This window comes from Channa argus, chromosome 12, assembly GCF_033026475.1.
Source record: "Channa argus isolate prfri chromosome 12, Channa argus male v1.0, whole genome shotgun sequence".
Lineage (NCBI taxonomy): Eukaryota > Metazoa > Chordata > Actinopteri > Anabantiformes > Channidae > Channa > Channa argus.
The window spans coordinates 15,775,765-15,843,569 of NC_090208.1; the positions used below are offsets into that span (position 1 = coordinate 15,775,765).

Consider the following 67,805-nt stretch of genomic DNA (forward strand, 5'->3'; position numbering starts at 1 on the left):
GGGACTCCGTTGAACCGCAGGGGCCAGGACAGGCTCCACCTGGAGGGGGCTCCGGGCAGACAGAAAGCCGACAAGCTATCCAAGCACCCCAGGCCAAACAGAGTGACACTACATCAGGCTTTATATGTTGTGGTGTGTCTGCAAACCGCCACCAAACGTCAGCAATCAGCGCTGACTAATGCCGGCCAACCCTGAAACAGCGTCAGGATATTTACTCTGTATCGTCCTTGGAGAACTCAGACACGCCGAAAAAATCCACAAACCCTGTCCCTCCGCCGTGTCCCTCCGCACATTCCACAGGCTGGTGGTACAATAAACTAGTACTGCTGCCTAAACGACGCACTATTACATGATTTATTGTGTGAAAAAACAACGATTAAGCCTAAACGTGCTGAAATACCGGTAAAATAAGTCTGATTAAATATATGAGTGAAAGTATTTTTATTATATAGGCTACATTACTTTTTTATTGAATAACCAATACGCAGGGAATATTTAATAAGACTATAATTATAATTATTATATTTATTATTTCTTTATGATTTGTGAGGGGCAGGTCCCGGCAGACGACCTCTGAGGGAGTTTTAAATATGAATGACGAACAGCCATGGCTGGTAGAAAGGTGTTCCGGCCTGGTGGGAAACGAGCCGCCGCTCACTGATAAAGGAACCGTGATACGTCAAGTCGGACACAGTCACAGAGCACGGACGAAGATGGCCGGGTTCTACTTTCAAAATAAAAGCGGATGCCCTGCGGCTTTCCACTGTGAAGCGAATAATTAGGAGACATTTAGGAGATGGTTACTAAAAACAGTGTGTTAAATCGTAGCGGAATGAACTATAAGATGTGAAATTAAAATAAAATTGCATGTACAGTTCAAATAACTCCAATTTTACCTCCTTAATTAGCCTACCTACACATGGTTGTTTCGTGATTTCCCTAGAAAACAACATTTACTATAGAGCTAAATAATTAGTTAAATACATTACAAAGCAATTGATAAAAGATTAATTGTTTTCAGAGGTTCAAAACCAAAAATGAAGTGGACTGATAACAGTTTTTCAAATGTGAATACTTCCTTAAAGATTTCTTTGACTTTATCAGATTCTTAATAATAATACAAAATCTAATCAACAAATAAAAGTACAAAATCCCTACAAAATTGAAAGTAGGGACTATATAAAGTAAATAAAACTGGATCAACTTCCACCACTTGCAACATCACCATAATGTACACATTAATACATCAGTAATTATCCGATCATATAATATACTCTGCATTACTGTATGAATTAACTACTGGGGCTTTAAGTATTATTTTTATTGTACTTCGGTAAAATTTTCAAATCCAGAACTTTTACTTCTCGCCGACAGACCTCAAAATAAAAGGACAAATGATCCAAATGTTTCTTCCACCATCTTAAAATACATTTTAAATTACTGCCAGTAAAAGCTAGTTAGGCTTATTTTGAAAATCTGTTAGCGGAACTAGCTCTCCCTGCCGAAGATAACTCGACTGTGTTAGAAAAGAGGGGGAGGTAAGTCATTATTTAGGGGGAAGAAAGAAAGAAACTAAATTGTCGACCGTGCAGTGCACACGGGAAGGAAATTTATTATCCTAAGAGGCTCGTTTAGTCCAGCGCCGGGTTTCTGAGAAGTAATTGTAACGGCGCACCGGTTTCCCCCATTTTCCTCTCTGTCTCCAAACTTCTCTGCTACTGTTTCACCAAGTCCCGGGCAGGATTTCTCCTTTGAAAACGGGGATGATAAAAGCAGCCGCGCTAAGGCGGATGGACGGACGCACTGAGGACTCCAGCGAGTACCGTATGTTCGTTTTCTCGCTCCCCGAGAAAAAGTGAATGATGTTATTTTAACTTTTCCGAGCACGGTTCATCCTGAGATGAATGGCAGACATCGGGTGAGTCGACTATCTGTGCACAGACGGATTTATTTTGTTATCTACACTGGACCCACACGAAGCGGCGATAGGCTGCATCCTGCTGAACCTCTGCGCTTTGTGTCTTTTAAAAAGAAAGTTCAAACGGAGGGACGCCCCCACACCGCACCGGATAACCAAGGTATCAAACAGGCTCTACTGAAGTGTATGTGCCAGACGGTGTAATTCACAGAGGAGATGCAGATGTGGAACCACATGAGGGTCCACAAAGGAGGCCCTCCACGGCCATAGGTCACGCAAGTGTCCTGGGTGTGTGTTTCCTCTATTTCCTGTCTGGATTGACGTGAAGTGTTAGTAATTGTCTAATAATCCAATGGATTTTTGCTCACCGCAGTCTACCTGTGCCTGTGGACTTTCCACATGAGGCCAAACTAGATGACTCAGAGGACTTAAGTCATGTAACCACCCTGAAATGTCTTAAAGTTCTTATTTATCTGTTCTCTATTTATTGTGTGTGTGTATTTGTGTGTATGTGTGTGTTTGTATATACAGGGTCCTTTTTTAGCTTTGAGCTAGTTTCAAAATTTATGTTATGTTAAAACGTTGTATTTAAAGCTGACATTTCAATTGTAGTGTAAACTGTAGATTTACTTGAACATCTGTGTTCTGCTGTACATCTACCTACACTGTATGTGAGCACATTAATATTTAACTTGAAGAGAGTGCTGTAAGACTTTGCCTGCACAGGTACAAAACACAAAAAGGCTTGGTCATGGACAGGCCAATAAGCAAGTTATTGGGGAAGTTAAAGTTAACGGACTCTGGCAGTGTAAAATTTAACAGTTCAAAGAAAAAACACGACTCTGCCAACTCCAATAACAGTAATGCCAACAGTGGCATCATCGGAGGCAGCAGTGGGGGCAGCGGTCTGCCGCCAGCTCCCAGCTCTGCAGCTGCCTCGCCCTCCAGACCAAGCCAGTTCTCGCTTGCCTCTGCAACCACAAGCGATACATGTGTTCCAGTGAGTGGGAGAGGAGGAGGAGGAGGAGGAGGCAGCGGAACAGGAGGTGGTGGAGGTATGGGAATGCCCCCCTCTCAGCTCCTCACCCCACCATCAACTTCATCCACTGTGGGTACCTTACCTTCAGAAAGTGACCAACCAATTCATCCTTCCACCTTGGCACCACTGAGGCGTCGCTCCCCTCAGCAACGAGCTTCCTGGTACCTGGGTGAAGGTGTGGATTGCCACCTGAGACGTGAGTCTGGCCTTGGCCCTGAGTGTGACCCACTAGGGGCATTTGGCTCCAAGGCGTCCCTCAATCAACGGCGCTACTCACTGGAGCTGCAACAATTGGTGAGACGACAGCAGCTCCTCTCCCAGCCACCGCCTCTCTCTGTCCCCCCACCATACCCTGCAGCCACGGCCTATGGGTCAGCTCCAAGAGGGAGTGGAGGTGGTCTTGTAGAGCCGGGCTACCTGTCTGAGCCTGAGAGACACAAGCGCCTTTCTCTCCAGGAGGCTCTGTTTTACAAACGCCTGAGCGCTGGCAGTGAACTGTGGGAGAGCACCAGGCCTGCATCACTCTCTCATCCACCACATCGCCCATCTGATGTGACTGGAGGAGGTGTAGGTGGAGGCTTCTTTTATCCCCCAGGACCAACTCTGAGCCCACGTTCATCATTCAGTCTCCAGGAGTCAGTGCTGGTCAGCCCCAGGTCCAGCTTTGCCTCCAGCACAGCCAGTGGTGGAGGAGGAGGCAGCCCCATGGGCAGCCGCTGCAGCAGCAATCGGACCAGCGGCATCAGCCTGGGTTACGATTCTCGCTACTCCACCTCTGGAGGCTTCCCTCCACAGCAGCAGTTGCAATCAGTCCAGACAGGAGGGTCAGTGGCTGGTTATAGTGGTCCAGGCAGGGCTGGTATAACATCAGCGGAGGCCTGGACTCAGTACATGGAGGGAGGGATGCGTCCAGGCGCCCAGGATAGTCGACACTCGTACCCACCTGCAGTTGGAAGTCCAGGAGCAGCGTGCTATCAGGGCAGCTCAGAGTGGTGGGATGAGCATGCGGGGGTGAGAGGCAAAGAGGGGAATATGATTGGTGAGAGGACCCGCTACTCAGACCTGCCTGGCACCTTGTATCAGGAAGAGCTCACCCGACTTCTCCTGAGAGATGCAGCACTGGAAGGTGAAGGGCTTCTGGGGGGCCTGATGCTGAAGGAGCAGTCACTAGCAGTCTCCAAACCAAGCACAATAACACTGGGCCCGTCATCAGCTAGTAGGCCGGTCAAACCTCAGGAGGATCCAGGAGCCCGAGCTGGAAGAGAGCCTGTGGAGAACCGCCAGGAGTTCTTTGGTGAGACCCCCCCTCTTTTTTTTTTTTTTTTTTTAAACAATAAGCTTGGGGCTTAACAGTGGAAACAAAAAAAGCAATTGGAAAGATAGTACGGATACAAGTTCTGAAGAGCTGCATTTAACGTGAATTGTAAAATCACACTCCTAATTGGAGCCAGTGCCACCACTGTTCATGCACCGCTCCCTGCGCATTCATAGCGGAGCGGTGGGTTGCCCAGCATCCGCCCTCACTGTGTTATTATTGTCCTCTTCACTGCCTTGTGTCAGATCACAGGTTTGTCTTTAAATGAAAGGGTTGTGGGGATGGATGGACAGATTAATAGTTGAAAGAGTTTATGGATGGAAAGATGGTGTCTTGGAACCTGCAGAGACATGCAGAATTGTAACACGCAAACCATAAAGGGGAAGAAAAAAATTACTCTGGCTTCAGAAACTGATCCAGACAAGTAGATGTGTTTAGTTGAGGAGAGGGGGATAGGACACACTAAAAGACACACACTGTTGACAAAAAAAAATGAAAGTTGTAAAGCCCCAACAGTGCAGATATGCTTATCATCTTTCAGGCTCATACCTGTGTCCAAAACATCAGGTGATGTCAGCTGGTGTTAAAGGCAGGCGTTGCCAGTTTGACACAGCATTGCGCAGCGTATCTGCTTGACCATTAAAGTGCAAAACTTTGCTGTAAATTACACAGTTCCAGATAAACACAACTCCGACCATTATTTTGAGTCACAGAAGATTAGGACTCAGGACGTGTGTGTGACTATTGTTTCTCTGTGGCAGGGTGTGTTTCCCCCAAGTGACTTCAGGCCACAGTAACGCAGTGTGTGAGTCATGTGTGTGCGAGCTGGTGTGTGTAATGCTGCCTTGGCGTGTGCAGGGGTGGTGTGCTGTAGCCTGTTTTTCTCTTCAGGTATGTGTGCCCGGAGGGGACATACAATACTGTACTCCTCTCAGCCATTAGGAAGAAACCAGAGGCTCTGAGCCGTGAATACTGACGCTCTGAGCTCAGTCGACACACACTCACCTTTACATGCTGAGGACTATTAGGAAAAACCCCTCTCTAATAAAACAGAAAGTAAAAATGAAAAACACTCCTTGTGAATTAAGAAAGTGAAGGAACTGAAAACAATTATTTATTTATTTTTTTGTTCTACAAGATAAAAAGAATAAATGGAGCAATTAATTTAATAAACTTTATTATACTATTTTAAATATTGTTCAGTGTGAAAATTAAAACAAAGTACAAATGTTGCGGTAGAAAATTTGCCAAACCCCTTTGTTTGTGGCTTTAGTACAGCTATGTTTTTCTGCAAAGCCATTGTTTGTAAAAGCTTTTCTATTTTTTTTTAGGTGCCTCAGTTCTGCCTGAGCCACTTAAACCAGTTCTTTTGCAGCTTATGTTATATGTAGCAGCTTCAGACATGATATTTAAAGTTGAATTCCTGTGCCCTCTGGTTTCTGGCTTTGGCAGAGAGCAGTTCATGTTCCTAAATACTGAAGGGACTGTCCAGGATTGTAGCAAGCGAGCATAGGAATACTTGATTCGCGTGGCACTCCCTCAGCCACATTAGAAAGGGGGAAAAATGCAAGCAGACCCTTAAATATCACAGAAAGACTGAGGCCCGGACCACCACGCTATTTTTCCATTTGACATTTAGTGCCCTCACAAGTGCTAAACATGTACAACAGTATTTTGTTAAAGGAAAAACACATGGGATAGTTACGGTAAAGTTGACTGGCTATAGGTTGGTGACCTATAGAGGTTTTTATGCTGTGAACCTATGCTACTGTTCTTGTTCCTGATTGTTATGTCAATAGAGACTTTTCTCATCCTAAATTTAAAAAACTGGTAGGAAAGAAGCAGAGTCTCTGTGGTTTGGCTTCGTAAGGAAGTCATGCATCTCTTCCATTAACTTACCATGTGGAAAATGATTATCTGCCGGTAGATAATAATGAAGGACGCAGCAAAAGTGGTACATTGTATAATTTACTGTCTTGTATTTCCTGATGTTTGTAACATAAAGAAAAAGTGCAATCTTTTATAATCTTCAAATTGCTTCAATTGTTGGGTTTAAAGTAAAATTTAATGGAAGGTCTCAGCTGAAAACCTCCAGAAGAAAGAGTTGGTCTATTTTCTGGAACAACTGCCAAAAAATTGGATCCGGTGGAGTTTCCCTTTAATAACAGAGCCTGAACAGAGGCTCTGGAGTGGATGAGCAAACAGGCTGGCATGGGTAGCTGGGTTTTAACTGTGTGAAAATCCCCTAGGTGGTGTGAACGAGAGGATTTACAAGTGTTGACACTTTGTGTGGAGTTGGATTTCAGACACATCCTCTTGGAATGTGTCGTAAACGAAGTGCTAAGACCCGCCGAGCGATTACTCCACTAAATGCACATTTGTGTTTTTCCCCCTATTGTGCTGCTAGGAACCTGTGTGAAGTGTGGGAAAGGCGTGTACGGGGCAGATAATGCCTGCCAGGCTCTGGACAGTCTCTATCACACCCGCTGCTTTACCTGCGTGTCTTGTGGTGAGTACCATCTCATCTCAAAACACAACAGTGACTGTTTGAAGTGTTTAGCTTAAAGGAGAATTTTTATTAATCAGTGCTACGCCTTAATTAAATGTTTAACCATTGTGTATTTAAATGCCGCGTCTTCATTGTGCTGAGTCAGTTGTCTGCCGTCTCTCCGTCTCTTTGCAGGGCGCACCCTGAGAAACAAGGACTTTTACAATGTCAGTGGTTCTGTGTACTGTAAAGAGGATTATATGGTGAGAGTTGAGGTCATGTTTTGTCATCTCACACAGACTTGTTCAGAGATTGATTTTCTGCTAATGGTAATCTCTTTGTTTTAATAACAGTTCTCAGGATTCCAGGCTGCTGCTGAGAAGTGCAGTGTGTGTGGCCACCTTATTCTCGAAGAGGTGAGATGTTTGATGGTTCTAGACTACAGGACTTATCTTAGATTTAAAGGAACACACTCAAAGCCTCAACCTTTCCTGGTGTAATTGTAGCTATTTGTGTCCTATGTTTCGGAGAATTCCTTTCAAGAACCCCCCAGAGAATACAAAAATTCAGTGACGCCTTTTTGTTGGTTCCTCTTCTGATTCCCACGGCAGATTTCAGTGGAATGTTTGTCTTGGGGTTTTGATAAATAAAGAAATGAGACTCTGTAGTGATTAGCTTAAAAGGTTTTACCATATTTGAACCACATAATAACAATAATAAAAATAAAAAGCTTGCAGTGAGCCTGTGAATCTACTGGCATGATTTTCTGCCTGTCTTCAATGACTTAACCACATCCAAGTGTATAAGAATTTAAAATAATGAAGTTATTCTTAAATCTCTCATTGACCATGTCATGGTCTTTGCTGGATTTAAATTGGTCAAATTCAAGTGTGTTTTTACAACTTCAATGTATATTTTTCTTGTTTGGTCTGATCTTTAGGAGTCAACATTTACCAAATTTATTCCTAACTACTTTTGTTTAATTTACATTTCTTGTATTGTTGCATATTATTGGAGGTGTTTATAGCATACATTAGGAGAAACACTACATAAGTTCTGAAACTAAAAAGTGACTTCTGATTTATATTGTAATTTTTATACAGTTTATTTTAATAATATGTAATGATCATGTAATGCCTTTGTTTGCAGACAAATGAAAAACAGTGGAGAGGCAGTGCACCACTCAAAAAGAAAATGGGACAGACAATAAAGCAATTTTGATGTCTTTATTCTCAGATCTTGCAGGCTGTTGGAAACTCGTACCACCCTGGCTGTTTCCGCTGTGTGGTGTGCTCCAAGGCTCTGGATGGGGTGCCTTTCACAGTGGACCAGCATAGCAACATCTACTGTGTTGCAGACTACAACAAGTAAGAGACATAGGCATAATATTTGCTTGCATCTAACACCAGACCTTTGTCGGATCCATAATTTTTGGTAGGTCTCTAATTGTTTCAGTAAAACAAAATACACTGCTAAAACTCCAGGTCCATCCAGATTCACTAACATTTAGATTGTACTCATGTTGCTGTCAGATCTTATATGGACTTAAGTAACCAGGTGTCATGTGTACGAGAAAACTGGTTACCGAAATCGGGGTAGCACATTACGGAAACCTGGTTTGCCCAGGTAGATTTCTCTTGCAGAACGCTGATTACGCTGCCATATATATATATACGTAGGCAGGTTTCTAATCGGCTTTCTCCAATTGCGCATCTGCGTAACCAAAGGCTGCAGACAGTAAGGTGCACTCAGGTGAGTGAAAGAATGAATCGAAGTAGTTTCCCGTGACCAGGTTACTTACGTGCATGTAAACACCGTTCCCCAGCTTACCCAATAAAGCTGATTTCTCCACGCACCCCAGTTACTTAAGTCCATATAAACACGGTCAATGTCTACATGAAACTTTCACCTGTCGTTCTGCAGGACCTTTGCTCCAAAGTGCGCTGCCTGTTTGCAACCGATCTTACCCACTGAGGTACGCAGTAGTGTGCTTATCTTCTCCATGCACATGTTGGCTGTTTTTCTTTTGTTATTCTTGCATATAAAACTGGGATCTCATGCGTAGTAGTAAAATCTTGAGAAAAGACTAACTAGAACTAGAGAAGAACACAAGGAACGGGTACTAAACTTGTGTGTGTAAGATGAAACAATTCAAATGCATAAAAGTTATGCATTTATCATGCACTCGAGACCGTTTCTTAAACGTTTGTATGAGAAAGCATTTTTAGCTATTTCAAAATCTGTTTGTATGGCTTATTTCCTGTGATTTATTTTTCCCTAAACTGTTCCAATTAAGAGTAAAGCAAAGTTAGGATGATTAGGAAATACTGTAAATGTTTAACGCCCCCCACTCTGTGTCTCAGGGCAGTGAAGAGATCCTCAGGGTTGTGTCTATGAACAAAGACTATCACTTTGAGTGCTACCACTGTGAGGTGAGTCATCGTCAGCTAATGAGCCACACACTTGCAGAACAAGAGCGGCAAATTGTTACGATGTGACTTTTTACTATTAAGTATAACGGTAGCTGACTTTACTTTCCGTCTCCCCCATCCCAGGAGTGTGGTAAGCAGCTTTCTGATAAGCCTGGGTCACAGTGCTTCCCCCTGGACTCTCATCTCCTCTGCCACTCCTGTCATATGAGCAGAGTGTGTGCCACTCATAACATTCCCCCTCACAACACACACTGATCAGCATCATGCATGCAGCTCTGGGCATCAGAGAAAGGTGGTAATAACATTCCTCTCTTTCTCATGTGCTTTAGTTCTCTCACACTTTCTCCAGGATGAAACTGTTCATATTAAGACCGCAACTTGGATCAGTTACTTCTGTCACATGTACATGCCTGCTGTATTTCTTGTACTATTACTGTATCATACTTTTAAAGGGAATGGGAAAGGAACTACTGTTGTATTTTTTAACCCCAATGTGGCTACTGTTTGCTGTAGAAGAACAAGGGATTTTTGCTTAACTCCTAAGTACATATCGCTAGCAAACATTTTGCACTTAAAGTTGTCTGTAAGAAATTTGTGAATCTGTACAATTTGGGTTGAAATATCACATTCTGTTATAAATAAATTCTTTTGTGCTCCAACAATTGCTTACTTGATATATACAGCTTAGAAATGTCAGGAATAATGTTAATTAAAACTAAAACAGACGAGCTGATAACCAATTTAAATTTATTGAATTTTTCTAAAATTATTGGTACATTCAGCACTTGTTGAAAGAGGGGAAAAAACAAAACCAAACTAAACTAAAAACACAATTAAAAAATATTACAATTGTAACCATTACTCTATTAGAATTTTTTTTTTTTTACCTCTTTTATATATATATTTATATATATGATTGAAAGGTCTAAAGAGGTGTTTGCAAATGGATGTGTCAGGGAATATTAACTCCCTGTAATAAGGATTAGAAAGGTTTTCGTGTCCTCCACTTCCCTAAATACATAAAGTAAAGACAAACCTGGGCACGTGCATTTCTCTTGCAACACCCATACACCATTTATCTTCCTATCACACTTTTGTTACAGTGTTGACTTCAGCACTAGTTGTAACTATGTGAGAGATGGTTATAACACACACACAGTTCCCCTGCAGTAACACGCAGCCAACCCTTTCAGAAGCTGAAAAAAAAAAATAATAATAATCCATATAACTTCAAAATAACCCTTCTTACACTGACAAAGGAGGACAGTAAATTCAGTTATATCTTAGCGCTGAAGAGTGGAACACTAAAACTGATCCTAGAAAATATCTGAAGGTCAGGGATCTATTTTGGTCTGGTTTTATTACAGGGCTCGGAGCAGGAAGGAACTGCACCCGCAGAACTAAAATAAAGAGGCGGGCTCCCAAACCTCAGTGGGACAAAATGCTGAGGCCAGCCCAAAAAAATTAAAATTCCATCCTCCTAGTTTCCTTTTAATGGAGGAGAATTAACAGACTACAAGGAGATGAGGAACTCTATTCTCTATAGTGGGGGTAGAACTGACCTGTGCTTCTGCAAGACAGAAAAGACAAGTGGGAGTTTAGCTAGAATGTTTACTTTACTCTAAAACATGTAATGATTATTTTTGATGTAAACTAACATTAATGAGAAATGGGGAAATGGCAGAAGTGTGTGGAAGACAATGGTGGCGTCAAAGAGGGCAAAGTAAAGCACGGCGGGGCAGATAGTGAGGAGCTGACAGGTCCTGAATTTTACTCGGTACAAACACTCCCTCCCAACATTTCCTGTCTGTTGAATCCTCTGCTACGCTGCTATCAGCTTTCCCTGCAGCTGCCCACCCCTCAGCGACGTCTGTCCCTGGTGTTGCTACAGCTACGAGTACGCCGTCCACTGCCATCGCCAGCTGAGGGTCGTCTGGGTCGATGGCCGCTGTCCCTCTTTTTGTCCCCCTCTCTGTCTCGGCCACGGGCTCTCTCTCTGTCTCCGTCAGCTCCTCGCCCTCCTACTCCACTGCTTATTGTCACACTGGCATCCTTCTCCCGACCCTTCAGCTTATCTTTCTTCTCCTCTTCCTTCCGCTTCTTGTCTTCCTCCTCTTGCTCCTTTCGTCTTCGCTCACGTTCTTTTTGCCGCTCTGTGCGGTCCAAAAGCCTCTGAGCCGCCTGGTGGACACAAAGCATAGATTAATTACATGGTACAAGTAAAATCTCAGACTGACTCAAAATGTAAAAAGAATAGGAACAAACCTGCTCCTCAGTGAGGGGAAGCCAGTATATACATGGAGCTGCTTTAGTTTTGAGGAACAAGTCATCTAGAAGTTTGGCTGGAGGTTCGTCTACCTTCTCTGTTGGTGAGGACAATGAAATACATGAAGGTGTATGTGAAGATTAAAAGAAGGTGCAGTTTAAGCCTCTGCTGCTAGACCTAAAATGATTACTGGAAAATAAATCTTATCAATTATTTTGCTGATCCAAAAAATATTTTACTTTTGGCCAACTCACACAGGAAAATTTTTACCTACTAACATTTTATAGACTAAATGATATTTTGAGAAAGTAATGTTTAGATAAATTAGTAATTCAATCAATGCTTACCAAGTAGTGCCCTCAGTTAAGTTTTTAACAAATTAAGCAAAGTCTTCATAGAATCATGACTAACCAACTCTGTGATGGCAAAGCAATTAAAAACCAGTGCCTTGACAAGATTTGGTCCGTATTTATTGAGACTACTACCAATTGGTAATGTGCTCACCAGTATATATTTATCTAGCTTTTCTATATGCTCCATTTGCAATCTACAATCCCAGCTACAGCAGGGGAATCATTTTTGTGCCACTTCCAGCACCTGCTTAGGTTTCTTGCTCTAAGTGTAATACTAGTGTTTTTGTGCTCTGAGGGAGGATGATTCATATTTTAATTTTTTTTAAATAATTCAATTTAACGACAATTTTTGCAGTTCTGGACAGATTTTACAATAATTAAGATTAATAGGGTGCAGCCTGTAATGCAGGACACTTGTCAACTGCCTGAAAACATGTAATGGACAAAATACCCTATTGGGATTAATAAGGTTTTGAATTATTGCCATATATTTTCTCTCTATTCATTAGCATATTTAATTCCAATGTCTTTTATTTTCAATTCTTTTTCCTACCCTTCTTATCAGTCTTCCTTTCCTTGCTCCTTGCCCTCTCCCTCCTCTTGCGATCCCTGTCTCTAGATCGAGATCGTCGTTCATCCTCTCCTGGTCTTGCGAATTCTCTGACCTTATCTCGGTCCCACTCCCGCTCACCACGGGCTCGCTCCCGGCGCTCCATTTCTCTTTCCCGCTCTGCCCACAGATCCCGCACTCCTCCCACTCCACGGTCCCATTCTCGGTCTCGGTCTCGTTCTCGCTCCCTGTCCCTTTCTCTGTCACGGTCTCTCTCTCTGTCCTTCTCTCGCTCAGGCATTAGAGGGGGCAGACGGTTCTGAGGACCCCCAGGCTGAGACACATGGTCCTCTTCCTTGTCTGGTTTCAACACACCTTTGTGAAAATCCAGCTGAAGGAAACAAGAGTATGAAGCAGAAATATTTAAACCTGACAGCTTAGATTAAAAAATTGCTGAAATTTTTAAAAAGTACGATACAGAGATAATGGCCTTTTCTGCCATGTGAGAGGCTTTTCCTATTTTAATTAGAAACTCCTGGTCTTGATATTGACTACAGCTTTAAAATAAAAACAAAAGCCCAGCTGAAATAGCTCCTAATAATAAATCTTTTTATTGCTCGTCTTTACATTGAATAGTCCTGGTTGCATATTTCACATGCCTCATGATTGAGATTAGAGATGTGATGAATCACCTGAAAAATTTGTTTTTATGAATGTTGACTCAGTTTTACCAAGTAGTAATCCCCTTATTATGTCCAGAATTGTATTTGTATACTTCAAAACATTTGCAAATCATTGTATTCTGTTTTCATTTACAATTTACACATCATACGACCTATTTTTTTTTTTTTTTTTTTAAATTGGGGTTGTAGAATCAAAACATTGTTGAAATGGACATGAATCAAGTCGGACACCAAGAAATATAAATAAAATATAAATAGTCGCTTATATAGCGCTTTTATCCAAAGCGCTTTACAATGTTGCTTCCCATTCACACACACTCACACACCGATGGCGGTGGCTGCCATGCAAGGTGCTCACCTGACCCACCGGGAGCAACTTGGGGTTCAGTGTCTTGCCCAAGGACACTTCGACTTGTAGCCAGGAGCGGGGATTGAACCACTGACCCTGTAGTTCATGGTTAACTGCCTTACCAACTGAGCTACAGCCGCCCCGAAATAAAACCAAATTTAATCAAATAGTGAGTTTGCCCAATGTATTCTTGAACTGAATATCCTTCCCCTCATTTACTGTAATTAGAACTTAAGGCCAAACGACATCAGCAATTTGGCTAACACTGAGAATTTAGGTGCTCATTACCTCTGCCTGCTCACAAAAGTTGACACCAAGGACCTTGGGATTGCTCGGAGGCCATTTGACGCCGTGGAGGGCATTTCGGGTGGCAACTGCCTCCTCTGTTGTTGCATACTATGAGGAAAGGAAAGGTGCTGTCAGATGCACAGTCATCTCATCTCAATCAACAAAAACAGAATTATAGGAAAAGCTACAGGACAAAACAAACATGATCAGTGTATATCAATCATAACCAGCATGAACACTAGTGGTCTTAATAATGTTATAGAAAACAAGGGTCAGCAGGGGCACTCTGCAGTCTGCAACTATGCAGCCCCATACACAACAAAATGTATTACCTTTGCACACAGTGTATTACAAATACACAAACTCTTTACTCCGGTAAAATAGCAAGTATTGGCCTAAAACAATTTTCAGTACCACTTGAAATCATTTAGTCAAGCCAAAGTCCCAAACAGAAGAAAAGAAATAAAGAAAACAATGATGATAGTGATTGTGGCAAGTTGACAGTTGGTTAACCCATAGTGATACTTTAGCATTTATTAGTTGACAATATATAAAACAAAAAAAAAAAAAAAAAAAAAAAAAAAAAAAAAAAAAAAAAAAAGAATATTTTTATATTAATACCACCAGGTGGTGTTAATGTCGTGGCTGATCAGTGTTTGTCTCCAACTGAATTTTCCTGGAGAAGAGCAGGAAACAATTCCTAGTGGTCAACCTCTCAACAGTCCTGCACAATGGTAAAAACCATGGTCCACCAAGCCCATGGTAAAACAATAAAACCACACCAAATGCTAATCACTAATAATAGTTCTGCTTTTGATAAAGACTAGAAGCTTCAAATTGGTCGTATGTGGCAGCTTAATCATGCTTGCACAGATTCCCAAAACAATTTTAAACATTTTTTAGTACGTACTGTAACAAAGCAGTGGGATTTGATCTTGTCGATCCAGAAGCCATCTTCCACCACGCTGCCTGTCCGGTTCAGGAGTTCTTTCAATTGGCCCAGAGTAAAGGGTCGTACCTGTAGGATGAGAATGGACAGCCACAGTTGTGGAAGGCAGTCAGCACAAATTGTGGTCACTTTCAAGTCTGATACAACCATGTATATTTTTCAAATATTTCCTAAATCCATTATGAACAAGCCTTAATGGGGCTGAGATGACCACGACTTTCAATTAAAATAGAGAATTTCTATATGTAAATGACAGCAAGATCAAAAAGAAAAACAGAAAAATGCTAAACACACAGATCAATGTTGGCCAGTCCAGCACATTAAGTTCCAAGTGAAACATTTTGAATACCGATTACTGCGTTATGTTATGTAGGTTGTATTCAAATTTGTAAACCTGTTTTTAATTTCAGATTAGTTCAAACTTGATTTCTGAGAAAAAGCAACTAGGGAAAAAAGGATTTCCATGAAATCTGTTATAGACATTTCTCCTCCTTAATGGGTGGGCCTTAATCCCCTGACATTTTATTAAGTACCACTACCAATTATTTCCACTTCAACAATTTGATATAACACATTTAAAACTACTGTCGCGTTTTCTGGGATCTCTGCTTCAACGACTGCCCAAACATAAGATGCAGAAATAACCGTCTTCTGCTTTCTGCTTTCCTCAGTAACAAAACGGGCTCAAAACTGGTTCAGAACAGTATCGAAGCAATATTAAAACCTTCAAAACATCTGAAAACTTACAAAAGAAAATGGAAAAAGAAAAAAGAAAAACAGCATGATGCACACTCCCTACAATTAATTAGCATACCATGCTGATTACACGATAAAAAAGTCCTTTACACTACATGTGATACAAATACCAATAAAACAAACTCAAACTCGTAATAACGTTGTGTTGGTTAGTTAACCAAATATATATCAGTAGTTTACACAAGTTTTTTTTTTTTAAGTAACAGTAACATCCCTATGGTTAACGATGAAGCAGAGTCTTTTCAACACTTTCAGATTAAATTTAACCTGCAACTTCGGTCTACATCTGCACTCTGCTGCAGCCAGATCACCCACACTGGACTTATGTTTGATTTTCCATCTCCCCAGAAACTGCTTTTTCTGGGAGCCTTTAGTAAGGCTGGTTGGCATTAGAAAACTGATAAGTCTTTGATCCTTGCATAAATATTGCTTCTATGACACAAATAGAAAAATCTTTAAATGCCAGTTATTTCATGTGTAATGTCTCGTTGTCATTGTCTGTTTAGTAAATGACTTTGTCCCCCAACTTAAGGTGATGCTTAGCTACAGCCTTAATACCTGGGTAAATGTTCCTGAATCTAATTATGGGTATATAGTGGTTTCCACTGGCATCCACATAATATGCCTCATTCATACAAACCATCTATGGTAAATTTGGAAATGCAGGATTTTTGTTTGTGAATATTTTCACCCAAGATTTTAGTCCATGGAAAGTCCAAGGCTTTAAATTCACAGACTTTCAAATAGACAGTATTACACTGCACTCTAGACAAAGAAACACACCAGGTTGGTCACATGGATGATATCTGAAATTTTGCCACGAGGAGGTGAGGGCTCCCTGGATGTGCGGACAGGGTCATCAATAGTGACAGATACACCAGACTTCTGCTGACTGATTGAGCGACGCACCAGACTGTCATTTGGAGTAACTGTGGGTAAAAAGAAGAAGAGGTGAGATGAGTGAGTGGGCTAGCTAAAATACAATAATGCCTGTAATCAAGAATAGAGGAAAATATGAAGTACTGCCTTAGGGATAATGGAAAACACAAGGGGCAAAGAGATGTGTACCCAACAATCTACAGCATTTAAAAAGCCACAAACCTTCCACTGAGGAAGTTTACCTTTCTTTGCCTCTGCGTCAAGCTTTATAGATGTCTGTGTTTCCAAGGCTTCTTCAGAAAGACTGTTCTTCCTTTTATCTCTAGAGGTCCTGCGTTGTTTTTCTCTCTCTGTTGGCTCTGCATCTTCCTCTTCATTTGTCTGTCCATTTTCCTGGCTGTCACCTGAGACAACCTAGGTTTGATTTACAGATAAAAAAGACAAATATGTCATTTTGTTTCAGTATTTTTGTGTGAAAAACAATGTTTTTAACATCTTCATCCTCAATTTTCAGCCAACATCACTCATATGTCTTTCTTTACCTGTGTGACAGTGCGTTGGATCTTGAGTCCTTTGTCCTGGTCACCACGACTGGTGTCCAGGTTCTCCTCATCCCCAGATAGTTGAAGCTCCTCTGGGTGAAGCTCTACCACTGCTTCCTGGTTTACTTTGATATCTGGAATCAAAGACTAAAGAACCAAAAGACAGACAAAAGACATTGAACTACAAAACAATTCTATAGTTCTAAAGCAAAAAAAGTCAGATAAAAAGTGGCCAAATCAGTTTTTCACATTTTCTCAAAATTGCTGGACACCTGTTCCTAGTCTTAGTGATGTGTCATTACCTTCAGTGATTCAGTGGTGATGCTGATTGATGGTTTCTTAGCTGTGACTGCGGTGCTGGAGCCCCACCGCCTCTTTCTCCCTGCTGCAGCTCCCATCTCATGCTCTCCTGCTCCTCCATCTGTGGTGGCAGGAGACATCTTACTACCTGAAGTGTAGAAGCAAAAAATAATAATTTAGTTTTTCATTGAAAGGAGAGAAAATGCACTCCAGGATTAACGATTTGCTCTTTGACAGGTCACTGAGAGTTCATAGCCTAAAAATTATATAAATTCCTAACCCAAATAGTATGTCAGATGTTGAAAGTGAGACATTTTAACATTTCATGAAAAATATTAGCTCATTTGAATTTGATCGCAGCAACACATCTCAAAAAAGTTGGAACAGGGTAAGGTTTACCATTGTGCAGCATCCGATCTTTTAACAACATTCTGTAAATGTGTGAGAAGGGAGGAGACCAGTTGCTGGACTTTTAGTAGAGGAAATTTGTCCCCATTCTTGTCTGATGCAGAATTCTAGCTGCTCAACAGTCCTGGGCCTTTGTTGCCAGATTTTTCCTTTTAAGATGCGCCAAATGTTTTCTATGGTGAAAGGTCTGGACTGCAGGCAGGCCAGTTCAGCACCAGGACTCTTTTCCTGCGAAGTCTTGCTGTTTGTGATGGATGCAGTATATGGTTTATCATTGTTTTGCTGAAATATGCAACGCCTTCCCTGAGACAGACATTGTCTGGTTGGGAGTTGCTCTTAAACTTCTACATACTTTTCAGCATTGATTGTGTGCAAGCTCGCTATGCCATAGGCACTACTGCACCCCCATACCATCAGAGATTCAGGCTCTTGAACTTTCTGCGAATAACACACTGGATGGTCCTCTCCTGTTTAGTCCACAGGACACGGCATCCATGGTTGCTGAGAATTTTAAAAATTGATTCATTTGACCACAGAACAGTTTTCCATTTTGCCTTAGACCATTTTAAATGAGCTTTGGCCCAGAGAACACAGTGACATTTCTGGATCGTGTTCACATATAGCTTCTTCTTTGCATGATACAGATTTAACTTACATGTGTAGATTGCACAGGGAACCATGTTCACAGAGTGACTTCTGAGTGTTTCTGAACCCATGCAGTATTGTCCAGTAGAGAATCATGCCTGTTTTTAATGCAGTGTTGCCTGAGGGCCCGAAGATCCACCACATCCAGTTTTGACCTCCGGGCTTGTCCCTTGCACACAGAGATTCCTTTTGATTCTCTGAATCATTTATAAGATATTATAAATAGTACATGGTGGGATCTTTAAAGTCTTTACAATTTTACATTCAGGAACATTTTTCTGAAATTGTTTTACAGTTGTTAGATGCAGATTAGTGAACCTGTGCCCATCTTTACATTCGAGAGGTTCCAGTTATTTTTATACCCACGTTACTGACCTGTTCCCAATTAACCTAAATAGTTGTCAAATGCTCCTCCAACTGTTTTTGTATTTGCAGCAATTACTTTTCCAGCCTTTAGTTGCCCTCTTCCAACTTTTTTGAGATGTGTTACTGCCATCAAATTCAAAATAAGTTAATATTTTCTAAGTAATGGTACAATTTTTTAGTTTCAATATCTGACATGTTTATGTCATAATGTGAATAAAATATGGGTTGATGAGATTTGCAAATCATTACATTCTGTTTTTATTTACATTTTCACATCTTTCCAACTTTTTGGTAAATGGGGTTGTAATGCCTCGGGTAGGACATGTAATTGGGATACTCACTGGTCAGAGAAATCTTGCGAGCAGCAAAAGCCTTAGGAGTAGTGCTCTGGAAGGAGAGAGAGACAGAGAGAGAACATACAGAAACCCCAGGGGTGTGGGGCGAGATGAGAACCAAGAATCCAGACTCAATCAGACATCAACACAGAGGTGGTGAAACAGGAAAAGTGGAGGGGGGTGGGGCAGGGGGTTAAAATAACAAAGGCCTGGAGGTTCCAATTGTACCACAATAAGAGGCTTTTTGGTCATTACAGAGAAACTCCAGACACACTTCCACCTTCCAACTCTGCTCAAAGACACTTTGATAAATCATTACGCTCCTATGTGTATATATATATTATATATGGGTTTGAGTGAGACTAAGTACAAAAATGTGCATGATTTGCAGTAGGACATGAATAGACCTGTGTCAAACTCAAACTGGGTCTTATGATAATATGATATGTTATTACGAGGACTTGGAGAATAGAAAAAAAACAGAAGAGCGGCTATGCATCAGTATTTAGAACAAGTGATACTTAACACTGCCATTCTCTTACAAAACTTTATTATTGTTTGTTATTTCTTTGGCGTCAACACTGCTGCTGTGCTCATTTAGCATTAAGATAATAGTGTTTTGTTAAATAAAAGTTTGTAATTGAGTAACTATGTTAAATTCTGCATTAGTGCAGATGAGCAGAGCTGGAGAACCAAGTGCTGAAGACGCCAAAATATCTATCAATAGTGCAATTTAAAATCACCTTAAAGATTTAACATACTTGACAGACATCATATAGTAACAGTCAGCTTTTAAATGTACGATGAATACGATCAGCTTGGTATTAAAATACCAAATTAAAACTGCAGTTTATGTGACAGCTCTACTTTTTTTTTTTACAACTACAAAGAGGGATTTAATTTACTCCTCTTATTTACAAAAAGATCAAGAGATAAGAGAAATGTTTCTTTACAGTACCCAATCAAATGTTTTATACATTTTAAATAAAGGAATAAGGATAAGTCATTTCCTGGTACCATTTAACACCTGATTCCTTACTGGCTCGACTATGGCCCAACCGCACAACAGTGTGTACTGTATTGGGCAACAAGGATCCAATCAAAGTAGGCAGAGGAGTGAGGGCATGGCTCGATTTGAGTATGCAGATTAGCCACCAGGCAGGAACTGATCACTGGATTGGACTTTTTTTCTTGAATGGGGCTGGGGAGAACTTTTCTTGATTCACTGATGATCATAGAGTCACATGTTAGTCTTTTCATGAAGTGGATTCAAACTGTTTTGCCACTGAGTCTGACAGGGGATGGGGGTGGGTATACTTAGTCCACGACTTTTAAAGTACATCTGAAAGGCTAAAACAAATCCATTTTGTGAAGGTTGAGTCTTGTCTTTATTTGTCCATAATCTCCAATGATCATTCATGTTTAGCCTTTCTGACACTTGTGGGAGATTTGTTTGTTGTCCGAAGAGCTTGGTTTCACGTAGTTTGGATACTGAGAACATTTGCTGACCAATTCTTGAGGTTGTTGAGCAAGTTTTATCAAAAAAGGATGGTCTGTCTCAAGTCTCTCAATTTGAATCGTGTAACAAAATAATCCGAGAGCATATATGATAGTTAAATTACAATCCACAGAACTAGTCAAAATTAGAGGGCTTATGGCATTGCTGGCACAAATGCGTCTGCATACAAATGGAATCATGAGATGCAAGGGCTAAGCTGTGGGTGTAGTAAAAAAAAAACTGATTTATAAATACACAGTAGCAACTGCAGTTGTCCATCCGCCAGCTCAACAGCACATCACAAATCACAGTTCAGTTCATCAACAATGCGGTAGAAGGGAAATGGGAGATGAAGATTTTTTTAGTACATCCAGCTCTTTTGGCACAGGTGTGGATTATCAATCTTATTGTTTATCCACAAAAAGCTACAGTGCTTGCTATGGGGGCATCATGTCTTTTGGCAGTCTCTGTTACAGTGCAACTGGTGCAGAGTTCAGGGAAACAGTTCTTATTAGGCATGGTGACAGAATTCACAGGCAGAGTCAAAAAGTGGAATCTTTTACATGCACACCTGGATAATAAATCCTTTTGAATAGTCTGAAGTGCTAGTCAATGCAGGAGATCAGCCTTGACAAGTTTAGCCTTCCAAGCCCAACCGGGAAGTGTTCCAGATGCTTCAAAGTTTCAGTAAAGGTCCATATCATTATGTCACACCAATACACAAATATCTTGTCCATAAAGCCCCGCAAATATCTCTTCGAAGTAGATATTAGTTGCTCCGGTGTATTTGTTTTTAAAGCTTAAACCCCAAATAACGATAATGCTGTGATTTCTCTTTGTGTTATTGCAGCAGTTCTCAGTCCAAAGTCATTACTCGTACCCCACAAGCAGAGGGCAGTGTAGGATGAAATGTCAAAGTGGAAGCAAAACTGGAGAGCTGAAGAGTTTTGTCATTTCTCTGAGATGCATCTGGCTTTTAGAAGTCGGAAGATGACACGTACAGACTGTGTATCCTCAAAATTGCATTTGGTAAAGGTGGGAAAAGAGGGAGGAGATACAGATCATTGCAAATGCCCTCCCCTTCCTTTGCCTTGTCATTCATCACTGCACCATGCAGTACAGTCCAGTTCAATTCATATTAGCGAGCAGGATACCAACCCCTGAGGCTGGGTTGCTATGACAATTGTATGCTGCTGCTGTTACCATGGCTGCCACTGCTGTAGGTGGTGTTCTGATGCAAGCTCCAGTTCCTGCTGGTTCAGCGAGTCACTGTAGGGTTAGAGGGGAGGCCTTGCAGGCTCAGGCCTATTTCAGGTGCCAGCGACACACTTGGGCATAGCGGGACGGGAGTTGTAGGAAGAGTAGGAGAAGTGGAGGAGGTGTTGGTGGTGGTGGTAGTAGTAGTAGTAGTAGTATTAGTAGTACTCAGCAGGTACCATTAGGGGCAATGGAAGAGGCATGGGCACCTTCATAACAAAGCAATCAATGTGGTTTTAAACAGCAATAACACCATAAAAAATATATAGAGAAGCGTTCATGATGGGATACAAAGTAATAAGATGGATAGTAAGGGGACACAGGGGAAGAGAGGCAGTGACAGAGAGAGATGTGTGGAAGGAGCAAGCTAAAGAGCAGAGGGAATGAAAACAGGGTGAAAGAAAGAGCAGAAACAAGCCCTGATGCATCTCTACATAAAGTGTCAGGGCCCATTACTCATGCAACCCCACGGGAAAAACAAATCCCCCAAACACAAACACTCTTGCACACACAGTAAAAAGACACACACTGATAACATCAATAGCATAGATGCTCACCAGTAAATCTAATTTTGCTCTAGTCTAGTACGTCAGCAGCTTAATGCTTTAAATGTAATGTATGATTGCGAACATCCTCTTACACAGCTCCTCAACTGGTTTCAACAGGAGTGCAAAGACTTGACAAGCTATATCTACATAATAAACTCTAAAATGCAATACTCTGGTCTGAATGATTGACTCCTTAGACCCCGACACACCACATTAGGACTAATCTATAGGTAACTATCAAAACACACATTTAATACCATTTGTAAATCATTAAACACATTTTATGATGTGTTGTACCTTAAGGATATACCCAATATCTTTTGGTGAGTAACACTCAATGTTAACATCTACAATAGCTTACATGGTGTACAATGGTCTGCTGTGGTGACCCCTGAAGGACAAGCTGAAAGCAGGTGATATTTTTCTTTAAGCCTGTGCTGATGTGCTTGACTTGAGGTGGGAAAGTACAAAGGGGCATTCTCCATACCTAATTATGTAGATGAGGGCTGACCCAAGTGCAGAATAGATAAATTTATGGAACTTGTGCCGATAAAGCCAGAATATATAAACACATCTGTAAAAGTTCACCTGATCACACAGCGAAAACAACAGATAACAGGTTGAGACTGATAAACAAAAATAAAAACAAAACAGTCTGTTCATCGTCCAAACTAAGAAAAAATAAAATAAAATTTGATTATGTATATAAATCTTAAATGGCCATAATATCAACTGAGAAAATGTTTGATAAAGTGATTGATCACTTTGATTAACAACCAATCAAGAATTCTTTACTGACTACGTCTGCTATTCATTGTTATTTTTGTTTTTTACTGCCGTCAAAATGTGCTGAAAAGTAGCAATTTTACTTAAAATTTTCTTTTTTTTTTGCTCCTTTCAGTTTATCCTGTGAGTTCAGGGTCGCCACAGCAGATCATTGTCTGCACGTTGACTTGGCACAGTTTTTACGCCGGATGCCCATCCCGACACAACCCCATAATTCTCACATATTTCTACCGGGCTTGGTAGCAGCTGGGGAGGGGAATGGGCTGTTGGGGATCAGTGTCTTGTCCAGAGACACTTCAACATATAGCCATTACCGGGGATCAAACCACTGACCCTGTGGTTCGTGCACAACTACAGGCAGCTACAGCCATTACAGCACAAAAACCAGGAGCCATAGTTAAACACTGTCACAAACCTATAGTTTACTGTCCCTTTGGTGTGTCAGGGCCTTTAAACTTAATATGGCTACTTTCTCTCCGTAACAAACACAAGAACAGTGAGATAGCATGGACTCTGTAGGTCTAATTTACCACATTAGTACATCACTAGTTGGACTGCATCAGGATCTACAAGGCCAAACAGACAATGAACATATGAAAAAAGATCTGAGACAGTTTTGAAATATTAATGGCATTAAATACAGTAGAAATGGACTAATTGATCCCCATTTACCCCAAGTCCCAACACCAACTTAACCCATGTTTTTTCACCTATGAGGAGCTGTCTAAGCATCTGACTGTTAAAGTAGTGGAGCCTCCAATAGGTTTAACAGAATGCAGAAAATGTATATCGAGTTAATGCTTGCACAAGCATTGGGGTTGTGTTGGTTTTGAGTGACCCTCTCTACTTGCGCTGCCAAGTACTCATGCATTTATATGAATGAGGATGAAGGTTAGTGGGAGACAGAGAAAAGACCAAGCGCACCCCCACCCTCTCAGTGACCTTACCTCCTCCAGGCGACCCTCAGTGTTCTCTGGCTCAGCCCCAGATGCCGGCTGCTGGGCCAAGGAGCTCTCCGAGTCTGGTTCCACCTCTGTCACTGCAGCTGCACTGGGCTCCGAAACCTCCCTACAGAAAAAAGTGACGGGGCCAAAAGAAAATAAGCTTTGATGTTAAGTCATGATGGTACAAGGTCAATACCATTTTGATTTCAATTATGTAACGGTCAAAGAAGTGTGTCTGGTCTTTCTATTTCTCAGCAAGTGATAAGCTTGATTTTTTGACTGCCCTTGTGTTACGTTGACTACATACATCTCTGAAGCTGCTTTTAATCTGCCCAAACAGTTTAAAAAAAATAAAATAAGAACAGCATGCTACAAACAAGAGCTCATGCACATAATATGGGCATTGTACTAAGGTGCTTTAAGATTAAAGTCTGGATACTGTCAGAAGCATCTCACTCAGACTTTTGCGTTCGCACCTTCTGGTGAATGTAGGAATTCCAGTGAATGTCTAAAAGGGGCTATACACTAAAGCCCTATGATGACAAGGCTCGCAGCATGTTACCGGTTTACTGTAAATACCTGGAAACCTTTCAGAGGGTGTGATAATGAGCATTGATGTTTTGTTTGTAATATACATTTCAAAATCTAGAACTTATTAATCCTGTTTGTAAAAAAAAAAGAAAGAAAAAAGAATGTCCTTTTATAACATTAGATTTTTAATAATGACATTTTTACTTTCATTTAGGGCGGCTAGCTGATTCAATGATAGTATATTAAGCAAGAGTCAAACTCTGACTAACTGGTTTAGCTCTGTTACTGGGAAATTTCTTAACTAACTTTGACAGATTATTGCCAAAAAAATAATAAAAATACAAAATCAAAGCATAAACATTTCAATAGAGACAAAAGATAGCACAGAAAGCACCGACCATTAACTGGTCAATTTATCAATGGAAAAATTTCTTCAAATTATCAAACTATTTTTTACAATTGATTAATTATTCTAACAAACAATTGCCCAAACGTGACCTACTTTTGGTTTCTCAATTCTAAGGATTTGCTGCTCTTCATGTCTATTGTGAAAAAAATAATCTTCAGGTCTGGAGTGCTGGTCAGACAAATCAAGCTACTGTAAATACAGTAGCTTGATTTGCATTCCCTGGTGCTTTAGAATTTTTTTTTTTACAATTATCTGACATTTTATTGAACAGATGAGTGATTGAGAAAACAATGAGCAAATTCACTGGAGAAAACAATAGTTAGTTGCAGCCCTAACCATCAGGCAACGCATGCAAAAACAAATGGCACTGCCTAACAGCTTAGCTCTTGAGGGCTGGTGAGGGTTGGTGCGAGTGAAGACAAAACGATGCATAGGAGAAAAGAGAGGAAAACACTGGAAGAGCCAGAGGAAGCATGCTGGAGGCCACTGATCTGGGTCACTCCTGCTATAAATAACTCACCAGTTAACTGACACTCAGGTTCACAAACACTCCGTAAACTAACTCATAGTCCATAGAAATAAACTTATAGCTATCTCCATGCCCGTTGTCTTCATCAGAACCAAGCTGGGTCCTTATTGAAGAGATCCAGGTCTAACATAGCCATTAATAGTCATTCTTTGAGGATACTATGAGTTGGACCTCATGCATCCAAACACTTCTTAATTTCTGTTGTTTTATTTTATATCTCTCAAAAACAAAGCCGATGTCATCATTATATTTATAGCTGCACCCTCAACTTCCCTACCAACATTATCAAAACCTCCTCCGCTGCCTCCTTGTGATAACACAGGCTGCACCCTGTAGGTGGGAGAAACACATCCTCTAGGATCTCCATCACAGTGCATATTCTTCTCTATTATTTGAATCATAACACAATTCTTTGCATTGCAATTTCAAATTATTTACTTCCTTTTACTTTAAAACAATAAAATATTAAGAAAATACTTTTTTGCCAGTCTCTGAAAAAAGCTCTGTTTCTAGTTCAACTGTAATATCCTCATTAGATATGTTAGAACATACCTGAATTAAAAGCAAGTCATTTTAAGAATTTATTGAGTAGTATGAATTAGTAGTGAATTACAAAACATTACAAAGAATTACAACAAGAAGATAGCAATTATTATTCTTATTTGTCATAAGAATAAGAAAAGCAGAAAATTCTAATAAAATAAAAAAAGCAATAGCAGTAAGGGGTTAAGAAATTACTAATTAATTTCCATTTTTTCACATCATTCTAGCTTGAGCATCTAAATTCAACATGAATGTTCTAGTTTCCCAATTTGACCCTGGGAAGAATGTTTGCTGCTCAAATATCCTAACAAAAGATATAAAACCACTGTTGTTTTGTACTTCAACAATAAAAGCTATCCCTTTGCTATTCCTACTTCTCACTAGCTAACAATTAGTAGGCTCCTGTCACACACTGCTAGCTCAGACCAGAAAACCTCAAGTTTTCTTTCTCTGTGATATGAAACACCTTTGAGAAGTTTCTTTAAGATGGCATGCTGAAATCTACCCAGTTTGTTAGGAGAGCCCGTTCCACTTTCTGTAGAATAGTCACAGGCAGGAGCGTAGGCAAGATGACAATGTTTTTCCTCCTCCACACCACACCAATTCTCCCTATATACACTATGCATGGACAAATGTGTTCTTGAGTGTGTGGCCAATGGGCAAAGCGAGACACACACCTGCATGTACAATAAAGAGAGACAGATGTCAACTAGAAACACAACCCCTTTGGGATCGGGAAAGGAGGAAAGGCCAGGCTGAGGTGATGTAATGATTCCTGAAAAAAAAAAGACTGAATAACTGCATGAGTTAGAAAGAGGCATGCCTTTTCCTTCTCAAATACCAGCTGCAAATATTCTTTTAAAGCATCTTAATATTCATAATAAGGTTGGAATGAGGGTGCATATTATGGTAAACCTTCAATAAAATAAAAGCTTTACTTATAAATGAAACTACTTAAAGTATGGCAAAAATTGTATTTGGTCAACAGAATTAACCCTATCATGTCCTAATTACCACACTGGGCCCATAAAACTGCCCACAACACTGCCACAGATCAAGTCACACATGCCAGCTGGGAGAATTATATCACACCATAAGGGCCCATTCACACTAACTGTACAGCTAACAGATGTCTGTTTTAATGATCTCCCTCGACAAAAGTGAGATCACTACAGCCACACAAACCCTAAAATACAAATATAGTCCTTAGTGGGCAACACAGTAGTATGATTGAGCCGTCATGGGCAACAACACAACGCAATCCTGCTTTTGAAATATAATTTATGGTCTGCTATAAGAAAAAAATCCCAACTCTTAGATACCTGACTTGGCTTATAAAAGTCAAGAGGAAAGAGTAGGGAAGAGGTCAATGTCCACATGCCTCATCCCACCATGAAATCTGAGCTCATTATTTATTAATCAATGTGTTCTTTCAACGTTAAGCTATTTTTGGCTATAATCAAAGAAAGGAGGACCCCCCCCCAAATTATTCTCTACCCCTCCACCCAACAAAAGACTCATCGACATCCCCACCCCCGGTTTCTCCTCACATGGGCGAACATGGAACACGCTTATAACCAGGCCAATGTGAACTGATGACATGATATTGAGAGGCAAGAAGGTGCTGCTGTCTAACCAGTAGTGTAATGTACGACCAGTTTCACAGGACAAAACAACAGGGTGAGGCCGGGTACAATATCCCAGTTACTTTCTTAATAAGCGGCGTAAAAGTACAACCAGCAACCTGAAGCCTTCAGTCACCCTCTGGCTCAGTCTTACCCGTTTTTGTTTCCTTCGGACAGCATTATGGCCGGCCTTCAAGGGGAACCCCGGGGATAAATAAATAACACACTGTCGCTGGGCGTTTTGTCCGGTCAGGCGTGGGTTGAAATCAGGGACGCGAAATTAAAAAAAAAATCCTATTGCGGCTGTTTTCTCTGCTGATTAGCCGTACACTGCGTCGGTATCAGGGATGCAATGCATGCATGGCGGCCATGTTGGCTAGAGTGAGCAGCGTCAAGTAAGCTACAAGAGAGGAAATAACTACCTTCCGCTCAATGATTTCCAAAATAAAAGCTCCGTTAGACGCGCAAACGTGACGCAGTCAAACATTTTGCTGTAAAGAAGAACAAGCTCAGAGAACTGTGTTGATTAGCAGTGCAAGTTCTGCTACTAATAACAGCACACATTCATATAAACAAAAACAAAAGCAAAGTAATGTAATATCAGAACGCAACAAAGAACAGGACCAACATCGAGGTGTATTTACAACCCAAGCAGGTTTAAAAAATCTTGCCAAATCTATAACTGCTTTTAATTTGATAGTTTCCTTTACCTATCTATGATGACAAATGATATAAATTGCCATAATTTATGTGGCTAATCCGTTTTTTCCCCATAGGAACTAAGTCATAGGGTTTTCAAAGCAACAATACATCCGTAAAACCACAGTCAAGGAGGAATTGATCGATTTTTCCTAAACATAGTACAATGCGAATGGGGAAATGAATTTCTTTACCTACTTCAGGGCAGACATAATCTTTTTGCTAGTTAACTCTAAATATTAACAGTTATTAAACCATGATGCCCATAAATTAAAATGCACAATCATTTTGCTATTCACAGACAGTCAATTATCTAATACCTTTCACACAAAAAAATAGTGTGTGTACTCTGTTCTGAGTACACAACCTATTCTGTACTCTATCCGGCTGTCTACATATTTTCATGCAGATGTAACTACAATTGGCAACAATTCATTTGGGAACAAGTGTTGTTTTGTGATTTCAGTTGCTCCAAGAAGGTTCATTTTAAAATGTTGTTATGATCACCCCCAACAGAAAAAGTTAAAAGCAGGTTGAGATAAAATTCATAAAATGGGATCACGAATATTGGCCTGTATCAAGTATTAAGTGTCTACAATCATTGTTAAATTCTTTTGTCCAGCAAACCAAAGATTAACTGCTAAGACCCTAATAAATTCAAATAGCTGATATTTAGTACCAAATGCAGTCAAGTTTCTCAAGTTGAGCAGGAATACACAGTAGTGTCAAATAATGCAAGGGCATTGCAATCAGTAATAATTTAATGAATATGTAATGCACATTGTTCTGGCAAAATGTTATGAGGACTCCATCGAGAAGTGTGTGCATTTTATCAGATTGCTGAACAGCACACAAAGTAAATAATAAAGCGCTCTAGAAGGTGCATGCAGGGTGCAAATAAAAGACGATTCATTTAAATTTCACCTTGAGCCACACCAATAATGTAAAGACCTATATTTCTCATTTAGGTTGTCTGTAATTTTATAATGGTTACTAACCTTTTTAAAAGGCATTGCTTCACTGTCTGTTTACTCTTTTTTTCATCCTCTGCCTCCTGTCCTTGGTTTGCCTTCTGTGAAATTATTCAAAGTAAAAACAATTAAAAGACAGTAGGAATATGCTTTTAAGCTTTAAAGTGTATCTTGATATAGGCATTCTAGGCTGCTTACAGCTCTGCTGTTTTGAAAAATACTTAGGAGTGCTGTAATAACATGAAGAAAACAAAATATTAGGAAATATTTCCTACTAACAAAAGTAACAATTAGGTACCAAAATCACAGATATAACACATCAATCTGGTACACAATCATTAGCATGGCAACATTCCAGAAAGAAAGCCCACACAACAGTTTTTATTACTGACCTTCAGCTGCCTGGCAGAGCCATATTTATCCCTAGAAGAGGAAGAGGAGGATTGTGATGACTGTGAAGAGGAGTCTGATTTGGAGTCAGAATCTGATGAGGAACCTGAATCTTGCTCCTCGGTCACAACAACCCTGTCTTTTTTGATGTTTTGGTATCTCTTGTCCTGCTCCTCCTTTAACTGTTTCTCCTCGCATCTCTTCTCCTCATTTTGGTATCTTCTCTGTTTATCTTTTTGCTCTTCTTGACATTTTTTCTCTTTTTCTTGCTCCTCTTTTTGCTGGTGTTTCTCGTCCTTCTCCTCCAGTCGTTTCTCTTCATTTTCCATCTGTTCTTCCACATGCATCTTGTCTCTCTCCTGTTCTTGTTCCTTCCTTATGTCTCTCTCTTCTACTACTCTCTTCTTCTGTCGTTCCCCGTCCTTCTCCTCCTTAAGTTGCCTCTCTTCCTCCGTGTCTGTGTTCTCTTTTTTCCTCTCTTTCTGCAGGCTTTGAAGTGGAGATTCACTGGGAGTTTCTTCAGATATTTCCCCAGCTGAAGTGTGCCCCTTGGCTCGGAAAGCCCCTTCTGACTCCATCTTGTGTATGAGCAGAGAGAGGGGTCCTGGCCTGCGCTTCACTGGGGGCTCTGGACTGCTGGAAGGAGAGCTTGAATCAGAGTCTTGTGTCTGCATAGTGGGAGGTGGGGAAGATGCCACCCTTAGGCCCTCTTGGTCATCTGGGTCTGGTGGGCTTTGCTTGGGAGTGTCAGGTAGGGGGAACAGATTGGGGGGTGGAGAGGGAGGAGGAGTGGGGTGGCGCAGCTGCATGGAAGTGTGGTGTACCTGTGGTTGTGGGATGTGCTGTGGTGGCTGAAGCTTGCGTTTAGACCTTGCAGCTGCAGATGGGACACTGCAGGGCATCTGGTGTGGCTGGGGGGGGACTCTGTTGACCCTTTGTGCTACACCAGGACCTGGTCCCCAATCCTCATCATCCTCACTATCATCATCATCTTCATCATTTTCATCACTGTCCTCATGGATGTTACTTTCCGCTGATACTCCGGCAGATCGGCTTAGGTGGAGCACAGGATGAGCTGATCCCAGGTCACTTGGTGCAGCACCCTCCTTCTCCTGGGCTCCGGACACAGTAGGGGGAAGTCCCTGTTGGTCTGGCTGGCCAAGGACGCGCACAGACAGGGAGGCTACTGCGCGGGGAGGCGAAGGTACTGGTGGCTCTTTATGTCCTTGATGAAAGGTTGTATGTTTCATCCTACCACCTGGAGCCTCAGAGGTCTCCTGGTGGTAAATGGCAGGGCCATGGCTCATGCCCACCGAAGCTGCTCCTCTCTCCTCTGTCCTGACAAATGTGGGCTGAGAGGGTACAGGGTGATGCTACAGGGCACACGTATTGCTGTCAGTTTGTCATTTGTTCTATTCATTCTATCACATTTTTTAGAGTTTAACAGACTTATTTTAAAATATCATTATTGTTCCAGGTCCATTAACACCACAAAGATGTGATTTAAGGATATAAGCATTATAGTAATAAATTAGTGTTATAGTAAAACACTGAGTACAATTTGGAGTGAGCAGTAGAACACTAAAATATGGTAAATAGGATTTTGAACATTAACCAATCAGTATGTGACAGCTTTGTGGCATAAATCCTCAGCTGAGTTAATTTGATTATTCACCAAGTGAAGATTATTGACCTTGTCAGAAGCATAGCAGGAGCTGTCATTGTCCTCTGAGTGCTCTTCATCCTCCTCTGGCACTGCTGGGCTTTCTGTCAGAAAGACACATAGCAGGGGCTAAAGGTCTCATGACCCACATGCCTAAACAGGGCAACTTTTCAATCAATCAAAAAAGAAATAGTTGCATTTTAAAGGTGTTCTTCTACCTCAGGTGTAAGTCACTGTTTATTTTTTTTACATAATTTGAGCTAATTTTAAGACATTATTCTTACGTTGAATTAGAAAAACTTAAAAGTTAAATTGCCATTTTCCCTAAAATGTGTCAACTTTCATGTTTTAAATAAGTCCATAAATAATAGAGGAATACATTAGTTGAAATAAATATTACGTATATTATTATCAAATAGATATTACGTATAGAACATTACTCATGCAAATGTTCATGAAACCAAGTAAATACAAATAATAACAAACCAATAAAGAAAAAACAGGAGTAAAAGAAAATGATACAAAGACTCCCCTGTTCCTTTAAGCTAAACAACCATTGTTCTTGTGGCAGAGATCTGATTGTGTGCATATAAACACAGGAAGGTGTCAGAAGGATTTCTGAGTGAACTTTTACACAGCATAGGAATTTTTATAATGATGCTAAACCATCAAAAATTAAATCAAATCAACTGTAATAATTCTAGACTGAGAACCAAAAACATAATTGAATTAAGAGATTAGAGTCACTGTCCAGCCCTACTGTGTTGTGGCATACCATCAGCCTCCTCCTCTTGCTGGGCCTCCCTCTCAAGTCTCTGGCGAAGGAGTTCCTGTTGCTTGGCCAGATACTGTTTTATGAAGCTGTTCTGACACATCTCCTCTCCTATCTATAACATCGAAAGTGAAAAAACAGCACTTCAAATGACATCACATATGTTGTGAAAAAGATGAACAAACTATTCATCTTTCAAAATCTCTGTACCTGAGAGTTGGGTTGCAGCCCACAATGAGAGGAGGATGATTTCTGTAGGTTTTCCAGCATCAGAGCCTGTACAAAATACATACAATTATTCAAATGGTAAATATGTACCACACAATAATGGAAGATGGAAAATAAATGTAAACAAGACTTAGAAGATTGTTTTTTTATTATACTTGTTTTTGAGTACAGACAGCAGATAATAGCTTTTTCATTTTTTGTGATCTATTAAATAAAGCCAACAAATTATGATAGCAATAGAAATGTGTTGTGTATAACAGAAATACAAAAGTGTGTGTTCCAAACCTTTTCTTTTCTATAAGTTAAGTTCTCTGCCATAATAGAAAATGTGCGCAGATTTATTTCATTTAGAATATTTTTCTATAAAAATTCTAAAATCCAAGTGACAACAGTACCTGAGTGCTCTCATTTACACCAAATAAAGCTTGGTTCAGTATCAGTGTTTAGAATGATGCATATCCCCAACGATGTTCACATTACTACTCTGTAGTGACTTTATGATGAATTGATGACCAAACTAAAAATGACATAATACTTTTAATCACCTCATATAAAATTTGCCACAGTACTGTATTTTGTTTTGTATTTCTAGATCTTACTTTTGAATTAGTAATCCCAACTTTAAGAAGTAAACATTATTAGAAATCAGAGTGAACACTCCACCAAAGAATGCTTTATTGAGTTGCATGCAAGTACCCCATCCCTGATTCAAATCTAATGGTTGCCACACATTTGTCTGTAAATGGTAAATGGCCAATGTAGATGGTAAATGTTAATTCCCATTCACCCATTCACACATTCCAGTGGGGGTGGCTGCCATGCAAGGTGCTCTCCTGACCCACCAGGAGCAACTTGTGGTTCAGTGTGATGCCCAAGAACAATTTGACACGTAGCCGTGAGCAGGGCTCGACCCACTGACACTGTGGTCCGTTGACGACTGCCTCACCAACTGAGCTACAGCCACTGTCTAACCTTAATTCCAGTATATTATTTTATTACTACCAGTGTCGTGATGCCTCAGTAACAGTAAAGTAAAGTAAGTCATTTTCCTGAGGGATGGAGGACTTATGACCCAGGATCTCTCCATTTATAAAATTCTGGGTATAGCCTTAAAACCCTTAGTTGATCATAAACTAAAGGTCTTGTGCAATACGATTATTGTTTTGGTGAAAATAACTTAAAGTGCATAACTTAATAGTTGGTGAAGATCATTAAAGAAACGTGTTTACTTCGCGAGGCGCGCCCCCGTCACCCCTACACACACGCGGAGCGCGGATACAGTGATGTACGGTACAGTACGAGCGGCTGTTGGCAGCTTAGGCCTCGACTTGACAGGTGCACAGTTCAACTGTGCAACACGGTGCACTACGAGTACTTACGAATTAAGTCTGAACACGATAGACAGTTCTGTTTTACTACCAATAACAATTAGACTAAAGTAACATTAAAACTGTTGCGTATGTGTTAATAACATGTGCTTGACGTTTTATGCATTCCCGCTTCCGAGCCCATACACCGTTACGGCCTCTAATGTCAACCCCCCCAACCGTTTCTCCCCTCCTGAACTTAGCGAGACTCGGCACAGGTTTACATAACATGAGCCAACACTTACCCCTTTCAGTCGCTTAATGAGTGTGTTTTTCTGTCCACTTTTTGGGAGGTTCCTCTGCTCCAGAGCTGCTTTTAAATCCGCGACTCGGAGCGATTGTAGAGGTTTTCCATCAAGCGTAATATCTTCGTCCGCCATTTTGATCCCTCCGCTTGTCTAAACTCCAGCGTCGCTACGGCTGCTGCTCGGCGTCACAGTTCGGCTGTTTCCGGACAAGCTCGGCGTACCCGAACTACATTACAGTACAGTACAATGAAATGAATGTCTTCGGAGTTTAGTACCATTTTATCCCGTTTAAGTGAATTTATTCGAAGTAGAAAATGCACCAGTTATTTCTGATAGGGCAAACAGTAATATCATGCACAACAACAAATAACATTTTGACGCACCATTACTATCAAAAATCAAAACACATTTGTTTAATTGCAAAAGATGTATTTGTGCATCCTGAACAGGAATACAAGACAGACATCAAATGTAGTGTTAAAATAGGTCTAGAGTACTGTAGAAGAAATGTAAGAGATAACAGGCTCAAATGGATTCACGTAGTGCAAAAAGGAAAAAAAGAAAAAAAAAAACTACTTTCTGGTACAAAAGGAATACAGCCACATCTTTGAACTGTAACATATTTTTCCAAAAACATTTCTGTTCATTGTGAATAATCTAGTAAGATCACCCTAGCAAAGGATTTGCATATATAAAATGTAAGCAAATTAAAGCCATGCAAATTGTAAAGCAAAGTACATAAAAACCGATGATAATAAATATATAAATGTTACTTGCCATCATGCTCATCCTGTACATAAAGTATAGAGTCTTTTAGGCAGGCAAGTATTCATAAAGTAATACTTCAAACCTCCACAACGCGGCACTGCAGCAGAGGGGGAAAAATACGGGACAATACAGATTCCGCAAACAAAGATATAACTCAGCCACGCAATGTTGAAAATAAGTATGCAATGCTTGATATTAATTTGTATCAGAAAAATAAAGCTGAATATTTGGTAAAGTAAAATGAAGCCCAACAAGCACTGTAATCTAATTTAACATGGCAAAAAGTACAGACTGTGTTTAGATTTCAGTTAGGACTTGTAGTGTTCCCCCCAGCTTCATATTAAACATGTTTCTGATGTGCTTCTGTTGTAGACAATAGTCAGTTATAGGAAAAAAGGGTATAGATTTGATTGATTTCAATAGCACCCCTTTTAAAACAAAAATGTATCCTTGCTTTGCTTCATAGTTTATGCTATGTCAGTTACAACATAGTGATGATCAAAATCACTTGGTATTTAGAAACGTTTTAAAGAATTGATTTATATCTTGATTTGGCATGTGTAAAATAATGTACAATAATCAAACAAGTCCAGTTCCACACCTTTGCTTTTCATTAACAATCATTTATGTACATAATTTTCCTATTCTCCCTCAGACAGGTTTGCTGACTTTAAACTAAATCAGAATACCACAGTTGACAAGCACCTTTTTGGACATTAATATGAAAAGCATAAAAAGTCAAAGAAAAGTAACCATCCAGAACATAACAGGACATGTGCCGACAAGAGAACTTGATCAACAAGTTTCCTCTTTATAGCCAGGCTGCCATGTGACTGTGGGAAAAAAAAAGGATTATGCAGTTTCTCACACTGTCTCACAAGAATCCTTTTGCACACTCAATTACTGCATCAGTTCTGAGTTATTTCTTTCAGCTAAAGAGGATTACAATTTTTTTTCATGAGACTTCATAAATGGTATATGAAGAAATAATGAGAGCTTGCTAGTGGAAATGAGTACTACAAAAGACATTTGTTCCGATTAAGGTTGCAAGTAACAGCACAGATTATTAAATGCTTCCCATTTTAAGATCAAAACACTGCTTCAACAGCCTCAGAATAATAATCACAAAGGCCTTTCAGGTATTTCAGCAGAAAGTAGGCCAGAGCCAGGATGTCAGGCCTCCTTCTGTGCTATTTTTGGATTGGGGGTTGGGGGGATGGCTAAATAAATAAAGAAGAACAAAAATGGCCATCATGGTGAAAAGACAAAAAAACACTGCAAACATTAAAAAAAGAAAACCTCCCAAAATATGCAGTCCACACATATACTTACGGGCACAAAGGGTCTTCAAATATTCAATAAGTTAACACTCAAAAAGACAAATGTGCCTCACAGCACAATTGGCATCACAGCACATAGGTCAGTATATAAACATACCAACAAGCACTTCGAGGACAAAACCAACAGTCTAAATCCAGCTTAGTAACAGCTGTAGTGAAGCTAAACATGTTCCACTTCATTTGCTGCAATCCAATTAAAACCAAAATTAATTAAAAAGTAACAACAAATAAGGCATTTTCAAATATATGTAGTGTAAGCAAAATTTTACATAATCGGTATAAATTATCATGAGGATATTTCTGCTAAACGCTGGAGCAGAGTGGAGAAGCCAGCCGCTTGTATTGAGAGCTCAGCAACGCGGTCCACCATCTCCTGGGTGGCAGATACTGAGGGGTAGTTTTGTGCAGCGCCCTTTGTTGCCACAACAACTGCCTTCAAGGCCTGGCAGAGTCGTCCCCCAGACGTTGTGATCTGAAATTGGGAAGAGAGATTTTACTTTCAAACTCTGTGCAAATGTCTTAAATGTCTATTACTGTCCAGGACTGTTTTCAAAACTCCTGAACCTAGGCTTATAATTTTACTTTTTAATCATTTCATATATGCCTCTCAACATATGAAATACTTCTCATGTTCTTGTTTTCTCCAGATACCTTGGCCCGAAGGTCAGCAGACGTGAGCAGGCGGGAGAGCGTGTCCCCAATAAACACCAGTTTGTGTGCAGTCACAATGAGACTCTTTCCCCTGGCAACAAAGATGCGGGGTGGCTGGTTCCCCTGCACGCTGCTGAAGAGCACATCGATCGCATCTGCCAGGCATGAGAGGTGGGCGAGGCTCTGAGAGGAGTAAAAAGACAGCAATTCTGAGTCCTCCAGGGAGAGGGACACCGGCAGAGGAGGGGATGGAGTCAACTGTAATGAAGAAAGACAAATGAGATTTTTGTGAATGCCCAACAACAGAGTCAAACTTGCATTGACAGTAAAGGTACTTTGTGTACTATCAACGACTAATTGATAACTTGATTACAACAAATAACAAATATTTGCTGCTTTCAGCAATTTAAATGTCAACAAAAAAAACTAGGCTTGTAATGGAAAGAGATGCAATCCTACACCTTTGCAACATTACATTAAGAGTAACTAGCAAAAACTGCAGAAGATGTAAATTTGCATCAAAGTAATGCAGGACACGTCCAGTCAGCTCTTTTAAGGTCGTCTCACACTGAATTGTAAGTCAGAGAAAGTCACACACATAAGCAAGTGGCACTGTTGAAAGAATGACTGTGCTTTTCTGTCACCAATTGTCCATTCAATATAAGACAAGACTGTTAAGCTTTACAAGTGACCTCTTGTTGGTTATTTATGATGTAATCAAGGAATAGAAAAAAAATGCAGACTGAGTAGTAAAAAGACCTCAGCCCCAACAGAAAAGAGAAGCAGCTTAAGAGATAAAATTAGGCAATACATTATTTTCATTTTGCTTAGACGGCATCAGTGTTGTTACGTCTAACTGAAATCCTTGATGTTTGAATCTCAGAAAAAATGACCTTATAAACGCAGTCTGTCACACTTTGATGTACAGATGCATGAGTCAGAAATCCATGAGGGCAATTTTGACAAAGTTAGCTACTGCAGGCTAAACAAGACGCGTACAGACTCAAGAAGATATACCACCACATCAGAGTCCACCAAGTTGCTGCAGGCTGGATTCATGAGTCACAGCACTCATTAGTAAACAGAGCACACTGCAAACACTGAGTGAATCAATGGCTTATCTGTGTGGACTTGCTGTATGTGTTTCTGTACTGTGAAAATTGCCCAACAATAGCAGCCTGTATAGAGTAGTAGCTAAGGATTATGTATTTGGAGACTCACCCTTGGCTCTGCAGTGATAGTTTGTGTATGTTCATTCTCAACCAGGACATCAGGAGGAGGCTCAGGTTTACCCTAGTGTAGGAAGGAGAGCACAGGCATTTTAACATAAATTGTCAGAGTTTTATTGTATTGTAACTGCAAACATAAAAGACGGTAATAATGTACTGAAGATAAAACAAACTCAAACTCATTGTTCTTCCTATAGTTACGTATTGTGAGGGGGACAAATTCATCTTGAAAACTGACCTGCAGCTTGACATATCCTACACTGTCTCCAGAAGGTATTGGGGCTGGGATTGGAGTCAAACCAATCCCAGCATACTCATTGCTGGGGTCATCTTCTCCATCGACAGGGCTGACTGTAAGAGTTAAAGTGGAGGGAGCGGGAGGCAAGGGGAAGGAAGGCTGTGGGGTTGGGGGAAGGGGCCTTTCTTGGATCCAGCTACCTTTACGGGAGCCCATTCCACCTCCAGATGACTTCCCATCAGGCACTGGGAGTGCAGGCAAAGGCCTGCGGGACAGGGATTCTTGGGAAGGCAGACGGGGACGTCCCTGAGCCTGTAAGAGGAGAGCACATTCCTCGAGGGACCGCTGGACCAGTGATAGGAGGCCTTCAGAGGGAGGAGCATTGCCAATAGCAGATAATGCTGGCAGCAGGTCTGACAGTCGAGCCCAAGCCTGCTGAAGAGGTGGTGGAGGATCACCTGCATGACTGGCTTTCCATGTGGACAGGATTTCAGCCAATGAGGTGGCCAGGTTCCGGGATGACAGAATGGGGGCTGAACAGGAGGCTGTGCTCAGCACCGACTGGACAAGACTAGAAAGTGAAGCTCTCCACTGCACATCACCTGATCCATTACTAGAAACAGACAGGCGGCGGGTAGAGGTGGAAGAGGAGGAGGAAGAGTGAGGGAGGACTTCGATGGTCAGTGCAGGCATATCATAGATGCCACAATCAGGCTCAGAGGAGTCTCTGTTATGATCTTCACCACTGATTCGTTTCTCAGATCCAGGAACACAATAGACTTGTCCAACCTGGGCAACGTCCTCAATACAGAGGCTGGTGGTGGCCTCCCCTGATTCCAGAGGCACGCCTGGAAGTGTAGGTACGCTGTAGACTTCATCATCAACTTCATCAGGCTGGACATCTGAGGTGGACATGTTCAAAGTGATGGCAGGGACATTATAGACCTACAGGGGGAGGAGAAGACAGAGGGAATGTTTTGAATTTGTATAGCTGACCAAACAACAATTGAAAAAGTAAATCTATATGCAGCAAAAGCACTGACCACAAGCGGGAGCGAAACATTTAAAGGTCCAATAATACTTTCTGCGTGTCCATGTCCATAACTGTATCTATGACATAAATTTAATCATCTCTCCTACTGCTACAGTCTGGATGGATTCTCTGCAGACCATCACTGTCAGGCCAGAAATTTGTGTCCATGCAGGTTTTCCACAGACCTACTGTACCAACTGCACATGTGCCAGAAAAGTAACCAAACCCCTGGTAACATAGATCAAAGTTCAACGGCTTTTGACTTGTCCCTTCAGGGGATGCTACAAATTTATGTAACATTTATTTTATTGTCCTTGAAACTTGGAGTACTTAAACAAAATGTTTTATTTCACTTTTCAGTGAAATACAACAGGCAAAGGAACGTTTCTCCTTGTTGTTTTTTCTGACCTAAGACGCAATAGTGTTTCTAAGTGAGTAGAACAAGGGTTTGTGGAAAGTATGATGGGACATTTACACTAAAGTATTAAAACAGCAAGTTTGCAGCCCACATACAATAAGTGCAGGCAAGAAAGAGAGAAAAAAAAGAATCCAACAGCTGTCAGACATATTCTAGAACACTAAAGGGGATACCAGTGGGGGCAGGGTTGTGACGGTATGGCCTTGGCATGGCCGGGACAGATGGGTGTGCCTGAGAAAAAAAAATAGAAGCAACATTTGGACTGGATCGACAGGCTCCCAAAGCAGGCAGAGACAGGTGTAGCATTGCTTGGATGGGGGGCAGGGAGTGACACTAATAGTGGAATGTGGGAAGAAATGGTGACAAGCTATTTGATAGTCATCTTTGTTGTTAAATCGCTTCACGTGTACAGACATGACTTTGAACACACCAGTCTGTCCCCAGTTCCCAGCTATTTCACGAGAACAAACTACTCAGGATCACCACTACACTATAAAGACAAATAAAAAATAAAAAGCATTTCACATGAAGGTGCAAAAAGGAATAAAAGAGTAATGCCTCCAAACCAACTTTATTTTAAAAATAGACTAAGTGGATATTCAACAGGTCAAAGCTTGCCAAATAAAACTAAACAATGTCATAATATGTTGCCTATTGTTAGAATAATTATTAACACTGTTTAAGTGTACCTTTCATAAGTAATGATAGCACCTTAACAAATAGCATAATTTTATTTTTAAGTGTAGGAGAAGGTCCAGTGATCTGAATAACAATTCATAGCCTAAAAACAAGGAATAAGAAATGTGTGTGTGTTGCTCAGTATTAAATGCAACAGTGTTATTGTTACCTCTGTGTCAGAGTCAGCTTGTGGTGGAACACTGCGAGGAGTGTCATAGATGCCATCATCAACCCCATTGGCACATGGGACTGGACGCTGCCACCTGCCACTGGGAGGAGTATCATAAACCTACCAAGACAGCAAAAGCACCAATTAATAATAATGACAGTGCTTGAGTATATGGAAAATATGCTTACAGCAATAACATGAACTTTATGACATAACAGTTTGAGGCAGAACAACAGTTTCAACACTGTGGTAAATGAAGCAACCATCACACACCTGGTCATCCCCTATGTGATCCCGATTTCCTTCTTTTTTATTCTGCACATTGCCACTTTTCTCCAGCTTACTATTTATTCTTTGATCTTTATTCTGAGGACTTCCCCACTGTTTGCCTTCTTCTTGTTCTCTCTTCAAAAGACTTGCAGAGGAGGTCTGAGCAGTGGCTTTGGGCACAGTGTTACAATCAGCTATAGATTGTGCTGTTTGTGGAGCATCCTTCCTGGTGACCCCCCTCACTGGAGGTGCTGGTGGAGGAGGCTTGCGGGCAAAATTTGGTGATCCAGGAACCCGGACCTGCCCTGCTCTGACCAGCAACGGGGAACCACGATGACATGCCAGGCTGGATTTGCCCCTGGCAACAACAGAGTTGGGTGAAACTCCCTTGGGCAAAGCCCTAGGAGATGCTTGAGAAGGGGATAACTGAGATGGGTGCTGGTGAGCCAAAACCATGGCTGAAGTCACATGAGGGTTTGCTCCCACAGGGGTGGGTGTCTGATACATCCCAGGTGTGTCCTGGCTCACTTTGGTCTGTGGGGTAACAGGTGTTCCACTGAGCACAGATGGGCCATTAGAGCAGACAGTGATGGTTACAACTCCTCCTGTTGGGGACTGGTAAACATCATCACCTGCAAGTGGTGTACCTTTGGGCACCAAGTAACAGTCATCTGAATCTGTTGTTAGTGTTTCTCTAGGGACTAGATAGGTAGTGTCTTCTGGCTCATCAGGCACTCTTGGCATTCCACCAGGGGAGAGATACACAGAATCTGAAACCATGAGTGCTCCTGGCTGCTGAGCATGCTGAGCTGCTAAAGGTAGTGGACTTACTGGAGTCTGATAAAGTGTTCCGCCCATTTCTGTGCCTCGGCCTCTCAGAGAGGGAGAACGTGGACGCCCCGCCACCCCAATATCCCAGTCAGGTCTAGGCCGAGTGCCAGAGCTGGAGTGCGAGCGTGGGCGTCCACCTTCAATTCTACGGAGGTCCACAGGCCTTGACACTGCCCCAGCTCCTCGCCCTTCCCCCACACCGGGGGGGGAACGATAAACACCATCTATGTCCTCTGCACTACTACTGACAGCAGTCCATGCCAAAGGGGGACTGGGTGACAGGTAAACAGAGTCCTCGCTGGACCCACAATGGAGATCAGAGCCTGGGGGTGGGGCAGTTTGGAGAAGACGGAGGCGGTTGGCAGGAGCAATGCCCTGTCTGCCATGAAGGGAGCAGAGCCACCAGCCAGGCCCACCACTCTGCTCTTGTTCAAGAACCATCAGGATATCACCCTTTCGGAAAGCCAGTTCCTCTGGACTCTCTGCAGTGTTGTCAAACAGCGCCTTAGCTAATATTGTCTAAGAAATAGGGGGTAGAAAGAGTAAAAATCAAAAACACATATCCACACATTTAGTGATTTGTCTCTCACAAATACACACAAACACAAAATAGCCATACAAAAGTAGATTTTAATTCACAAAGCCTTGTGTCTCACATCTGTACACCACAAACAACCAAGTACATTGACATGGCCATACCAACTAAAGAAAACAAAAACACTGGTGGTTTAGAACAGTTCAATGGAAAGTAAATAGAAGTGATAAGGGAATGTCTCATTAAATGTCCATGTGAGTGATGTGAAGAGGATTGGAGTAAAAATTGATGGAAAACTAAGAGTTAACTCAAAATTCACATCTGCGTCAGAAGTCGTGAAGCAGAGAGAAAGGGGCACATTTGGGGAGGATCATTCATCGAATGGACACAAGGGCTTAATGGTAATGAGCAAGATGAGAGCGTGGGGGAAGGGATGAGAGACACATCTGTCCCTTGCCGTTTAGGGTTTAATTGCCAACCCAAAGCCACTGAGTCAGGCCCCTTTACATTTTCTAAACCAACCCCCTGGGGACTACTAGGCTCAACTGAGCCACGTGGGGCCTCCTTAAAACTGTGATGGAGGTAATGAGTGTCCAGACAAAATATCTAGATACGGTGAGATTATATAGGAACACGAAGACAAGCCTTGTTAATTATACAACGTTCAGTGGTTTTGATCGCATTTGTCCATTGAATAGCGTTACAAGATTAAGAGCAAATGGAGATAAAAAAACAAATGATGTACTCACAGAGACAGACATGATTAAGAACAGTTATGTCTCCGAGAAACTATAACTCAAGTGTACTGGTCAGTCGGGGTCATCCATCTACGTCAGATGTCCTTCTCAGAGATGTAGTAGTCGCCGGAGATCCTCGGTGCTGAGGCACAGCTGGGTCTGCTCTGGGCTCATCTCAAAGCATGGGTGCCTCGTCTTCCACCTTCATAAAAAGCCTGTAATCCACGTAGAAACGTTGTTTTCCACGACTCATTTGTTGCTTCACCGAAGCAGCATCAGCAACATTACTTAACCTTGACGCATACGTTACAAGACACATGTGAAATCAAAGCTAGGCAGGCAGCGACAACACCTGTCTATCATTTCCACGCCCAATAGCGTTACGTTATTGCAGCCCATTCAGCGAAAGCTAACGCTAGCTTAGCATCGTAGCTACATAAGCAGTGTGCATTCGTTGCCGAACACAGTCAAGTATGCAAATACTTGTCATGGTTATTAGAAGCTGTTTAATTGGAAAAGTGGGTAGTTAAAATAGGCGATATATCCGCGGTCTAGTTAACAACTAGATAATGTTATAATGTTAATGCTGATTATCTCCATCACCTTTCGCTGCTAACGCTAACCTTTAGTTCAAAACAACAATGGAACCGCAAGTTATACCCGCCAGGAACGTGGTGTTTGCTGGGCAAAGTTAACACGCAATCCCGTGGTAATAAAGCAATTACCTTCTTCTTTTCTGATCGCCCATAAACTTCAAATTGGCGTACAATCTCTGACACGCAGAATCACTTCTTTTCAGGCGTGAAAATTTGAGGCCATCGACGTTCAATCATCTTTGGCGATGACAACAAAATAGTCTCCGCCTCCTCGAGTAGCGGCGGCGCAGTATGGTGATCTATAAGCATTAGAAAATTTTTAGCACCACGATCAGTGGTCGTCTCGGACCAATCCAGCTGATATGAAATCGTGTAAATTTCCGCAGCATGGATTGCACGGCTTCTGTGATTGGCTCACTATTTAAGGGTTGCGTTTAAGGCCCAAATGGTATAGCCATTAATCCCATAAATACACCATTAATGCAGAAAAAACAACACGTGTAACCGGCCGCAAATGTCACCATTCCTTTAACAAATTACATGATTACAAGTCCGTGAAAAATCTTTTTGAGTTAAATAGCACCTCATTGCTACAGACTGCCGGCAGAAGGCTTTTATTTTGAAAGGTGGACTTTTACCCCGGAAAACAATCAGTAGCGGTACATGAGTCGTTGTTACTCAAATGTCCTGGCAAAAGACTATAGACTAGACAAATCTTTCATCTGCACAAATTCATGTTCAATTTTGCATGAACGTCGGGGTGAGACGATGCTTTTAACAAGTTTGCATAATTGCACTACTGTATTGCTATGTCTGAGTCTACTTTTGTAAATATTATCAAGTATTTTTCCATTATTGCTGCTTCACCGTGGATAAATAAGTGTTTTATTGGTTAAAATAACTGATGAATTTCTAATTTCTACACAGAGCATTTAGTCTTCACTGTTATCGCTCGGTATTCTGACTGTCCAGCATAGCTCTAATAACGCAAGTCACCTCTACCCTACTTAACCAGGTTTTTCAGAATACACACTGACTATTCTCTATTCACAGGTCATGCTAAGGAGTGTTCTCAGGTGCCTTAAGACCAATCCTGTTGCTGGTCAAAGAAGCATGTCTCAAAGCAGTCTTGCTGGAAAGGTAGCCATAGTCACTGCATCTACTGATGGGTAAGAATTTCTGTTTTTTCTGCTCTAAAAATGATATATTGCAGTGGCCAAGATATTGGTTGGCAATTACCTGTCTATGGATGAATATTTATCAGCACATTAATAATGATAATCTAAAAAGCAGAATTACAGTTTCTATAGGCTTCATCCATCAAGAGACACCCTGTTCTGGTGCTTTTCTCCTCAGAATTGGTCTGGCTGCAGCTCAGGCTTTGGGCAAGAGAGGAGCCCACGTGGTGGTGAGCAGCCGGAGACAGGCCAATGTGGACAAGGCTGTGGCACTGCTGCAGAGCCAGAACATCCAAGTGACTGGGACCACCTGTAATGTTGGCAGTGGAGAGGACAGAGAAAAACTGGTTCAAATGGTGCGTCTCAAACAGGTTTGTGCAATGTTACCCCAAACCTATGAGGCAGCCATTTTTATTTTTGTTGTGTTTGTTTCCTGCAGACTCTCAATCAGTGTGGGGGCATTGATATTCTGGTATCCAATGCAGCAGTCAACCCTTTTTTTGGAAACATCATGGACTCCACAGAGGATGTCTGGGACAAGGTACTAGACACAAGTTAGACTCCAGAACTCATCTATAAAGAATTTATACATTCTCTATGGCTCCTGTCCCTGGAAAACAATTATTCCTACTTTCAATTATCCTCATAGTGGAATATTTATAATATAACATATTGTCATTGTAAGAAAAGTTGCAGCATTAGCATTGGCATTGTCTCTATATTTATTTGAAGATCCTTTCCGTTAATGTGAAATCAGCCTTCCTCATGACCAAGTTAGTGGTGCCTCATATGGAAAAGAGGGGGTAAGTGACATTATAGTATTGGTTTATACATGGGTTTTGCAAGATGCAGTTATCCAACAATAAAGAATATAAAGCTGTCCAATGTATATTAAATTATTTGATGTGTCTGTATTTTCCTTTTAGAGGAGGAAATGTAGTATTTGTGTCATCTGTGGCTGGATACCAACCAATGCAGGTCAGTAACAGCTGAAAATATATCTGGAACATTTTTAGATTATCTTAAATGAAGCAGGTTAAATTACCTTAAACTGTACTGACAGAAAAGTCAAAGTTAGTCATGATGTAAAATGGCCTGCTATGGAGACAATTATTAAGGGTTGAGTTATTTGCTTTCTTCCTTTAAACAAGTCCTTAAAAGTAATCATTTGTATTTGTATATATCCTCAAAGGGATTTATGACATTATTGGACAGTAGGAGGAGTGCATTTAAGATATGTATTTTAATTGAAAAGGGAAAGATTGGGTGCCAAATATGGAACACAATGTTAGGCTTTATCACACAGACTTAAAAACACCAAAAGCCAGTTAATGAGGAGAGACATTGAGAATGTAGCAAGAACAAGGCTATTTTAGTTGACATGCAGCATACACAATTATGTTTTTATCCAGAAAATCTAAACACTAATTTGTTCATGTGAACTGTACGTTTGTGACATTTTCATGTCTCTGCAGGCTTTGGGTCCTTACAGTGTGAGTAAGACAGCTTTGCTTGGACTGACCCGAGCGCTGGCTCCTGAGCTGGCTCAGAGTAACATAAGAGTAAACTGCGTGGCCCCTGGAATAATTAAGACTCGCTTCAGCGCTGCGGTGAGGAAAGAAAACTTAAATCCAGTATATTCAGAATTTATCATCATGTATTTTCTGGTGCTCTGCACCCATACACATTTTCTTTGTTAATTTGGTCTTGATGAATTTTGTTTATGGCCCCAGTTATGGAAAAATGAAGCCATTCTGGATGATTTTAAAAGGCAACTCAGCATCAAAAGGTACAGGTCATATTAACTTGCAATCTTGTCAGCAATATCATTAACAATGTATAACTACAAAAATAATATATCATAACATTTCACATGTTCTTTTATCCAGAGTTGGAGAGCCAGAGGAGATTGGTGGAATGATTGCCTTCCTGTGCACTCAGGAAGCATCCTACATTACAGGAGAGACCATAACAGTGAGTGGAGGAATGGGCTGTCGACTCTGAATCTCACGAAGCAAGAAAACAAATCTCCACCTAATTCTGTATGTTTCTGTGTATAGTTGTACTCTTATTTCAATGAGGCCATATCCACTAATCCTATGAATTATTGACGCACAGTCATACATTAAAAAGCACACTAAATCTGATTATAGCCAGGATGCTGTGAAAATGTGTCAATGATCAATCATTGAAAATTCTGGGTTACAGCTTAAGTGTGTTTCCTGGGTCATCTTTATGATTTTCTGTAAAAATCTTTCTAATCAAGATATGGATATGTAGAAGAACTGCTTTTCCTAAATATGACACCACAGACCTCTTGTGTTCTTTTTTGATAAACTTGCAATTTATAAATAAATGGGAAGGTTTCAAATGGTTTTCAGTCATTTTACACTGCATCCGCTAAAAGATGATGAATTTTTAAGTAAATAATGTTGTAATATAGGGTTAATGATTTGAAACGAACAGAAAACAGTCTTTTTACTACAAGTATGTGGGAATCAAAGAAGCTGAGGAATATACACAGTGATGCACAATAAGAATGCAAGGTGAAAAACCTTTATTAAGTATTTACCTATTGCACAATGAAAATTATTATAAAAAGATATTTATTTGCAACAGATAAAACACTGTTTTTATAAAAAACTTTAATCACTTATTTGCATGAAAGCGGCCATCATCAGTGACAGTGCAGGGCTCCTTTTCCATGATGCCAAAACCCTCTGTCATTCAACAAAAATGAAAATAGAAAAAAATTGCCTAAAGGTGCTTTTCAGTCCATGTAACATAGCCATAGTCACAGTCCTCTGGTCTTTACCAAACTTGCAGTAAAAATCAATTTTATCATCTGTGTTTTCTGCTTGCAGACAACAGGTCGTGCCGTGTCATCCTAGGTTTCCAGAACTCCCTCAGAGTAGGGACAAATGTGCCGTGTTTGGTCTTGTAATAGCGCTTCATAAACAGCTGTAAAAGACAAATTTTGTTAAAAAAAACACCAAAGGACTTTGCCAAGGTATCAGCATTTACAGGTCACTGGTTATTTTCTGTTTTATCATGTTGAAACATGTCAATATACTGCTGCATATATTACCAGATAAAAACCCAAATCTCACTGAGATATTTGCATAAAACCTTAAAATGTACGTAAACTCCCTGTGTTATACATGACATGAGTTGTTTGAAACTACACATCACACAGGCATAATTGTTTTTCTGAACAAAGAGCTAGGTGAAATCGTCATTGTAACAAATTTTGTTCAGAATAAATGTCAATGGCAGTCTTCATTTTATAAAAGAAAGTTTTTAAGAAATGATCCACCCACTTTCTTGTGAAACATTTGAGGCATGCTCCCTTGGAGGCACTTTTTCGTGTTTTGAACATACGTACCCTGCCTTTGAAGTTCTTTGTCGCCTCATCTTCAGAATCAGCTACATAGTCTTCACCATCGCATGGAAGTGCTGATGTCTCTAAATAGAAAAAGAAACACAGTTAACTAAAACACAAGAAGCTGATTTTTCATAGTTGCTCACTATTTTAAAATGTCCCCGACTCATTTGATTTGATTTTTTCCAATCACCTGTGTTACTCTGTTGCTGAGAAGGAGAGCTGCTTGGTAATACAGGATGATTTCTGTCAAGTAGACACAACATAATTAAACCATTTCATGTAGCAATTTAACATTTAAATGCAACAAGACAGGAACATAATATAATATAACATACTAATATGCATTTAATATTAGTGTGAGGATAAAAACAAAAAAAGGTTCATGCTGCTAAACATGTTGCTTTTCATGTGTCCTGCAGTTCTAAAAGAACTACATAATTCTAAATATGTACATATTTAAAACACTAAGAATATGTCATAGAAAGACAAAAATGAAACTGGAAACCAGAACTAAATTCATTTTATTTTATTGTTTAAACCACAGTGCTGTTGTAAAGTGTCACAAACTAATTGAACTTACTCTATTTAGTCTATACAACAGTGCCTCGCCTGCAGGGTCAACTTAGATACATCGATCTTTTAACAAAAACATCCTTTCCAAGGCAGAGATAAGGAAAAGCTAAGAAAAACATTTCCAGGATTTTTCATTCGTGCAATACTAAGGTGACCTTTGCACCGTGTCTCTTACTCTTTATCATCCAAGGCAGGCAGATGTGAGCCAGGCTTTTGTCGTTGGTTAGTCATGCTTTTATGTGACGCACTTTTGACTGTTGAAATCCTCTGCTCATCTTGCTCCTCCTTATGTGAGGACTTTCCCCCTCTACCAGTTCTATGAGCACTAGCAGATGCCACTGACAGTCTTTGGATAAGAACTTTGGGTTGGCTGTTCAGACAAGACAAGAAGACAGAGCAGAGGGATGGATCTGCAGGCAGGTGGAGTGTCCTGACACCCAGCTGGGTCATATAGGTTGTCAGTACTGCTGTGTTTAAGTCCCCCTTTCTTACAGTTTCTGCTCCATTGTTTTTGGTTTCTTTTGTTCTCCGTTCACCCCTGCCCTGCTTCAGCGTACTTATTCTCTTTTTCCCAGATCTGATCATGCCTAACACTTCTTGCTCCTCCTCATCAGATTCATCTTGTCTTTGCTCAGAATGTTTGCGTTTCTTTCTGATGCTTATTTTAGAGGTGTTCTCCTCCTCCTCCAGCTGTACTTCACATTCTTGCCCTCCATCATCTTCGGCTTTTTGTTTCTCTTTAACCACAGTAAATTTTAGGTTCTCCTTTGGGTTTGGTGCATCTTCAGAGCTGGCCATCTTTTTACTGGCAGAAATCATGACCGGTACATCATCATTAGACATTAGTCCAAAAATAGGTGTAATAAATGGTGTACTGTCTCTAGTCTGTGTACCATCTGACTGGTCCACAGCAGATGTTTTAGCTTCTCTTGGTTGATTTGAATGAACTCTTCCAGATAGTGGCAAGGAAAGTGAATCTAGGATGGAATCTCCCATATTTGGAGGGAGGGATGCTGGAAAAAAGTGTACAAAAATATTAGGAATCCAGACAAAATTCCTCAATGTAACAGTCTAACAGAACTTCAACAATGTACTCAACAATGAACTTCAACAACAATGTAACAGAACTTCATGCTTCCTAGCATGAAGTTCACAAGTTATCTGATTCTACCTGCTGGCTCAAGATGACCGAGGCAGGTTTGATGCTGAAGCAAAATCTTCAGAAGCTGGGGTTGGGTGGCTGCCTGTGCACACACCTCCAGGACAGGGGGGGTATCACTGAGCCATGACACCGTCTGTAGGTAAATTATTGTATATGAACATTATCCTTAAAAACAGCTTGAACTAGCCATAGACTGGCCTGAGTTGAGTTTTTACTGAAGTACAGACACTGGGTAAATAATAAATAAATAATTACAAGAAGAATCCTTCTTCTTGTTTGAATCCCTGTTATCACAAGGATTCACTACCTGTGCTAAGTTGGGAACGGGAAGCAACTGGTCGATTCGGATCAAAAACTCCCAAAAGAGTTTCTCGAGTTCCTGGTCAAACTTTGGACCATACAACAGTGGAAACTCTTCCTGTTAAAACAGAGGGTAACAATGGCTGTTCACTACATTCCTTCATACATCAACTAGTAAGAAATATTACCACCCACTATTGGATTTGGTAAAGGACTTACCTTAAAGAACTGTTCTCTCGCTGCTGGGTCTGTTAGCAGTGTGTGGACGAAATAATGAAAATTTTCAACAGTTTTCATGATTTTCACGTCTTTCTTCTAGGACACAAAAAAGCATTTTGTTACAATTTGTACCACACAACTAAGAATATCAACCAGGAAATGCTTATGGTCCCGTTATAAGATATATTATGATTATGATGAATTTACTATTTAAATTACTCATGGCCCTAAATGAATATTTTGAGTGAAATGAGTAATCGACGTCTCGTTGAGCACAATATACTGATCAGGTAATAAATAAAAGTTTGTAGCAAAGATCAAAGATTGGAAAATGATTTTCTGGTGGCGTCTTTGTCATAAATGCCTACAAACAAATGCAATTTGTTATATACTCTGATCTTATTTACCGCAGCAGGAGCAGTGGAGGACGATGCAGGTGCATGGACCCTCTTCAGGTGGGACTCCACCATCTTAACATCAGACTGTTTGTAGCACAGCTCCAATATCAGCTGTAAAGAAGGTGGAGGACAATAAGATACGCACTATGTATACAATTTAGGGCAGGAAGACTGTCAAATGTGCAGGGTGATGCTGCATCTATGTAAAGGGAAAACAACGAACACTGATTCAGAGATCACACAGGAGAACTTTGACTCACCCGTGCTCTAAGGCCCAGTGTCAGTCTGCCCTGGTGTCTCAGCGTGAGCAGCCCAGGGACGGTCTCACAAGCTGAAGTAACAAATTCCTCCACCATCCCATACTGCATCACGTCCCTCTGCTTCATCACTTTCCAAAGAGCTGCAGACACCAGTCGCACAGGCGGGGCCAGGACCTGGAGTGCTGCGAAAGGAAGGCTGGCATCTGGTGTAGGACAAAATGAACATGGGTGCATCCACAGCAAATTAATTAACTAAATTACATAGGTTTGATGAATCGAGCTTTCATGCGGTAATCTAGACACATTTACTTGTCTGATGCTTATTCCCTAATCCAAGACGGGTGAGAATCAAAAGCTTCATGTTTATTTTTATGGTTCACACTAACCGTTTTCCTTTGTTTTTCCTGTGGCCATCCCGGTGAGACGACAGACTATATACGAACTTATTGGCGTTAACGTATCTTAGCAACTTCCCGGAGCTAGCCCCACGGCAGAGGGAAGTAAAGGTCTAAAAGACGCTGCGGTTTTAATTACTAACGCCGGCGATTGCTGGAGTTAGCCAATTACTTATCCGTATCTCTGATGTTATTGTTTGCCAGTGTCAAACACACTCCAGCTAAACGTTCTTCCTCTCAACCTCCCGCCTTCAGTTTCACAAGAATAATATAATTTGCTCCAAGCTGGCCATGGGATGTGCCGACTTGGCGGTGCTTACAGTATAACACATAGGCTCGAGGAAGAAAGTCCGCCCATGCCTGGACTTTGGTGAATTCGACAAGCGCACTTAGTCCTATATCCGGGATATGACGTACTGACGTGACCCGCCAGGCGCTTACTGCTGACAGTTATTTTACTCAATGATGTATCGTATTAAAATCATTATGCATAATTTTTTATGCAATAGATAAAACAAAAAGAAAAGCATGACATTCAGGCTGCGCAATAAAACGACCCCCCTTAAGAATACATTATCTCTCATTCAATACATAGAGGTAATTATTCTGTTTGTCAGAGGATGACTGTCAGTCTCTCTCTCTCTCTCTCTCTCTCTCTCTCTCTCTCTCTCTCTCTCTCACACTCACACACACACACACACACACACACACACACACACACACACAAGCCAAGTGAACTTTGCCCTGTGTTGTTCTGTATCTGAATTATCACCAGGTTTGTGGCAAAGTCCAGCTGCTGGGTCAAACACAAGCAATACAGACTGTTAGATTGTTACAGTTTGTCACAGAAAAAAAAACACGCTACAGAAACCAAGGCTGAGAGAAGAGACGAATCAAAACACCTGAATGGATTCCACGGCTTCATTTATCAAGTAAGTGAAAAATAACAATAAATAAGTATTTACTCCTTTACCTCAAAATCAGCAAAAAATGTACACAAAAATTTAAATTAGTATAACAATGGAATCATACCCAATGTATTGTGGAAAAAGTACTGTATATGGAAATGACATGTCACCATAAGAAAAACATAGATGTAAATAACAATGATGAATCTTATTTAACTGCTTGTGTTTCAGGGTCCTGGTATTGTTTATCTTGGTTTTCTGTACTGTCATGATTTAATGGGACAATCGAACAGAACAGAGCCATTGTCAATGTAATTAATAACAGCTATACTTTTCATGCTATGATAAGTATAACGTTTGTGATATTTGAGCAAAGCAGACAATTTCAATGTCTTTCTCTCTTGTCTATCATCAGAACAGTAGCCAGGCGAGTGTGGTCCCCACCACAGCGACCTTTCAGAGTGTGTTGTCACAACAGGGAGACCAGGAAGGGAGTAACAGCCGGGACCTTGGAGGAGCTAAAAGAGAGGGTGAGAGTGACTGCAAATCAAAGAAAAATAAATAAATATGAGAAACAGATCAGGGTCCAGGTGCTTAATAGTATTATACAATTGTAAAAATAACAAGGAAAAAACAAAACAATTGTAAAGGCTTAAGAAAGAGAATGACATAGTAATGTATAAAAAGACACAACAAAGAATGAGGCATAAAAATGTATTCCCTCAAAACTTGGTAACAATGACCAAAGTCAAACAAGTGGATTAAAAAAAGATAATGGTGTTAAATTGCTGACAAGATGTAACATTATCCTGAGCCCCTGAAACATGATAACATGAAATTATGACTCGTGGCTGTACTCAAACTGGCATGAAAACAATACGTCTGCTCTGTAGCACAGAGCCAACTTGAATTTTCACTGAAAGTTTGAAGATTTACAATACAGTTGTTACAGTCTGTTAGGTCATAGGAATTGTCGGTAGTGATGCTGCAATAATGAGGTGGGAAAAAAGGTGAAGTTTTCATTTCTAAGCCTGACATATCATTTATTGTTTCTCTGGTGTCTCGTTCTTGTTCGTCCATTATCTATAATCACAGGTAAGTATGCCGTAAATTATAATCAATTAAGACCTTTGAACCTACATTAATCCAAAAGTATCTTTTAGGTGTGACAGTGTCTTTAATCTCTACTGTAGGTATGCCAGGCGTTGCTGCTGTCTTTGTCTGCCATGTCTTTGTCTCTGGTTTGTGAGGAGGATGGCACAGAGGTAGACTCTGATGAGTTCCTCATGACCCTGCCCGACAACACTATCCTAATGACCCTGGAGCCCGGACAGACATGGAAACCAAGGCCTGTATGTTTGACCCAAAAAATTGTACTTTACACAGACTCCTTTCCAGATTTAGGACTGCTGTATTTTTAACGCATGCTTTATGCCTTGCATTATATACTATAATAACACTTACATACTTTATGTGACTGTTGTCTTCACCCAGGGTACAGTTGTGTACAAATCGCAAGATAAACCACGGACTGGGAGAGACATTGCTCGTGTCACCTTTGACCTTTACAAGTTGAGCCCAAAGGATATGTTTGGATCTCTGAGTGTGAAGGCAACGTTCCAAGGCCTGTACTCTGTGAGCGCTGACTTCCAGTGTCTCGGGCCCAAGAAAGTCCTCAGGTACTCCATAGCATGTATAAGTTTCGCAATTCAGAGAAAAAAATGGTAATTAAATATTAAAAGCAAAAGTACTTGTTCTACACATAAATGACCCCTGTGACATCATTAGCACCTTTTGTACAGATTATCACATCGCAAAGTGCTTTAAAGATAACTGAAAGTCCAAAGTAGGGCAATAAGACATGAGACTAATGCACACAAATAAAAAAATAAAGATTTAAACTAAAAAACAATAATATTAAATGAAAAATTATTTGTTTTATTATAATTTTTTAACTTTTCTAGTAAAATTTATTTGTTTTTTGCCATCGGTGCATTGCAATAATGAACTTTTTGATTTGACTGTATCATGTTTTTTCCATGGTATGCTTTTTTTTGTTGATGTTCACAATCTACACTGGAGCCACAGCATCTTAGGCTGAATTCAATCTGTTATTAATAGTATCTACTATGGTAATACTGTCAAGTGAGAAAAAATAGATATTTGTTTATTTCAAAATTGGCCAGGAAAATTTGCCTTTATTTCTGGCAAATTACCAAATGTTTTAATTAATATTTACTGATTGCACCTATTTGAACAGTTAAATTTGTAAAAAACAAACAAACAAACAAACAAATAAAAACAATCAGAATCTAGCAAAGAATGTATTTGTAGAGCTGTGAATAACTTATACAGATCTAAAAATGTCAACACCCTTGTTTTAAACAGAGTTGCAAGCTAAGATGTTAGGGAACAACTGGTTTAATTCAAACCCTGAAATATATATTTCCATAATACACATTTTAATGTCAAATTGAAAATTAAAACTATATTTGTGTATGACTATAGCTATTAAATATTTGTAGTGAAGTAAAACAATTTTTCCCTCTGTAATGTGGGAGAGAAGTCTAAAGCAACTAAAATACCCAAGTAAACATACCTCAGAAAAAAAGAAAAAAGTAGGTACTAGAGGACTACTACTCATTTTGTTATTGATAACTAATTTTATCATACAAAAAGCAGGGATGAGAAGGCAATAAGCTGAAGTCTAAATTAAGTCCAGCTTGCAATCATTTGTACAATCAAGCTGACACTTTGTCTTGGGTCTTTTTTCAGAGAAGCCCTGCGTGTTGCCTCCACCCTCCTACACGCTGCTGGACACCTGCTTATCACTTCTGCCTCCATGATCCGCCGCATTATTGAGGGTGCTGATTTTTGGCAGACACAGAGGGCCGAGTACATAGAAGGCTGGAACTGACAGAGCAAGACAACCAACCCTAATTTTGTGCAATAAAGATTACTTATAAGTGTTGATTTAATATGGATTGGAAGGCTTGTCTTAAATTCACTAAGTTTATTTCTATCATCAGGCATCTCATTGGGTAGGTATTGTATTTAACTCATCTGAGGTTTACTTGCTTTAGATGGAAAATAAACAACGTTTTCCAAATGAACATATCATAAGAAGTAACTGTAATTCTTCAATAGCCTTTTAAAATTGTAAAGAAAAAACAAAACACAGCTCAGTTTTGTAGCTAGAAAACCTCTATAATTTTTTTCTGTGCAATAAGTTTTACATATTATCCAACAATCATATTCTTTTTTTGTTCATTTTCTGTGGATTATGTGTGAGCTTCAGGTTGTCAGTTGGCTCAGAGATTACAGATGATCACACCTTCTGAAATGAGCAGTTATTGTTATTTTTGTGTGAATTATGTTGCTTTTTTGTAAAATGATATGCTCATGAATTGAGGATTTAGTTTATTTTCATATAACTAATCATACAGTGGTCATGTTCAATCAGGAATGAAAGTGTTTTACACAACTGACAAAACTTCTGAAAAATCAGAAATGTTAAATAATCAACACACAAAAACAACAACAGTATAAGAGAATTGAATATTGCAAATTTTACAAACTTTTAGCAAAATGCAAAATGACCAATGATCAATAATGATCAATATCACACAACTTAAAAGACAAAACTGCTTCTGAGGTATCTTTTCTTAATGTGAAGTCTTAATTCCGTTTTGTAGAAAATAGTGCACAATATTTGTACTCAGGATGCATTTTCATTCTTCAATTCTCATCAGCGTTTTCACTACATTCAAGAACCATCCTCTAGGTTGTGTTTCCAATGTCTTTGACAGGTTAAACCTTTTGCAGTGCCTTGAGACACTGTCGGTACTTGACGTTAGCCAGCGCCTGGCTGTGCTGCTCGTTCGTCATCCAGCGCGGCTTTCCTCTCTTAATGTAATAACGCATGTCACCGAACCACTGTACCAACACGCAGCGAGAGATGCCAATCACCGCTGCCAGTTGGTCGTAGTCCTGGCTGTCTGGATACTGGCAGTGACAGAAAGCCATCCTCATCATCCCCAGCTGATTCTGTGTCTTTGTATTGCAGCAGATGATGGGTGAACTGTCGGCAACAAAGTTATTCATTTCAATTAGCTCCTTCAGCTTGTCAACATGAGTCACAACAACATTGGTGTTGGGGTCTACATGTGGTTCTTCCTCCAGCCTTGCCTCTGTTTCTGGTTTTCTTTTAAAGCTGCTGCTCACAGGGGTCTTATTTTGAATATTTGGGGTAATGGGGGGATTCTCTTTAGCTTTTTCCAATAAGTCTATCTGGCTGGCACCCAGTGGCACATTAAAGGCTTGAGTTTGAGGCTGGGGAAACACCAGAGGATTCCTATCTAGGAGCTCATCAGGCACCACAAAGCTCTCGACAGCAGGCCTCTCCTGGACTGACATAAAGTTCTTGTTTGTTTTTACCGTCTTCTTTCTGGGGGATAACAGTGTCTTTGACCAGATAGATTTTTGCTGCCCCTTCTCTTGATCATCTTTTATTTCTTCTTCTCCCGCTCTCTCTACAACACCCTTATCGACATGTTCCAGTGTCTTTCCCACCTCATTTGTGGCCCTGATCCTTTGATGCTTTCTTCTTTTTTTGTCTTTCTTCTCTTTGTCTACTTTTCTGTCCTTCAGTCTTTTCACTGGTTTCTCCTGTTTCATTTTTCCCTCCAACTGCTTATTGGCCTTCACATTTTCCGCTGTCATCTTCACCTCATTTGCACCAGAATCTGTTACCTTCCTCTTCTGTTTCTTCTCTCTAATATCTTCTTTTATCTCTTCCCTCATTCTCTTTTGCATCTCACTATTTCCCTGACTTTGTCTGACCTTTCTCCGGGTGTCATGGATGTCTTTGTAGTCCCAGCTGATGCCATAGCGGAGTCTCTGTAACATAAACCAGACCTTCACCTGGTCCGGGTGAACGCAGCAATACTGTGCTAGTGCTGTCGTCTCTTTCTCTGTCAGGTATGGGAACCTGTCGAAAGCCTTTTCCAGCTCTTCTGTGCCATCTAGTTGAAGATCAATCTGGTTTGAGTGGACCCATATAAGCTTCTGGCTGTCAGAGACCACAGGGAGACACACAGCACTTTTCTGGTTTAAACTGAAAGCTTCTAGGGCAACATTAGTTTCTCGACAAGTTTTGGGTGCTGCTCGACTGAGCCTGAGGACTTGTTGCTCAGCTACATGTCTCATCTTTTCCAACTGGTATAATGATGTCTACAAAGAGCAAACAAACAAAGAGTTAAGTCCATGTATACTTTTTCGGGGAACCTTGCATTCCCATTCTTTAACAAACAACAGAAAGACTACATTTCAAGGCAACGTAAACTTTATCTTATTATTCTTAACAAAAAAGCTACCCTGTTACAGCAGCTATATTCACGGAAGCCCAATGTAGATAGTAGTCTCATTATACCATATGTGGTTGAATAATATATGCAAATGGGAAGCCAGAATCTATGTCCTTGAACATACATTATAAAAAATGTTACAGCATCAAAACAGCGTTTTGTCTGCAAAGAAATGACTTTGTGATTATCACCGAGACTGAGATTGGGGCACTGTTGGTTAGCTCTGAGTGGAAAACTGAAGTGATAGTGAGACACAGAACTATTATCATTACATAAAAGTTGTACAGAAACTTGGGAGTGCTTGGATAATCTGTTTTCAATCTGAATTCATGAATCCGTTTAGATTCATGAATTGGATGCATAAGACTGCTACATTATGGGACATGTTTCTATTTAAAACTACTTATATTGTGATAAATTATACGGTGGCAGCCATGTCTATATGCAGCAGCATCCTTAATTTACAGGAAAATCACCGCATTGCAGTGGTCCAAGTACTCAGCTATTTACTACTGTAAAAACATTAGCGTATTGACCTAACCGGCTATTTTTAACAGCTAGCTAGCTACGTTAGCGGAAAACTCGGATGACGCTAACATTATGCAAATAGAAACAAATGTCTCTTTCCATTTCTATTCTTTTCCATGCTTCATAGGTTCATAAGTTCGCCGAGTCTGTGGTAATACAATTGACACAATGCCAATTAGAAGTGATCGATTAAGTCTACGATCTGCCAGTTTGTTTGCATTAGTAACGAGAGCTAGAGTAAGTTAGCCAAAGTTACATAGCTTCAAGGCACGGGTTAGCTTAATAATTAGCATTAGCTTAAGTGTTTTAGTACAAATATGTGCCTAATTTTTTGTAAACATATCATTATTCATATTTCCGTAGCAGGATCAAAAACACATTGAAATCGTTGTTAACTTAGTTCATGAAGAGTTTGGAGTTCCTACCTCCACCTTTCTGCTAATGGGGCTCAGTCCACAGTTAAAACCGCGCAATTGATCGACAAAGCTGTAAACACCTGTAAGCTCCCAGCAAGTCTGTGTCTCAATGAGATTCTAAGAAATAGGATGTCGACATTTACTACAGATTATGTTATTATATTAGTGCACATATGGGCAAGTTTCAAGAAATGCAAAAAATAGAAAATATTCCTTTTTGTTAGTTTAACTGCAGTAAATCCCACCTTCATGTAGTTGAAACGATGGTGACGGCTTTGATCATTTGATCATGGAGCGTCTACCCTTTGTAGTCTTCACTGATAAAATAGATGAAAGGTGTATTAGTGTGCGGATATAAATAACAAAGACATTCCCACAAACTGAGCCTCCAATATCGAATCACTTTCCACAAAATTCTTTAATCAACGTAGACATTGTTTATCTGCTTTTATTTAACTGGGTAGTAGATGATTTTTTTTTTGCATTAGTACTGATGACAGTTCAAAAGTTTGTTGTGTTTTTGTTTACTAGAAGGGGAGCAAATGTAATAAGGCAAATTGGATAAAATATATAATCAGAAAAATGTAAATGAATACGATAAATACATTGCAGGAGTTTGTGATTATCATGGGTTGAATACAATTTGAATTTCAGAGTCCTTGCATTTTATTAAATCATGCATTAATGTCGTTCACAGAAACAATTTCATGGACATAAGTTTGCAAATCTTTAACTATTTTCCCGCCTGTGGGTGTTAATTTCTAACGTGAGGAATGAAACTGTTATGGTTAGTATAAGTAATTTTGCAAGGAACCAAGTAAGGAGATGGCAAGAGGAGGTATAAGGAAAGGGTATTTATTTATAAGGAAACAGGAGGGGTTAACACAACTAAAAATCACTCCACGAGGAGGGTAATAACTTACAGAACAAAAGGTAAGGAGTAGGGTGAACAACAGACAGGACAGCTATTCAAACAAACAGGGTGCACACATACAAGTTAGACACAAAGTAGGGTACACCCAGGGACCAGACGAGACCATAACTAATTCTAACACACAGGTAAGAGGTTAAATTAACAGGGACTAAAGAACAGAAATAAACAGGTATAGACAGACAGGAATAAAACATGACCAAACTAAACTAGAGGCAGAAGGAAATTAACCGGAGTAACAGGGAGCATGATGAAACAAACAGGGGGAGGATAAACTAATGCAAAACGTAACAAAGGAGAACCAAAACCACAGACCAAAACCGTGAAAGAGTCCAGACGGGGATCGGGCAGGATACGGAATGCAGCGTGCAGCGTGCAGCATGCAGGATGCAGGATACAAACAAACAGAGTACCTACACACATACAACAAACTGGCAGAGAACAGTGGGGAGAGCACGGTATAAAAGAACGGGAACAGGTTAAACAAATCAGGACAAAACGAGGACGGGAAAGACACCAAACAGACACACAGGAGGAGCAACAAAATAAAAGCCAAAAACAGCAAATAAAGCTAGACAACTAAACATGGGGACAGGACTGTAACAGAGGCTAAACTATGAACCCAATAAAAGGCTGTATTCACATGTTACAAAACTGCTTCTGAGGTATCTTTTCTTAATGTGAAGTCTTAATTCCGTTTTGTAGAAAATAGTGCACAATATTTGTACTCAGGATGCATTTTCATTCTTCAATTCTCATCAGCGTTTTCACTACATTCAAGAACCATCCTCTAGGTTGTGTTTCCAATGTCTTTGACAGGTTAAACCTTTTGCAGTGCCTTGAGACACTGTCGGTACTTGACGTTAGCCAGCGCCTGGCTGTGCTGCTCGTTCGTCATCCAGCGCGGCTTTCCTCTCTTAATGTAATAACGCATGTCACCGAACCACTGTACCAACACGCAGCGAGAGATGCCAATCAGTTACTGACTCCACCTCAAGGACTTCCTGTACAGAAATTGAAACCGTTGCATAGTGCAAATGTAGCGAGCAACTAAATGCAGCAAAATTTGATTTAATTTCAAGATTTCTGTCAAACAGATCACCAAGGAGAATCTCAAGGACTGAATTATCAAATCAGGACCTACTTTTTTTGAAAACATGTCTGACAATATAAACACAAATCAAGACATTATTCTCTGTGAGACCTGCATGAAATGTGAGATCTCCATGTGTGTCAAGCACCTGGAGGCCCATCTGACTACTCCTGTGTTACTACAGACTCATAATCTGACGGAACCTATGGCTTTATGTGGGACTACTAAATGCCACCAACATGGCAAAGTCCTGGAGTACTACTGCTTGGATGATATGACCTGTGTGTGTGTATCCTGTGCCATTGAGGACCAGCAACGCCTTCACAAAATGAAGACCTTCTCTACAGCCCACAAAGAGCTCATGGAGAAGCTCAACACTGAGAAGCAGGCCTTACTGGTGAAAACCAATGATAAGAATGTGAGTCTTGAAAAGTGGGAGAAAAGGGAAAGAGAGAAGCTGGGATGCTCCAGTATGCATCTTATTGAGTCTGTGACTAACCTGCAAGACCTTTCCCTGACCAGTGTCCAAAGTTCAGTCTCTGCTCGTATGGTGGCAATCAAAACCAGTCAGAACAGCATACAAGCAGCACAGAAAGAGAAGGACACCTTTAGGTTCCTGCAGATGTATTCTCAGGTGAACCAGGATGTGGAGAATGCCAAGGCTGTGGATCTGAGAAGAGGGTTAGAGCCTGGGAGCGATCGTGACAAACTGGTTCAGGATATCAGAAGAAATGGTGAAAAAATGGTAAAGCAGGCAGACCAGCTGTGGGGATCCTTGTTGACTCTGGTTGATCCTGAAAATCACCAGAAGCCCCTTACTACTGGTTCAAATTTGATCTTTGACCCCCAGATCTTTGGCCCAGGCATGTCACTGTCCAAAGACTACAGGAAAGTTTTCTACAGTAGTTGGATGGGGGAATGCTCTGCCACACTTCTAATCTCCAGTACCAAACCAATTCCTAACTCTCAGAGGTGGCTGTATGTAACAAATGTAACAAATGTAACAAAGAATCTGCAAAGAACTTGAAGGATGGACCTGTGTACGGTCTGTGCTGGGAAGATAACCAACTCAGCTGTCTTACTACAGAGTATGATGATGGTTCTGAGGCATCAACTGATTCAGAGGGACATGGCATTCCCCAAACAAAGAAACAGTGTAGAGTTTCCTCTAAAAGAATTGCATGTAAGCAGGGAAATGAGACTGTGGCATGACCTGAACTGATAGAAGTCTTTTGGAACTTTGTTGACTCCTCCGTGTCCTTCTTCAGAAGAACTGGACAGTACCAGAGAGAGGAAATACTCACAGTTAATATCAGCCTTAATAAGTGGGACCTCGCCCCCTTTGTCCGACTGGGAAAAGAAAATGCCCAGAGTGATTCAATTTGGCCCCAGCAGCAATGGAAGTGCCAATGTGGGAAAAGAAACAAATAGATATAGCTCTGGATTCTGCCAATACTCTCGCAGGACTAATTGTTCCTGTGGAGAAATTATTGGAAGCCGGTGCATCACAGAGATGATTTGTGAACTTCTGTAATGTATGGAACCGATCAGATCATTGCTAAACATTACAGAAAAGCAATTGCGTGTTGCTACAAATAATTCATATTACCTTATTTCTCTGTCATAGGCATAAATCCGTTAAGTTGATGTCACGTGTACGTAATGGTACTAGTTAAAATATTAATTAAAAGCTTATCGTGTGACTGTTTGTGGTATACAAAACACACATTGTATAAATATGTAATGTAATATCTGCACCTGAATGTCTTTTTTTCTTTCATTCGAAAGTCTTTGTCTCCATCTGCTGGTGGTGAATGTGCCATTGCTGCAAATTAGCTTCCCCTTTGGTGTGTGATTGTGAGTACATATAGGTGAATGAGAAGCAGTATTAAGTGCTTTAGGAAAAAGCGCTATATAACTGCAAACCATTATCTTTTAGCTTTTGATTGACTGAACACACCGGATCCAGGTAATCAGCAGTGAGTAGGGTAAGGATAGTTGGAATACAAGCAGGGCCGGGGGCCTTGATGACCTGCTCACATAGGTCTTGTAAACTTGCTGGCCATTTCTTAAGGTACACCTGTACAATCTAACAATCAAGTTTTTACAAGGTTAGAAATTCCCATATTAAACTGGGTTGCCAAAACTTTAGGACCACCTCTTAATGATATATATCAATAATAAAAATGGTTAAAATGTTAGAGATGTGGAATGTCTTTATTGAATGAGAAAATGTAAAGTGAATTAAAAATAAGTTGCATTTTCAATTTATCTGACAATCATTGTCACATCTATGTGGCAAACAATAATAAAAATAAATACAACTTAATATAAGCAACTACAGACTGTGAGTTTATACCAAATACTGATAATGAAAGCTTTTCAAGAATAATTCGAAGTAATGACTACTTACTTTTAAGGCTACGATGAATCATAAAATCATTTGACTATCACTGAAAAAACCCCAACTAATTTTTGTATGAAATCAGTACTTCACCAGGATATACTGTCCTCTCAGACCACTAACTTACAGCAGACATTGGTCCAAATAACATAACACACACACACACACAAAACGTTTATGAAATAACACTATATATATATATACGATGGATGCTAAAAACCAATGTAATTCAGTGCAAATCTTAAAGTTCGACAAGGTACTGTTTATAAACAGCCACTGAATTGTATTCATTTAAAAACTGCTGAAAAACTAAGGAAGGACCTTGCACTGGAATGATAAGACGGCAGACTTGCAAAGAGGTATAGACAAACTGGCCTCTAAAATGCTTGGTGGCTTGTATGAAATAACAGACTTCTAAAGGGACTCAGCAGCCGTCTGCTTAATGAACTAAAGTGTTTGAAATACATGAAGGACCTCAGTTATGTCAAAAAGGGTAAAACAAAGATAAAATGGACAGCATTTAGCTATTAATATGCTATTAATATTAATATATTTAGCTATTAATTAATAGGTGTTTACAAATGGTCAGTGTACAAACAGCATCTGGGGGTCAGATAGACAGCGTTGCATTTATCCTTCAGTTGAGCTGGACCTTCAGCTGTCAGTGCCAAAGACAGTGTTGAGCTGCTGGGTGACCCTGATGAAAGTGGTTCTGCGGCTCAGCTCCTTCAGCTTGGCTGCCCCAACATAGGTGCAGGTGGAGCGAACCCCACCTAAGATGTCTCGTATTGTCTCGTCCACTGGACCTTTGTAAAGAACTTCCACTGTCTTTCCCTCAGATGCCCTGGAGGAAAAAACAGTGGAGGAGACAGAATAAACATAATATGCAATGTCCACAGCAATTGTTTGTGCAGATTCTCATTAGTGAATGATACTAACAGGTAAATATCCACGAACACTAAGACAAAATGATTGAATTAATGCATTTACTGTCTCATATACTGAAATTACTGTGACTCTGACCTGTACTCAGCCACACCTCCTGCATGTTTCTTCATCGCTGTATCGGAGCTCATTCCATAAAACAGTTTGTATTTCTTGCCATTTTTCTCAATAATCTCACCCCCGCTTTCTGAGTGGCCAGCAAGCATACCACCCAGCATCACAAAGTCTGCTCCTGCACCTAAACAGCCAAAGAAATGGTCAGGAGTCGATGTAACAGACAGAATTCTTACTAAGGTTGGAATCAAATCCAAAACTAACCAAAAGCCTTTGAGACGTCTCCTGGGCAAGTGCATCCCCCATCCTGCATGAAAGAGAAGAAAAGGGAAAGGACAAAACAAAACACCATGTTATGAGTGTTTGTCATGGCTGTGTGTGTACAGCCTGGAGCAAAAGACAAGTTTACAAATTCTCAGGGCAAAATACATGTCTAACCACTGATCTTTGGAAGAGAAAAGCAAATAGAATTGAAGGAAGTAGCGGAGTGTACAAAGTCTTTTTACCATTGGCAAATATAAAGCTGGAGGCAGTGGCAGGCTACTAAAGACTAACATAAAAACTGGAAACAACACATTCATATCATACATTTCCTGGAGCCTCTCCTGAAACCAAGACTCTGGTAAGTCACTGTGAAAAGTCAGGAAATAGCCACGCACATAACCTCGCAAAGAAGCACACATTGTGGGTTTTAGAGGTGCTATTGGATTCCAAGATTTGTTACTGTCAAAGATGTTAGCACAGACATAAAAGTGGCATCAGTCACCTCTACCTGAACAAGAAAGCAAACAAGTGCGTTTTGGAATATTGGACTGTTTCACAAATGAAAAACTGTAGAAATCCTATATACATCACTGGGTTTTTGTAGAAGAGAGTCACTCACAGAGATGATGTGGCCACCCAGGCCATGGGCTGCATCTGCACATTCAATCACAGCACTAAGTTGGGGATATCCCACCCCTGTCTTCTTGCGGGTGGTACACACAGAGCCTGTGGAGGAAGACGCACAGTTAAGACGTGACTCATAAGTATTGTTAGTCTGCAATCCTGGATTTTCAAAGAGGAAAGAGCATGCATGTCCAAATATATTCCAACCAAGGTGTACTTATTTTTAAAAACATTCCTTAAGTATAAACTCTTATACATGGGAAGATGCATTTACATATTAATGTTGTCATGATTAATTAAGGGCTTAATTTGGGGTTTAGTGTAAAAATTCAAAGTCCAGTATATAAACTGGTAATATATTATGTTGATTTAGCAATATGTGAATAGCAGTTTTACTGTAATCACCTGGTCCAATGCCTACTTTGATGATGTCAGCACCAGCCAGGATCAGCTCTTCTACCATTTCTCCTGTCACCACATTTCCTGCCTGAGCAAAATAAATATAAGGAAAAAAAGCAATTAATACTTTTCCAAGAAATGTTGCCCAGTGATTCTTCACTTCCCTTTTCAGCCCTACATTGTAGTAAAGACTTTAAAAAGAGACCCACTGACCATTATAGTCTGCGAGGGGAACTTCTCCCTGACGTCTTTGACAAAGTGAACAAAGTGTTCTGAGTAGCCATTTGCCACGTCTACACAGATGTACTGTAGCTTTGGCACCGCTGCCAAGATAGCTGAAATCCTATCAAAATCCCCATCACCAGTGCCTGTGCTGACTGCTAAGCTCTGGAAGATAAAGTAGAGAGAGTGCTGTGTTACAACAAATACCATCATTAATAAACTCCTTGGATATAAGTAACTACATAGTAAACAACCCTTTGAGTACCTCAAGACATTCAGGATGCTTTGCTGCAAACTCCAACCAGTCATCCACGCTGTAATGCTTGTGAATTGTGGTGAAGAGAGAAAACTAGTGGAAGAGAAAAAACAAAACACATTAATAAAGATATTCATGCAGAGATCTACAGCAACAAGGACACCGACACAGAATTAAACCTATGTAACTGGGAATATGTAAATGAATAATGATATTGTTGTGTGTGCTGTTGAATCTTTTTTTCTGTGATGTTTATCTTATGTTTTTGTGGTTTAAAATGACAACAGGCCTCTGAATTAACAAATAGTAGTTTGTATTTCTCAATGTTATTACAAGCATATAAAGGACGATGGCACATATAAGCCACCGAGAGTTAAGTTCTGGCATTTGAGAACCAGGATCAGAAAGATTTGATCACTTCTTGCTGTGCCTCTGAGCCGGCGACAGCCATTTTTGGGTTTTTTGTCTATAATGGTATGTCTGTTCATTCTTGTCAATGCAAGATCTCAAGGATGCAAATTTGTCACAGATGTCCACATGGCCTCGAGTGTTGGTCAAGGGTTAAGGTCACTGTGTTCCCACATTCTTTCAATTCGTGTGAACACAATTTCTCATGAATGGCTTGCAGGACACATGCATCTAAAATCCAACTTCACTAGTTTGCAGAGACATACAACCATGATAAGAAAGATGAAGGAACTGAGGCTTGTCCTTATTTATTAGGCTGCTGTATATGGATTATTATATATTATTATTATATGAGGATTACTATTATTATGTTGATCACAGCTTAGAATAAATTTAGTTTTGTTTGGACTACTTTTGTCACTTTGCCCTCTTCAAAACAAAGAACTGACAAGTTAACCTTTGTACAAGAAAAAAGTATGCCTAACATTAAAATAAATTCAAACACTATAAGTCTGGTGTGTGGTTCTTTGTGAAATAATAAATGCTTTATACAGAACCCATGTATTACAGTGGTACCTGGTGCAAAGCCAGAGCCATCTCGAAGGTCCCCACAGTGTCCATGTTAGCAGCGACAATGGGGATCCCTCTGTAGTTGCCCTTAGAGTTCCTGAAGGTGAAGCTCCTCATCAGGTCCACCTGAATCAAACAACCAAAATAACAGATCCTTTGGTCAACAAACTGTAAAAATACATATTTTAGTGATTTAAAATGATCCTCATGATTTATCTGTTACTAGTCACAGGGCGGCTGGAATCTGGGTTGTATAGATAAGTGCTTTATAGGATAAGTGCTTTAATTATCTTGCCAGCATGATAAATGTTAATGAGTGTATATACATTTTTATCCTTTAGTGACAAAATGCCCAGGCGAAAATGCAGCTTACCAGCATATAGTGTCAGAATTTCTGAGCTACCCTGAGAAAATGGAAACATCTATATTTAGGTCAGTAGGGTTTCATATAGGAAAAAATACAGCCGTATACCAACCTCACTCCGAGACTTTAATGTGCTTCGCTTTGGACGAAGGAGCACATCTTTGAAGTCCAGCTTGATGTCATTTTCGATGCGGGGCATGTTGGAAAAAAATGGTGTACAGGAAGTGTGGAAGAAAAATGTAAAAAAAAAAAAAAAAATGAAGCCGTTCTTCCAGGGGTAAGTCTTCCTGAAAGAGGGGGAGATCATTGTTCAGTATCTTTGTTTTATTTGTCTGTTCTCATTTTTGCACGTCTGTCCTCCAGTTAATGAAGTCATACACAAACTTGGTGTTACAAAATATCAGTAACTACAATCAGGCATGATATATGGCCTTAAAGAAAGCCAACAAACATCCGTCTCGCCTTCAAAATACGACTCAGCATTACCCAGAACTGTAAGTACTACTTCATAGTAATGTAATAAGGCTTAGTTTACTTGCCAGCTGTACCAAATGCTCATACGCTGCTGAAAAAGCTAAGGATCTTCACACTAACTAGACCATGTCAAAAAAGAGGAGCTTTGTCTCTTCGTCAAAATTCAAGGTTAGACCGGAAGATAGTGTCTAAATTAAATCCAATTGTTTAACACAGCATTTACATGAGTATAAACTAACGTCACTAATGCGTCAACGAACGAGTTATATTGTAGATTTATCAAAAGAAAGAAGTTACCTTTAAAATGTATATTTTCTTCTTTGCCACTGTTTCCTTTACTACTCTGT

At 40.3% G+C, this 67,805-nt stretch overlaps 10 protein-coding genes across 17 annotated transcripts in view; 5 read left to right on the plus strand and 5 right to left on the minus strand.

The window, feature by feature from the left end:
* Nucleotides 1-1,513: 1,513 nt before the first annotated feature.
* Nucleotides 1,514-10,106, plus strand: ajuba (ajuba LIM protein). Its single transcript, XM_067522734.1, has 9 exons — nt 1,514-1,918; nt 2,033-4,251; nt 6,680-6,781; nt 6,956-7,023; nt 7,114-7,176; nt 7,997-8,127; nt 8,684-8,735; nt 9,124-9,192; nt 9,316-10,106. Exons 2-9 carry the CDS (start codon nt 2,670-2,672, stop codon nt 9,445-9,447), a joined length of 2,199 nt encoding a protein of 732 aa, XP_067378835.1. The 5' UTR covers nt 1,514-1,918; nt 2,033-2,669; the 3' UTR covers nt 9,448-10,106.
* Nucleotides 9,923-34,033, minus strand: acin1b (apoptotic chromatin condensation inducer 1b). Of its 4 annotated transcripts, none has more exons than XM_067522731.1 (17): nt 33,867-34,033; nt 32,237-32,302; nt 32,030-32,141; nt 31,285-31,358; nt 29,594-30,943; nt 29,229-29,302; nt 23,898-24,018; nt 18,868-18,913; nt 17,110-17,255; nt 16,808-16,954; nt 16,508-16,679; nt 16,170-16,315; nt 14,592-14,699; nt 13,682-13,789; nt 12,365-12,752; nt 11,458-11,555; nt 9,923-11,373 (listed from the first exon to the last, which is right to left on the minus strand). In XM_067522731.1, the coding sequence occupies exons 1-17, from the start codon at nt 33,999-34,001 to the stop codon at nt 11,053-11,055; spliced, it is 3,612 nt and encodes a 1,203-aa protein (XP_067378832.1). In that variant the 5' UTR covers nt 34,002-34,033; the 3' UTR covers nt 9,923-11,052. The 4 variants fall into 4 exon arrangements, with proteins under 4 accessions (XP_067378832.1, XP_067378829.1, XP_067378830.1 ...); XM_067522728.1 differs by having other exon boundaries at nt 29,594-30,964; XM_067522729.1 differs by having other exon boundaries at nt 32,015-32,141.
* A 221-nt stretch (nt 34,034-34,254) lies between these two features.
* On the minus strand, nt 34,255-43,647 carry efs (embryonal Fyn-associated substrate). 2 transcript variants are annotated; one of them, XM_067522732.1, is made up of 8 exons: nt 43,492-43,647; nt 42,779-42,981; nt 40,667-42,013; nt 40,394-40,513; nt 38,096-39,040; nt 37,850-37,921; nt 36,629-36,886; nt 34,255-36,449 (listed from the first exon to the last, which is right to left on the minus strand). In XM_067522732.1, exons 2-8 carry the CDS (start codon nt 42,788-42,790, stop codon nt 36,264-36,266), a joined length of 2,940 nt encoding a protein of 979 aa, XP_067378833.1. In that variant the 5' UTR covers nt 42,791-42,981; nt 43,492-43,647; the 3' UTR covers nt 34,255-36,263. The 2 variants fall into 2 exon arrangements, with proteins under 2 accessions (XP_067378833.1, XP_067378834.1); XM_067522733.1 differs by lacking the exon at nt 43,492-43,647 and having other exon boundaries at nt 42,779-43,457.
* A 317-nt stretch (nt 43,648-43,964) lies between these two features.
* On the plus strand, nt 43,965-46,911 carry dhrs4 (dehydrogenase/reductase (SDR family) member 4). Its single transcript, XM_067522743.1, has 9 exons — nt 43,965-44,122; nt 44,416-44,531; nt 44,719-44,896; nt 44,980-45,081; nt 45,273-45,343; nt 45,467-45,518; nt 46,016-46,150; nt 46,274-46,329; nt 46,430-46,911. The coding sequence occupies exons 1-9, from the start codon at nt 44,111-44,113 to the stop codon at nt 46,542-46,544; spliced, it is 837 nt and encodes a 278-aa protein (XP_067378844.1). The 5' UTR covers nt 43,965-44,110; the 3' UTR covers nt 46,545-46,911.
* A 171-nt stretch (nt 46,912-47,082) lies between these two features.
* On the minus strand, nt 47,083-51,570 carry tinf2 (TERF1 (TRF1)-interacting nuclear factor 2). 3 transcript variants are annotated; one of them, XM_067522736.1, is made up of 10 exons: nt 51,224-51,570; nt 50,838-51,040; nt 50,587-50,688; nt 50,180-50,272; nt 49,968-50,078; nt 49,670-49,793; nt 48,674-49,511; nt 48,116-48,168; nt 47,926-48,005; nt 47,083-47,501 (listed from the first exon to the last, which is right to left on the minus strand). In XM_067522736.1, exons 1-10 carry the CDS (start codon nt 51,249-51,251, stop codon nt 47,382-47,384), a joined length of 1,752 nt encoding a protein of 583 aa, XP_067378837.1. In that variant the 5' UTR covers nt 51,252-51,570; the 3' UTR covers nt 47,083-47,381. The 3 variants fall into 3 exon arrangements, 2 of the variants coding, with proteins under 2 accessions (XP_067378837.1, XP_067378836.1); XM_067522735.1 differs by having other exon boundaries at nt 50,180-50,275; nt 51,224-51,568; XR_010915651.1 differs by lacking the exon at nt 47,083-47,501 and having other exon boundaries at nt 48,506-49,511; nt 50,180-50,275; nt 51,224-51,565.
* A 433-nt stretch (nt 51,571-52,003) lies between these two features.
* cideb (cell death inducing DFFA like effector b) lies at nt 52,004-55,253 on the plus strand. Its single transcript, XM_067522744.1, has 5 exons — nt 52,004-52,164; nt 52,556-52,670; nt 53,334-53,492; nt 53,635-53,819; nt 54,916-55,253. Exons 1-5 carry the CDS (start codon nt 52,139-52,141, stop codon nt 55,055-55,057), a joined length of 627 nt encoding a protein of 208 aa, XP_067378845.1. The 5' UTR covers nt 52,004-52,138; the 3' UTR covers nt 55,058-55,253.
* Nucleotides 55,254-55,632: 379 nt separating this feature from the next.
* homezb (homeobox and leucine zipper encoding b) lies at nt 55,633-59,523 on the minus strand. Its single transcript, XM_067522738.1, has one exon. The coding sequence runs from the start codon at nt 57,346-57,348 to the stop codon at nt 55,951-55,953; it is 1,398 nt and encodes a 465-aa protein (XP_067378839.1). The 5' UTR covers nt 57,349-59,523; the 3' UTR covers nt 55,633-55,950.
* Nucleotides 59,524-60,379: 856 nt separating this feature from the next.
* si:dkey-183c6.9 (E3 ubiquitin-protein ligase TRIM15) lies at nt 60,380-62,599 on the plus strand. Its single transcript, XM_067522739.1, is given in 2 exon segments — nt 60,380-61,469; nt 61,472-62,599. Coding segments are annotated over 2 exon segments (1,365 nt in total). The 5' UTR covers nt 60,380-60,538; the 3' UTR covers nt 61,906-62,599.
* A 73-nt stretch (nt 62,600-62,672) lies between these two features.
* Nucleotides 62,673-67,652, minus strand: gmpr2 (guanosine monophosphate reductase 2). Of its 2 annotated transcripts, XM_067522740.1 has the most exons (10): nt 67,524-67,652; nt 67,097-67,271; nt 66,627-66,746; nt 65,652-65,735; nt 65,378-65,551; nt 65,171-65,252; nt 64,761-64,867; nt 64,142-64,184; nt 63,902-64,061; nt 62,673-63,722 (listed from the first exon to the last, which is right to left on the minus strand). In XM_067522740.1, the coding sequence occupies exons 1-10, from the start codon at nt 67,541-67,543 to the stop codon at nt 63,533-63,535; spliced, it is 1,155 nt and encodes a 384-aa protein (XP_067378841.1). In that variant the 5' UTR covers nt 67,544-67,652; the 3' UTR covers nt 62,673-63,532. The 2 variants fall into 2 exon arrangements, with proteins under 2 accessions (XP_067378841.1, XP_067378842.1); XM_067522741.1 differs by lacking the exon at nt 67,524-67,652 and having other exon boundaries at nt 67,097-67,229.
* Nucleotides 67,255-67,805, plus strand: part of nedd8 (NEDD8 ubiquitin like modifier) — a 3,541-nt gene continuing 2,990 nt past the window's right edge. Inside the window, exon 1 of the mRNA XM_067522745.1 lies at nt 67,255-67,478. Coding sequence (XP_067378846.1) covers nt 67,404-67,478 — 75 coding nt within the window. The 5' untranslated portion in view covers nt 67,255-67,403. The remainder of the gene's footprint in view (nt 67,479-67,805) is intronic.

What these genes read in the sequence shown, in the direction of transcription:
- ajuba (XM_067522734.1), top strand. Translation starts at nt 2,670, where the DNA reads ATGGACAGGCCAATAAGCAAGTTATTGGGGAAGTTAAAGTTAACGGAC. An exon ending in CTTTACCTGCGTGTCTTGTG is followed by an intron (nt 6,782 to 6,955) that starts GTGAGTACCATC and finishes GTCTCTTTGCAG; the next exon opens with GGCGCACCCTGAGAAACAAG. An exon ending in TTGAGTGCTACCACTGTGAG is followed by an intron (nt 9,193 to 9,315) that starts GTGAGTCATCGT and finishes CCCCCATCCCAG; the next exon opens with GAGTGTGGTAAGCAGCTTTC.
- homezb (XM_067522738.1), bottom strand. Translation starts at nt 57,348, where the DNA reads ATGAGACATGTAGCTGAGCAACAAGTCCTCAGGCTCAGTCGAGCAGCA.
- tinf2 (XM_067522735.1), bottom strand. Translation starts at nt 51,251, where the DNA reads ATGGCCACAGGAAAAACAAAGGAAAACG. An exon ending in CGAGAGAACAGTTCTTTAAG is followed by an intron (nt 50,079 to 50,179) that starts GTAAGTCCTTTA and finishes CTGTTTTAACAG; the next exon opens with GAAGAGTTTCCACTGTTGTA. An exon ending in TCAGCAACAGAGTAACACAG is followed by an intron (nt 48,006 to 48,115) that starts GTGATTGGAAAA and finishes TTTTCTATTTAG; the next exon opens with AGACATCAGCACTTCCATGC.
- dhrs4 (XM_067522743.1), top strand. An exon ending in GAGAAAAACTGGTTCAAATG is followed by an intron (nt 44,897 to 44,979) that starts GTGCGTCTCAAA and finishes TGTTTCCTGCAG; the next exon opens with ACTCTCAATCAGTGTGGGGG. An exon ending in CCTCATATGGAAAAGAGGGG is followed by an intron (nt 45,344 to 45,466) that starts GTAAGTGACATT and finishes TTTTCCTTTTAG; the next exon opens with AGGAGGAAATGTAGTATTTG.
- efs (XM_067522732.1), bottom strand. An exon ending in ATCACATAGGGGATGACCAG is followed by an intron (nt 40,514 to 40,666) that starts GTGTGTGATGGT and finishes CTGTCTTGGTAG; the next exon opens with GTTTATGATACTCCTCCCAG. An exon ending in AAGCTGACTCTGACACAGAG is followed by an intron (nt 39,041 to 40,393) that starts GTAACAATAACA and finishes CTCCCCCTGTAG; the next exon opens with GTCTATAATGTCCCTGCCAT.
- acin1b (XM_067522727.1), bottom strand. Translation starts at nt 34,001, where the DNA reads ATGGCGGACGAAGATATTACGCTTGATGGAAAACCTCTACAATCGCTC. An exon ending in TGATGGTATGCCACAACACA is followed by an intron (nt 31,359 to 32,014) that starts GTAGGGCTGGAC and finishes TCTTTCTGACAG; the next exon opens with AAAGCCCAGCAGTGCCAGAG. An exon ending in TCATCCATGTGACCAACCTG is followed by an intron (nt 14,700 to 16,169) that starts GTGTGTTTCTTT and finishes CTCATCCTACAG; the next exon opens with GTACGACCCTTTACTCTGGG.
- gmpr2 (XM_067522740.1), bottom strand. Translation starts at nt 67,543, where the DNA reads ATGAGCATTTGGTACAGCTG. An exon ending in CATTAAAGTCTCGGAGTGAG is followed by an intron (nt 66,747 to 67,096) that starts GTTGGTATACGG and finishes TGTTTGATTCAG; the next exon opens with GTGGACCTGATGAGGAGCTT. An exon ending in TGGGTGGCCACATCATCTCT is followed by an intron (nt 64,185 to 64,760) that starts GTGAGTGACTCT and finishes TCTTTCATGCAG; the next exon opens with GATGGGGGATGCACTTGCCC.
- cideb (XM_067522744.1), top strand. Translation starts at nt 52,139, where the DNA reads ATGGATTCCACGGCTTCATTTATCAA. An exon ending in TCCACGGCTTCATTTATCAA is followed by an intron (nt 52,165 to 52,555) that starts GTAAGTGAAAAA and finishes GTCTATCATCAG; the next exon opens with AACAGTAGCCAGGCGAGTGT. An exon ending in TGGAGGAGCTAAAAGAGAGG is followed by an intron (nt 52,671 to 53,333) that starts GTGAGAGTGACT and finishes TCTCTACTGTAG; the next exon opens with GTATGCCAGGCGTTGCTGCT.